General features: G+C 38.2%; 1 protein-coding gene across 1 annotated transcript; it reads left to right on the top strand.

Moving 5' to 3' along the window:
* The first annotated feature begins 44,612 nt into the window (after positions 1–44,612).
* On the top strand, positions 44,613–55,470 carry LOC110940249. Its single transcript, XM_022181800.2, has 10 exons — positions 44,613–44,949; positions 45,073–46,603; positions 47,187–48,485; positions 50,195–50,508; positions 50,604–52,045; positions 53,155–53,542; positions 54,117–54,279; positions 54,364–54,467; positions 54,856–54,947; positions 55,047–55,470. Exons 1-10 carry the CDS (start codon positions 44,699–44,701, stop codon positions 55,121–55,123), a joined length of 5,661 nt encoding a protein of 1,886 aa, XP_022037492.1. The 5' UTR covers positions 44,613–44,698; the 3' UTR covers positions 55,124–55,470.
* Positions 55,471–72,089: the final 16,619 nt, after the last annotated feature.

Genomic DNA, 72,089 nt, shown 5'->3' with positions numbered 1-72,089 from the left:
ATCAATTTGACATAAAAGTTCAGCTCAATCTTATTGATACTTCAGTTGTTCATATTTAGTTGAAAAACAGAGTAAGAGGGAATCATGTACAAAGTTGATTATTCTGAAAACTTTTGTAAAATCAACCAAGATGACATCACAATCACACGACCCTCACAACACTGGAACACTATTCAAGCCACCTATGTGACAACTGCCACTTTTCGGTAACTTTCTTACACTTAAAGTACTCATTTTAGCTACATTTTTATGCATTTTGAACACTTGAACTGCGTATTTCGTGACATACACTTAGAATACTCATGGAATACTTACTTAGGATGCATATGATTCATTTTTATTAAGTACATTTGACACAGTTTAAACAATGCATCGAAACTACTAGAAAAGCACCTAGTAAACTAGTATTCTGACGAAAACGCAGGATCCACAGAAACCATCTAAATGACATCTTTAGGACTCAGACGAAAGTCCAACATCTAATATATATTAAACCCTAACTAGGAATGCAAGGGTTTGATTTAAAACCTTTCCGAAGTCCGACAACACTAAAAATTGCTCGAAAAGCACTAAAAGCGACGATTTCAACACTTTTCCGCAGAAATTCTGCAGAAATCAGCTTTCTAATATTTTTACAACATGTAAAAATGCTATCTAACATAGAATTCATGTGAGGATACTTTCGGGTATCATCCGAACCAATAACTACATCAATTCACACAAGTTACACAACTTAGCGTTCAAATAACGTCTAACCGAAACAATTCAAAACGAATATCCGAACAACATCAAATCTTTTTTTTAGTGACCATCTAGTGTTAATTGGATCATTATGGTCTAGTAATGGTCATTTAACACCCTTTAAACACTTAAACACTTATATTATAAGTTTCCTAAACAACTTCCTAAAGTTCTAACACTTTTTACTAAGGAAATCAAGTAACAAAAACAAGGGTACCCCCCCCCCCCCATTCACGGTTATAACCACTTGTGTGGGACCCCATCTTTTTTCACCTTTGTTCCCCTAAATATCTAGATTTTTACTACTCACTTGCAACTTGCACAAGTGGGTGAAAATTGGTGAATTATTATAACACTTACACATTAAGCTTACTAGCACATTTCCATCACTTTTCATTTTTCATAACACACACTTAAAGACTCTCTCAACCTTCATCATTTTAGCCAAGAACACCCACCAAAAACCTTCATTTTTCTAGCCACTTTCTTGATGATCAAGATGCATTTTCATGGAACTTGAGAAGATCTAAGGCATACACAAGTTGAAGCAAGCTTTCTCATCCATCTAAGAGCTTTCAACCATCAAATCTTCATCTTCTTTGCTTTTCATTTTCACCTAGATCATCCCTAGCCAAGAGCTAGAAGTGAGCCTTCTAAATCCTTTTTTTGATACTTATTTATGTATTTATTGTTTAAAGAACATGTTATAACTAAAACAATCATACAAAATAAGATGAAGATACAAAGAAGCATAATAAAAATCATGATATATAAGATTGTTTATGTTGTGATTTAAAGCTTATTTCTTGCATATTTGATCTAGTATTGATGAATATCATACAAATAACTTGTTAGATGATGTTTAAAAACATGATCTAATAAGTGTACATGAAAGTGTTAAAAGGGTTTTTGTTAAACCTAAGGTTGAATGGATGATCATAATATTTGGTATTGTTAAAGTATATAAAGTTTTTAACTAAATATAGTGCTTTTACAATATTTATAAAAAGAAGCATACAAGATGGGTTTTGTATAAAAGTTTGATAAAACTAGAAGTCAAGTATGATTTTTGAACTAGTAAACATATGTAAAGATCATACCAAAACCCTACATGATTAAGAGTTCATCTTGTTAAGTTTATGTTATAAATCTCATATGTTTTTGTTAAGAATATTATGAGTAAATTGTTGGTGATTTTGAAAAGAAAAAAAATATGTTTTATTAAACATGGCAAAGTCCATATTTCTAATGAAATATGGCCAATTTTTCTTAAAAATCATGAGTTATGAAATCTATTATTTTTGACAAAATCTTTATTAGATTAAAAAGATTTTAAAGAATAGTTTTTATAAAAGCAAAGTTTAATATAAATATAAATTTTTAAGAAAATATATATTTAGTTAACTTAACAACTTAAGTGCTATGTGTTATTTGTTTGTATTAGTTATATGTATTATAACTAGGAACTTGAATACAAATAAACACAATGTACATCTCGACTAAAGTCTTACAAGACTACACGTAAACATGCCTTAAAAACAACTTACGGACATTCCGAGCTTTCAGACACAACTTATGGTCAAAACGGACGACGGGCAAATCTATGAACATATCGCCATTCCGAGGAGTTACAACGACGCTTAGGCGATCATTCGACGCGAATACATATAAATCACCAAAAACAATATCCGGATGTTTTGAAACTTATAAAAACTATTATGTTTTTATTAACTAAAACTTGGTGATTTTTATATAAATTACAAGATTTTACTAAATTAGCTTATATTCACAAAATGGACTTATTTTTACTAAATGGGCTTATATCTTTACAAATGGGCTTGTTTTATATAAATGGGCTTATATTATATAAATGGGCTTAACATAAATACATGGGCTAAGCCCAATATCAAAAATTTATGGGCTAAGCCCAATACCAAACATATGGGCCAAGACCCAATAACATTAAGCCCAATACTATTTAGGCCCAATACTCTTAAGGCCCAATACTATTTAGGCCCAATACTATTTAGGCCCAATAACATTTGGGCCCAATAACATAAATTCTTGGGCTAGACCCAATAACATTAAGACATGGGCTCGGCCCAATGACATATAAATTGGTAAAAATACAATTATACAATTTATTCATACAAGACATGAAATCAAGAGGACAAGACCCGATGATACAACTCACGAGATACAAGAATATATATTTGGCGAAATATATACACTAAACAGTTATCAATTAATACATCTAAGACACAGTTCAATGAATAACAAAGACATACAAGTCTTAACACATATTCAAGATAAAAGAATTGTACTCAAGTCAATACAAGACCGAAGTGTCTAACAAATATAGAACGTTTGTAGGTTGTGACGCTATTCAGGATGACCGTACGTCAGATCACAGTTACTTACCATTCATGGACGCAATTCTGTAAGTTCATGTCCCCTATTCATTTTAAATGCTTTACGACTTTACAACTATCGGGGAAAATACATGTTCAATTGTATGTTAAGCCATGGAATGAAACACCTTAGATCATGTGCGATTAGGGTCACACATCTAAGCACCATTAATCCAGTTTGGACCTAGGTACAGAGGGTTAGATCTAATGGGTTTTGGCGAGCCCCGCTCTTGGTCGTGGACCCATACAGAAGAGTGCGTTTGTGTCCCAGTCGATAGTAGTCGACACGAAATCGTCTAGGTTTGGATTGCTTCCTAATTCGTCACACATGTTAATGTCCTCGCGAAACATTAATGATCAACGATTTCATTGACGCTTTACATACTACATCATTTTACAGATACATTTTATACAACTCACATTTTATGGATACATTTTATACAACTCACATTTTACAGATACATTTTATACAACTCACATTTTACAGATACATCTCATACAACTAAACTGCATGAACTCGCCAACTTTTATTGATGTTTTCAAACTTAACATGTATTTCAGGAAATTAGTGGACCATGCAGACATTTCAGTCAAGGAAAGCAAGTATCAAGACTCCATGCTACCATTTGAAGGGTTTGCCCGTTATATACCACCTCTTTGCGGTGATATAGTGGTCAAAGCCTTGACATTTTGAAGACTTACATTTTGATGTATAAAACAATGACAACTTATTTTTATTTGATGGTTTGTAACCAATATATTTAACTTATGTTTCGTTCTTTTGAAACGATTATGACAATGGCATTGGAGCTTGTTTTTATTCATTTAGTATGTTCACTTATATTGTTATGCAATGAGAACCGATTAGATCACACCTCGCGCTTCCGCTACGAGCGGGTGTGACAACCTATGCTTGTCAGATCTGAGTACAATATCTGGCAACATAGGATGGGGCATGTTCTTGCTAAGTAAAACACCGGATGCTAGAAGTCAGTCATCTTTGGACCACACGTTCCAATGGTGCCTAGTACCGAAGATCCCAAAGGCTTTGTGCCTAAAAGCCTTGATAATTACTCAGAACAAGATTTTCAGAAAATTTAATTAGATGCAAAGGCTTTTAGCATAGTAGCCTCAGCTCTTCCAAATGACATTTATGCTGGACTGTTACATTGTAACAGTGCCAAAGAGCTGTGGGATGCTCTCAAAGAGCAATTCAGTGGTACAGAAGAGGTGATAGAAAATACCAGGGAGGTTTTGAATCAACAATATGAAACGTTTTGCCATGTGAAAGGAAAGTCACTAACATAACAGTTTGAACGTTTTAGTTGTCTCATTAGTGAACTTAAACTTGTTAATGTTGAATTTGCAAAATCAACTCTAAATAGTAGGTTTCTAAGGTCACTACCTGACAAATGGGACACAATTGCTTTTGTAACCAGAAGTTCTGTTGGGTTCAAAGAGTTAAGTCTGACCCAACTTCATGGTCGACTCCTCACTTATGAGAGAGAGTTGAACCAGAAAAAGAAGTTACAAGAATCAGGGAAGGTTGCTGATGATTACACCTTTGGTAGCACAACACTTCTGGGTCAAGAAGAATATGGTAGTAGTAAGGATTATAGTTATGATCACTACATGGACATAACTGCTGGTGGAGCTTTTAAAAACTCTGATTCTTACTCAGCTAACCATGCTTTTACAGTAAGTAGTGAAAACCAGAATTCTGACAACTTATCATTTGAACTCAATGATCTCCACCACTTTGATCCCACTGATCTGGAGGAAATGGACATATTGCATCAATTGGCACTGTTGAGTGTAAGAACCAACAAGTTTTATAATAGAACAGGAAGAAAATTTCCAGGGCTACATGGGAATTTAAAAATGGGGTTGGATAAATCAAAGTTAAAATGCTACAAGTGTAACATGCTAGGACATTTTGCTAGAGAATGTAGGAGCCTAAATAGTGGACCAATCATAACACATCCTAGCTCTAACCCTAGACCTCAAAACAATCAAAACACTGTGCGCTATTACCAAAATACCCATGCTGCTCATGTAAACACTGCTCATTATGCACACCCTGTAACACCTATTCTAGTGCAATATGTTCAAACCACTGTTCCTTAAATCCAGTATGTCCAAGCCCCAGTCTCTCAGGTCCAAGTGCAACAACTTGCACCACAACATGCTGCACAAACATCTGCTCCAGCAGAGGCCAGTCAGCAAAGTTTCTTTACCCAAGGCTTTGTTGATTGGAGTAGCATGCTTGATGAACTATCTGATGAAAATTTTGCTCTATTAGCTAAGAATGATGCTTCTGTTGATGAATTTTGTTTTGCAGCTTTAGAGTCAATACTAGAAGGGCTGGAAACTGAAGAAGGAGAATCCAGTGCTAAAACAGTGGATCAAATAGCTGAAGCAGTGGTTACTGTTGTTGTTGGTGAACAACTGTTAGAGAAAGAAACCAAACCATTGTTAGAACCTCTTGCTGACCCCTGGTGCAAAGATGAAGCTGAGAAGGACACCAGTGCTTGTGAAAATGTCTGTGACTGTGCCATGATGGCAGCAGCTAAGGTATCACATCAGGTCTTGAAAAGCCTATGTTCAGACAAATGCATCATAGCATTTGCTAATGTTAAAGAGGTGAATGAAAACCTTAGAGACAAAATCTTAAAAGATGAAATACAATTTGAAAAGTCTGTTAAAGAACTTAAAAACAAATTGTTTGAAAAAGATAATGAGATCTGCAGTCTTAAACATGAACACAGCATAACCAAGGACCAACTCCAGGCATTGAAAGAAAAGTATCAAGCCTGCAAAAAGGAGTTGGAATCCACCCAGATCACTTGTGAAAAGTGGGTGGAACCTGCAAAGGTTGTGAGCTGACGTTAGAGAAACAGATCAAAAGCAATGTAAAATTTGGCATAGGTTTTAAGAAAAATGACCAAGTTGAAAACACTGTTGTAAATGAGTCTGGGTCTGTTCAGATTATTCCGACAAACAAGGATGGTCAAGAAATCAAAATAACTGATAAAAATGGTAACAAAATCATTTTGGAAAGACCAGAGGGGTCCTCAACCTTTGAGGAGATTGAAAAATATCAATTCAAACCCACCTGGTCAGATGAGTGTGACATCCTTGAGAATTTCAAACCCATGGATTTTTTTCAAAGTTGAAGGTGTGAAAGCACCTAAGGCCAAAGTAATTCCTCTCAAAGACATCCCAACAGTGGTTCAAAACTCTGTTGCAAAGGAGGTTGAAAAGAGGAAAAAGAGAGAAAAAGTGAAAAATTTGTTTTGTGATTTCTGTGAAAAGAAAAACCATTCCACAAAGGATTGTTTTCATTTGAAAACATATGACATTAACAAACAAGCATAATTGAGCCTGCAGAGCACCGCACCATCTGTGGAAAAACCAATCATCTCACTCATGAGTGTGTGTACCTCAAAACTTCTGAGGCTAAGAGAAAAGAGTACACATCAAAAACACCCATGAGTTCATCAAAACAACCCATCATGAAACAACAACCATTTGTATCTGTCCAAACAGCTGTTACAAAACAGCTGAACAAAAACTCTGCTCCAAGAGATATTTAAGTGACAAATGCACCACCTGCTAACCATTTCCAAAGAGGAAAAGGCCAACCACCATACCAAAGGGTCCCACATGTTTATGAGGCTTACAAAAGGCCTTCTAAACCAAAAGTGAGCAGGCATCCCTTTGGATTTCAACATCTGACAGGAAATGGCCCACAACAGTGGTTAGAGAGAAATGCATCAAAAGTTGTTCAAACCCCTGAGCTAACCACTGTTCATGTTCCTGGACTTGATCTGACACTGTTGTGACCCCATCCAAAGCCTTATTGGCTTTGGAGCCCCTCCTGAACTAGTTTGTTTACTTGATGTGCAGGGAGCTTCTGCATGCTTAGATAGTCTTTGGTATGTAGATAGTGGAGGCTCCAGGCACATGACTGGATGTAGAGCCCTACCCAAAGAATTCAAAACTCATGGAGAGGTGATATATCTTTTGGTAACAATAGTAAGGGAAAGGTGTTGGGGTCTGGAACAGTTCAGTCTGGAAAAGTCAAGTTTGAAAACGTCAATCTTATTGACAATCTAAAATTCAACCTCTTTAGTGTCTCACAAATGAGTGACAAAGGCTATGGGTCATTCTTTACTAAGGAGAGTTGCAAGATTGTTGGACCAGAAATGGTCAAAAAGATTGAAGAAATAATAGCCAATGGAAAAACCCAACTTGTTGCTCAAATGAGTGGCAATGTTTATTGTAGTTGATTTGTCAAAAGAGAGTCGCATGACTTATGCCTGTTTGTTCTTAGCTGCCTCTAACAAAGAGACGAAATTATGGCACAGAAGATTGGGGCACACAAATCTCAAGACAATCACTGCTTTGTCAAAACAAGGCCTTGTAAGAGGTCTTCCACCAAAATTGTTCACTTGTTCTGAGCATTGTGTTTCCTGTTTAAAATATAAACAACATAAAAGCTCATACAAGTCAATTGAAGAGTCCAAAACAACCAAGTGTTTGCAAATGTTGCCAGTAAAAGTCTTTAGGAGTGACAATGGCACAGAGTTCATACTTCAAAATCTTTGGCTGCCCTTATTTTATCTTAAACCTAAAAGACTCAATTTCAAATTTGCAGCCAAAGTAGATTATGGTTATCAACTGGGATACTCAACCACTGCCAAGGCCTACGAAGTATTTAACACAAGGACTAGGTGTGTGGAAGAGACTTTGAATGTAAAGTTCAATGAACTTTCATCACTGAAAATTCCAGCAAACCCTGCTGAATTGTTTGATCTTGATAAATTTACTTTTGAAGATGTGTCTGTCAAGACTAACCCTGCAGGTACACCACAATCTCCACCACCAGACAATGGATATGAATTTGTAATCCCACAACAGAAATTCACATCCATCACCAGAGCAGCAGATGTTCAAAACAGCTGTCAAAGCTCAACCACTACTGCATCAACAGTTGTTGATCAACGTAGTCCTTTAACCTCTTCCACCTTATCTTCAACCACTGTTGATAAAAATCAGCCAACAGTGGATAAAAATCAACATTGTGACACACCAATTCCTCCGATTCCTCCACCTCCATTTCAAACAGTTGTTTGATCATCAAAGCACCAACAGTTGTTAGCTCGGATGATTCACATCTGCAGCCTTCACCCTTTAATGCCATTGTTCCATACAAGGGAGATCTGATCTTCCTGAAGTCTCATCCACCAGATCAAATCATTGGCAACATCAATGAAGGGGTTCTCACCAGAAGTTAATCCCAAAACATTTGTGTTTTTGCTGGCTTTCTATCACTCCATCAACCAGTCAAGTACCAAGAGGTACTAAAAGACAACGGTTAGGTAGAAGCTATGCAAGAAGAGCTCCAATAGTTTAAAAGACAACAAGTATGGGAACTTGTACCACTGCTAGAGGGTGTGAGTCCTATTGGCACAAAGTGGGTCTTCAAAAACAAAAATGATGAAAGGGGCATTGTTGTAAAAAATAAATCTAGGCTTGTGGTTCAAGGTTTCAGACAGGAAGAGGGCATTGACAATGATGAAACTTTTGCCCCTGTAGCAAGATTGGAAGCTATCAGACTATTCTTGGCTTTTGCTGTCAACCACAACATCAAGGTGTTTCAGATGGATATCAAATGTGCATTCCTCTATGGTAAGATTCAAGAAGAGGTATATGTTTGTCAACCTCCTGGTTTTGAGGATCTACTTAATCCAAATCATGTCTACAAGCTAAACAAAGCTTTGTGTGGCCTGAAACAAGCATCTAGAGCCTGGTATGAAACTTTTTCCACTTTTCTAATCTCTATTGGCTTCACAAGAGGCAAAATTGACAAAACACTGTTCTTAAAATGGAGAGGAAAAGATTTGATGCCTGTCCAGATTTATGTGGATGACATCATTTTTGGAAGCACATGTAACAAAATGTGTGAAGAGTTTAAAAAACTCATGACAACTGAGTTTGAGATGACTGCAATGGGTGAACTACAATGCTTTCTTGGTCTCTAAGTTAAGCAGGCAAAATGGCACCTTCATTCATCAAAGCAAATATGCTAAAGAACTTTTAAACAAATTTGAGATGAATGCTTGCAAGCCATGTAGTACACCCATGGCAACCACCAAGCTAGTCATGATTGATGAAAAGGATGATTTGGTTGATCAAACCTTATATAGAAGCATGATTGGGTCTTTATTGTACCTAACTGCGTCTAGGCCAGACATCATATTTGCAACATGTGTTTGTGCAAGATCCCAATCAGCCCCTAGAAAGTCTAACCTCACTGCTGTGAAAAAGGATATTCAGATAAATAAAAGAGTTAAATGCCATTTTAGTCCCTGTGGTTTGGGCCATTTTGCCAGTTTAGTCCAAAGGTTTCATTTTTAACATGTGGGTCCAAAAAGGTTTCACCGTTGCCATTTTAGTCCAATGGGTTAACTCCACCCATTTTTTCTGTTAACGAGAAGACGAACTCGGTCATTTTATATGGCTGAATTGCCCTTTTAGTTAACAGAATTACATACAAAATTACCGAATTGGCCTTCTTGTTGACAGAAAAAATGGATGAAGTTAACCCAGTGGACTAAAATGGAAACTGTGAAACCTTTTCGGACCCACAGGTTAAAAATGAAACCTTTGGACTAAACTGGCAAAATGACCCAAACCACAGGGACTAAAATGGCATTTAACTCTAAATAAAAAGTGCTCCCACACTTGGTATCTGGTACCTTGCTGGATGTAACACAACAAGGAAGTCAACATCAGGAGGGTGCCAATTTCTTGGTGATTGCTTAGTATCTTGGCAAAGCAAAAAGCAAGCAGATGTTTGATTTCTCTGTATCATGTTCCAACTAAGGATCGGCTGGCAGATGTGCTAACAAAAGCATTAGACACATCCACCTTTGAAAGCTTGATCTCTAGGATTGGCATGCTTAACATGGAATAGCAAGCAAAATCTTGTTTTTCTATTAATATAAAGCATTAAAATGTTTTCATAAAATCAAAAATCCATCCTTAAAAATAGTTAAAAATGAATTTTTTTCATTAATCCTTAAAGGTCTGTTATAACCATTGATTGGTTCAAACATCTGATTGTTGAAAATTATCCAATGCTGAATGACAACCTTTGTTTCCTCATTCCCGTTGTTAAGCACTGTTGACTAAACACCAGTGTTTCAATCACTGATGACTATCCACTGATAGTTAAAATCAGCCACTGCTCTCATTTTTCACTGTTGTCAACCACTGATAGTCCATCAGTGGTTGTCACGTGGACAGTTCTTAGCCATCTGATCTTTGTAACCATTTCCACGTCAGCATTCACTTTTTCACCCTTGTAAAAACCCTGATAAAACCCCCAAACAGAATTTTTTGCTGCCGTATCGAATTCAAAATTCCTTCAAAAGTGGTTTCCATCTCTCATTCATCTTCTTCCTCCATTCGCAATTTCTCAAATTCACAATGGCTCTCACTCTCAAAAACCCTCACAATAGTCTTTATACACTTGAGAAAACAAGTAAAAACAAAGATTTCCATTCCATCATTGACGCACTTTCATCCTCAAAGTATAAAACTTTGTTGGCCTGCAACACACCCATCTACCCAGATACCCTACGCGAATTCTGGAAAAATGCTAAACTTGAAGTTCAAGACAAAAAGCCTTGGGCCATTACATCTAAAGTAGGTGAAATTCTGGTTTCAATCACACCACAAACCATATCAGAGGTTTTTAAGATGAACGATCTCACAGGTAAAAATTCTTTCCCAAAGGATGAGTATCAAATTGATTTGATCGAAAGAGGGTATATAGGACAGTTAACAAAAGCTACAATGCAAAAGGGAGAATTTCCACCTCCCATGAAGTTCCTATCATACCCTGCTCACCTGTGTTTCAAGTAAAACAACAGCTTTCAATGAAATTCCTTTGAAAATTCAATACTTGGGGTATGCTATTATGGCTAAAGTTGATTTCAATTACTCCCAAGAAATTTTCAATGATTTAGTAAAAAATGTAAATAATATCAAAGAAAAGAAGAAGCCCTTCTTATTGTTTCCAAGGTTTTTGAGTTATTACCTATAGCAGAAGATACCAAAAGACAGCATAAGTACTTGTCCAAGGTCAATCTTTTCAAATAAACAGTCTTTCTGCTGAAACTTTTACAAGGTTGTCAGAGTCAAAACCTTACAAAACACAAACAGAGGAGTCTGAGCAAACTTTGGATGAGTCCACATCTGCTTCTCAGACTTCTGTTGTTGAGCTCACTGCTCATGGTGACCACAGCAGCACAACCACTGCTGTGCAACCCCCACCAAAAATTCCCAAAAAGACCAAAAAGACATCCAAAAAGCCCACCAAACCCTCCAAAAAGGACCTTCTGGAAGATGAGATCCCAGAAGTTAATCCAGTGACAACATAAATGTCACCAATAACCACTGTTGCTACTTCTCACAACAATTGGAAAGATCCCCACCAAGAGCCTTAACTCCTCCTGCTTCCTCACAAAAGGAACAGGTTGTAAGCACAGGGACACAACATAATGAAGCAAATTCCTCACTTGAGGATATGTTTAATAGCCCTTCTCCCTGGGCAAACTCTCTTTCAACTCCTATCCCCACATCTCAAATACAACCATCCATCAAACCTCTGTTTGATGCCATTGAGCTTCAGACACAAAACAGCCCCTCTCACCAATACCTTACTGAGAGTACAACCACAACAATGGTTGTGTCTGAAATTCCTCAATTGGTTATCCCACAAACAGCTGAGGAGGTTAAACCACAGGAATTTCATGAAATTCCTGTTGGTAATTCAAGTGGAGCATCTACTACAGATGTTGGATCCACTGATCTACATCTGGACAAAAGTTTCATAAGTAAGACTCCATTGAAGTCAACCACTGCTAATGCTATCAAGGTATCCACTGGTGTGTTCAAGCTAACCACTGGTGTGATTACTAAGGTAACTACTGCAGAGGGAAGTCCCCAGTACCAAGACAAAGGGGCATCAGTGGTTGAACCATTGGAGACTCCTCCTGGTTCCACTGCTGGTACAACTACCACTGGTAGGAAATCAGATGATCCCATTAACATAGGTGATTGTTTAAGATATCATGAATTGACGGAGAGGCTTACTACAACTGAAACCACTGTTCACAACTTGCAAGATATGGTCAAACAGTTGGTAGAAGTTTCCAAAAGTCAACCCACTCCACAACAGTACTCCCAAGAGCTTTGGAATGCAGTTCAGCCAATAATCACTGCTCAAAGGGAACTTGCGAAAAACCAAGCACAACCATCAGATGGCACTGATAAGAAATATGGTTGATGCAAGGTACAAGGATACTCAGGCAGATATCAAGGCTATCAGGGAAGCTTTGACAAAAATGACTGGCACTACCCCTGCACCAATCTTTAGAGAAGATGATGATCAAGATGATGCCAAAAAGGGGGAGAAACATGACATGAAAAAGTTTGGCAGACCTACTCCTAAACGTCCACCTCCTTCCAATTCCCTTCCCAAGCTATAATCATTCCTGTTTCCAAATCCCAAACAAAAATCCCTTTTTCCTACAAAGGTTTACACCAGAAAAAGAAAGTTTCAAGTGAATTATGATGATATCCCTGCACCTACTCCTCTATTATCTTCACCTTTCATTCAAACTAATCCTGAACCATTCATTCCTCCACCATCACCACCACCAAACCTACTTGTTGACCCAAAAGTACTTGAGGGTCATGATCCTTCAAGAATTGCTACATTAGCAGCAGATTATCGACTGGAATTGCATGCAGTAAAAGATGAAATGAAGCAGTTCTACACCGTGGATGATCCTGCAAAAAGAAAATTGCCTTCCCTTCATGGCTTTAGACCTCCAAATAACATGGATGAGTATTTAAAACTCAAGGCAAAGCAAGCTGAACTACAAGCCAAGTATGAAGGTAAAGGGCTTGGTGATAGTAACATCTCAAGTCGAATGCAATATAGGCTTAGTAAAGTCAAGAAATTGGAAGACTATGCAAGAGACTTAAGTAAAGAGATGTCAAACTTAACACCAAATGATGATTTACAAAAGAAGCTGAGGAAAGATCTCTTAGAGCTGATCATCAGTGGAAAATTTTATCCTGCCAAAGTTGAACAATTCAAAGACTGGCCACTCATTGCACTCAAAGCTGAAGTCAAGAGAATTGAAAGAATCTAGAATGATCCTCAGATGAAAAGGTCTGCACCAGATTGGAATAAGTATAAAAAGACCATTGCAGAACTTAGTTTGGAATACAAGAGGAAGAAAGCTGAGTTGGTTGCAGCTAAATATGGTTCAGCAAAGACCATTTCAAAATGGTCAAGGCAATATACTGACATGGTTTATGAGAAGCTGGAAAAACTAAGAGAGACAGATCCTACAGAACCAAAGAAACCAGCATACAAGAACAAAAAGCCTGATGAGCCAAAGTAGCAGACCCTATCTCTAAAAATATTGTTCACATCATCTGACATATCCGTCATTGCCTTAAATCAAAGAAAAAGGCAAAAGCAGATTGATGAAGAAGATGCACAGAGAGAAGCTGACATTATGAAAGTGGCCATCAAGCAGATGATTGAAGAGAATCCTGACTCACAAAAGTTACAAGAAATTGCCAAAAGGTTTATGAGCAGGCCTCCTTCTCCAAACTCTCATCAAATAAAGTCCATCCCAAGAAATCCATTGAACTCAAAAATACTAAAGTGGAAGTCTGATAAAAAGACCCATGTATTGACTCTGCTCAAGTCCAATTGAAAAGTTGAACACATTTCAAGGGAGGATGCATTAGGTATGAATGCAGCTGATCTCCTAGATCTTTTAGACCTTCATTTGCAGGGATGAGGATGATGGAGATTCCCTTAACTTTGAGCTGCAATTCAAGGGCCAAGTTAGGGAAAAGCTGATGAGAGAATAAAGATAAAAAATAATGAAGTGTTTTGGCATCATCTGTTCTAGGGGAGATTGTTGGCCCATGCATTCAAGCCCAGAAGAACAGATGATAAGGAAAGCCAAAACTGGTTCAGAACAGTTGATCATCATAAGCAGAGCTTGTTCTGGATTCTCCCCCTGACAGTGGTTATCTATCAGCTGATGTCTTCTAAAGTACTAATCCTTCTCAACATCTGTTCATCAAAGACCTGATCTGATATAAAGACTGAAGCCTAACAACTGATGTCTCTCAAGTACTGATGAAGACCAAAGCACTACCCATTCAAGGACTGATCACCCTTTGAAGAAAGCACTGATTCTCAACATCAGTGCTTAGGCTACAACAGTGGAAGCTGCATCAATGTTTTATGTAATTAGTGTCTATTGTAATCAGTGTTTAGAGGTTGTTAGGTTGTTAGATGTCACTTTCTAGGTGACGTCAGCCAAGATGCTCAGTGGTTTAGTTTGTACTATAAATAGAACAGTACCTGTACTGTTCTATTAGCTCTTCTGCAACAAGTCATCTTGTACGAACAAATCAGTGAGCTCAGGCTGGGGGGAGTCTAGTTGCATGCATGCATAGTTGAATATTGTAATAGATACAATCTTTTGACTTAGTGAAATCATGTTTGCTCAAAGCTATTCTTCTTAGATTGTGTGTTAAAGTTTATTTCTATTTTCGCTGCACATTAATCTCTGTTTTCATCTTCTATCTTTATTAAACAACACAATCTAAGAAACGCAGATCCTAACAGTAATCATGTAATGGGTATTCAAATATCATGTCGTCATGTACTGAGTATTCAAAATCACGTAATTACGTAATGGGTATTGGGTATTCAAAATCACGTAATCACATAATGGGTATTCAAAATCTTGTAAATTTTTTAAAGAAAACTATAGCAATAGGTTGCTCGAATTAACGAGAATGAAATGCTCGTTAATACGGTGTAATTTAAAAAATATATATCAGTATATGAAAAAGTTATAGTTGTTTGAAAACCAAGGGGGAAACTAGTTTACTAGAAAAGGACTAAATTACCCTTCTTGCCAATGAAACTTGTCATTGTTTCCTTCTCGCATATACCGGTTGAAGTGTTTTCTAGTCTTGTAGGAGATCTGGACCCTATATATATTTATATAATTATACATATAATATATATTTGTTTTAGGATTAAATACAAACAAATTTCACTATATCCTTCAACTAGAGTAATTATTATTACAAACAACTTTCAACATGCAAATAGTACAAATCTAGAGTAATTATCCTTGAACTAAAGTAATTATTATTAAAATAAAGTACAATTTCAGTCCCTATGGTTTACACCCAATTACATGTTCAGTCCTCATTTGAAAAGGACGAACACTCCGGTCCCTATGGTTGTCGATTGCTCGCAATTAAGTCCCTCCCACTGACAATCGTTAGTTGATCGTCAAATATCTTAACTATAGGGAGGGCAGAATGGTTATTTCCCTTAAATCTGAAACTTGACCAACCTTTTAACCACTAACTTACATGATAAGCCACAATCCAATCCTTCATCCCCAAAACCTCTCTCGCTTAACAACCCCACCGATGACACCTCCTTATGGCGACACACAACTCCGATCATCATCAAGATGAGACAATACGCTATTATTCTAATCACATATGACATACCATGTTATTGGTATGACATTGTCTTAATTTTGTATTTGAAAATTCATTTCGTGATTAGATTCATGTATTGTTGTATAGTAGCTGAAATGTGGTTTGTTTTTCTTGGGTTTCTAGTGGGAATCAGGGTCCAGGTCACAAGGTAGAACATTAGGATCCAGTACCGGGTTCTGATGAGGACCGGTAGGGGGTTTTCGGGTTGAGCTCTGCTTTGCCAGTCGCCTATAAAGGTTTCAGGCCCCTTTCCTGTACATATATGATGTATAGCTAATAACTTAACTATAACTGTTGTTTTTGGTTTTTTTGGTGTGGTAATTTTGGGGGTTTTGTCGTAGATTATTAGTGTTAGTTACAACAGTTTAATTGGGTTACTTGGTTGGTCAAGTTTTGGGTTTTAGTCGTTGATGATCAGGGGTAACCCAAGTTGTTTATAAGTATGAATGTTATATGACTTATGATATTTATGAATGACGATGAACGACATATTTAAGAATGATGTTTGATCAGGGGTAATCCCCTAGAAAACATGTTTGTGCATTTAAGTCAATACATGTATTTGAGGATAATGTTTGAGCTTGAATTGTAGGTTTTGGTTTGGAAATCTGTCTATTTAGATAACATGTTTGTGTTGGATGAACTAGTATTTGACAGTTTCTAGTTTTAGTCATTTGAATGAACATGTATTAGTTTTAGTCATATGAATGAACATGTTTAGTTTTAGATAACCTATTTGTTCATTTAAGTGAATACATGTATTTGAATGAACTAGTATTTGACAATAGATACATGTATTGATTTTACTCATTTGAATACATGTTGAGTTTTGATGTTGAAACATGTTTGACTAAACAAAGGTCTTTTGATGTTCAAACATGAGGCAACAAAACAGAGGTCAAACAAAGGTTAAATATAGATCAAACAAAGGTTAAGTATGTTGATAAACAACGGTCAAAACAACTTTGGTGTTCTAGAAGTCACACCCACTTGACGTTCTATAAGTAAAACCCATGTGAAGTTCAAAAAGCCATACATGTTTCAAATATGGTTACTTGTGTTGTGAAGGTGAAACCCAATTCAAGTTCTAAAACTCAAATCATTTTAAACTTTTAAAGGTCAAACAGGTTGAAGGGCAGAAGGTCAAACCAACCCAACTCCAAATAGTCACATCCAGTTCAATATATAAACTGCATTCCAATTCCAATTACATGTGTTCTCTTCTTGTTGTTGTTGTTAACAACTTAAACTTGTAAATGTCAAACAGGTCAAAGGGCAAAAATTCAAACCCAACCCAACTCCAGAAAGTCAAAGCCAGTTCAAGTTCTAAGTTGATTTCCAATTTTGGTTACATGTATTGATATAACAACTCTCCCAAAACCATTAAAATACTCCTATACGTCCTAAAATACACCCCGTATACGAAACGGACCCAATATACCCTTATATTATTAAAAATCAAATAAAAACAAAATTATAAGGCTCTCGCGGGGCGCGACCCAGTCAAGCTGGGACTGTCGCGGGCCGCGACAAGGTGACACCAGGCGAGCCCTTAGACCGCCACGTGTCCGGATACCTGTGGAGGCTACCGAGTTGAGTCGACAAGGCTAAAGCCTAGTTTACTAGCCTCGCGGGCAGCGAAGGAAACAAAGAGGGGCGTCGCGGGCCGCGAGCCGCTCCCGATCAAACCTATAAAAGGAGGCCTCTGGCCTCAGTTTCCGTCGCTCAATTCATTTCTTTTCCTTTGTCCCTATAAAAACAAAGTAGTGCTCGATATAATACCCCTAAAAAAGCGAAACTCTGCCTCGTTGTAAGTATTATAACCCCCGGTTACGTATTAGTTACTTTGCCCGATTGATCTAGAGCTCCGTAACGCATGTCAAGGCTCTGCCTGACTCAGTCGTTGGAGTTTTGTCTCGGTGGTATAACTAATGTAAATTGGGTTATCTTACTAACACGTGTGCATTGTTTAATTTTGATAGATTATAACCAGGAAGTCACCAGAAAGCAGTAATATTATCTAGAATAGCAAAATGAGTCCATTCTTTTTTCTCACAGCTTGTGAGTCATTCCCCTTTTTGTAAACCTTTTTGTGAGTACATCCTATTTTTGTAAACTGTTTTTACAAAACCTCAATTATTTTAAAAGTATATTTAACAGTGATTGAGTCTATATATTCTACAATTACTGTCGGTATGTTGGGGTTTTGTATACATTACTTGTTACTACACTGTGAGTAGTAGCATGACCACAAGTCAGGATTGACAGTACCGTGGGTGGTAATTGGGTAGATATAAACATTGTAATCGCTTTCAATACTGTAAAGATATATAAGCTTGTTTTGATTAAACTGGGATGCACTCGCCAGTATTTCTTGCTGATAAAACTTTTTTAAAAATGCGTTTCAGGTAACAAAATGTGAAAGCCAAATAGAAGCGAGTTAGAGAGCACAGAAGGCTTGGAAAAGTGGCTTTAAAAGTTACCTAAATAAGAAAGGAGTTTTATTTCAATAAATTAGGGTTTATCCCTATAAACATATTGTAATGGAAACTTGGGTTTTTCCCATGTATTTATTATTTATAAAAGTGTGGTGTTTTAACTCTGATAAACTATTTCCTAACTACGGTCCTGATGTTAATTTCCGCTGCCAAATTAATAAACACCGATACCACTAATCTGGATCTCGCGGCCGCCTGCTCCCGGGGTAGGGGTCGGGGGTTGCGACAGTTGATACCTTGATATTGCTAATTAATTAATGGCTAAAGGTGGTTTATTACTAGATTAGGAAAGACTTTTGAATACGGAGGGAAATTATGAAATATACCAGCAGGGACTGAAATTGTAAGTAAATTATGGGGGGTATTTTAGTCTTTTCACTGAATTACAAACGATCAGTTAGTGGGAGGGACTTGATTGCGAGCAATCGACAACCACATGGACCAAAGTATTCGTTCTTTTCAAATGAGGACTGAACATGTGATTAGGTGTAAACCCCAAGGACTCAAATTGTAATTTACTCTTATTATTATAATAAATAACTTCCAACGGGCGAATAATGGCTTAGATCCTATTGGTTGGCTCTCAACTCCAACACACACATGTTATGGGTGAAATTCTGAGCCCATATCCTGAGAATTATCTTGAATTATATCTTGTTTATATGATACCTCTTCACATCCGGGATGCTGATTCAGGATATTGGTAACATTCTGAATAGTATCCTCAGGATTACTAACGGATTATGTGCAGGCACGTGGGTTAGAAGCTAGCAACGTTCATGAAGACCTTTTCTACTGAAGACTCGGTCCAAGTCGTTCACAAGAAGCCGTTGTAGCCGCATTACTCGGCCTACAACGTTCACTTTGGAATATTCGGAGCATCCCATGTTTATAGGAGTTTTGGTTTACATTTCGTTACTATAAATAGATGGGTATACCAGATCGAATAGGACATCACAGCTACACTCACTACACTTACACACTTGTTCTCTCGCAACTTGTACTCTCACACAAATCATTGTAACACTTAGCGATCTGGTCAATATCCTGCACTGTATCCTGAAGTTTGAAGCAATAAGAAGAACTAGGCAGCTGCGATTGTCAGCTCCCGAGGTTTTATGCCGGCGATCTAGATTGATCAAGGGCTTTCCTCGTACATCTCGTGTCAACCCCTTTACTTTTTGCTTGCCTTTCGATCGATACACAGTTGAGGAGGCCGATCACGAACGCTATAGGTGTGGAAGCGATACTGGTCAGGGAAGGCTAGTGTTCATTATTAAAGAAAAAAAGATGTGGACTGGAATCCGAGAAAGGGCTTTTTTTTATCGTAGATACAGCTCAATATCCTGAGCCGTATCCTGAACACTGTTTTTTCAAACAACTAAACAAGCATATTTTCAATACACTTTTTAGCACACTACCTCACTTAACTAATTTGATCACTAAATTGCTTCGGTAATTTTTGACCAAAACAACACATAACATACTCCATCGACAAACACTACCCGCTCCACCAAACTGATACCATTAACCGAAATCCTTGCATCAGTGCCGCAGAAGCTGAACTAACCTACTCGAATACCAATTAGTCAATCACCATTGGGAACATTAGTAGATTGTAGACAAGGTTGTTTTCGATACTTGTATCAGGTATCACCTAATATCATACATCTTGGGGTGAGATAAGGCTTAGGGACCATTAGGTCCTGGTTCGATTCCCACAAAGGGGTTTTTCTAGATTTACTGGGTTTTCATCCTGAATTGGTGTATATTCATTATTGCCTAGTGTAGATGGATATGATCGGGTGATTCCGCTGATGGACACGATGATACTCCAGTGGTCGTCAGCCATCCAAATTTGCCGTTAAAAAAAATAAAAACACCCCACCCATAAATCATAATATTATTTTTATCAATAGTAAATTGCCAAAATCGTCCCTTAGGTTTAGGCCTGTTTGCTAGTTTCATCCAAAATGATTTTTTTTTTTTGCCAAACAACCCTTCACATTTGGCATTTTTCTGCCAGTTTCATCCAAACCACTAATTAGTTTACTTTTTATGTTAAGTCGAAGGATATTTGGATGAAACTGGCAAATATAAAACCTCAGAGACGATTTTGGCAATTTACTAAAACTCTTTTTAATTTCTTTTATTTAATTAATTTTGTCACATATATATAAAACAGAATATACATGCTGTTTTTTATAAAAAAAATTAATAGTTTTGTCACATAATTTTTATAAATTTTCATCCAAACCACTAACTCAGTTTATTTTTTCTATTAAGGTGAAGGATGTTTTAAATTTTATAAATTTTCCAGTTTTTTATATAGATTAGTTTTATAAAGAGAAAACGATATATAAAATAAATATCAATGGTGTGCAGCATATAACAATCGTATTTAATCAAGTGTAGAGATAGAAAAAAAATTGTAAAACGTTACATATTTTTAAATGTGTTGAGCACATAAGAAATATGTTGGCAGAATAAAATATTTATCTAATTAAGATTATGAGGGTAACTAACTAATATTTATTCCGAGTGGTTTGAGGAAAGAAACTTTTGGTTCATGGCATTATACTTACTATTCGGTGGGTAATTTTAAGGTTTGGTAACGATACGTTGTTTGATGTGGGGGGGGGGGATGCCTTCTGTTTTTTGTTAGGAGCGAATTTAAAATAGTAAAAGATGAATTACAAACTTGGTAAATATGATTACTAGCATTTTAGTTTAATAAAATTTAGAGGTTGAAGTAGATTTTATTTTTATAAAACTGATGTACATAAAAAATTGATAATTTATTTTTGTCTTTCTTTATAAAATTTAAAAGATCATTCACCTTAATAGAAAAATAACTGAGTTAGTGGTTGGATGAAAATTTATAAAAATTATGTGACAAAACTATTATTTTTTTTATAAGAACTGCATGTATATTTTGTTTTATATATATGTGACAAAATTAATTAAATAAAAGAAATTAAAAAGAATTTAAGTAAATTTTCAAAATCGTTCTTAAGGTTTTATATTTGTCAGTTTCATACAAATATCTTTCAATTTAACAGAAGTAAACTAACTAAATAGTTTGAAAGAAAAACTTGAGTAAATTGCCATTTTAGTCCCCGAGTTTTGTCCAAATTTGCTATTTTAGTCCAAATAGTTTTTTTTTGCCTCTGGGTCCCTGACTTTTCCCTTTTGTTGCCATTTTGATCACATACACTAACTCCATCCAAAAACTCCATTTTTAACCAGGGGTATTTTGGGGATTTTCATTTTAAATGTTTTCAATTGTCATTTTGATCCAATTCCAAAAAATAAAAAAAATTCCAAAAAATCAAAAAAATCCCAAAAAATTCTAAAAAAATTCTAAACTGACACCGTTTCAACGCGAACCGTTTTGACCCGAAAAAATCTAAAAAATTCCACAAAATTTCGAGCTGTGACATCAGCATTATCTAGGGAGCTTCAGATGCTAAAGGATATGATATCCAGTGTACCTGGGGTGGTTCAGCCAATTCCTGAAGTATCCCAGGATAGTCACAGGATATCTCGGTTTGTGCATCCTATTTGTGATGCTGAAATCCCAAAAAGATTCCAGACTTCAAACATGAAGCTTTATGATGGGACTACGGATCCTGAAGAGCATATTGCCTAGTATAGGGAAAGAATGGAGATTAACCCTATCCCTCCGGAGCTCAAAGAAGCATGCTTGTGCAAGGGATTTGGTTCTACTCTGGCAGGATCAGCCTTAAAATGGCTGTTAAACGTTCTTCCTCACTCAATTACTTCGTTTGCTCATTTGGTTAACTTATTTAATAATCAATTTTCTTGCAGCCGGAGCTTTGAAAAACTAACAAGTGACCTTTACAGGATAACACAGGGGCCTCAAGAGTCCCTAAGGGATTATGTGAACAAGTTCAGTCGGGAATCCTTAGACATCCCGCATCTTGATGTTGCAACAGCTGTGCAAGCTTTCAAGATGGGGCTGCAAAAGGATTCTCAATTTTACCAAGACCTTGTAATGAACCCATGCAGGAACTTGGACGAAGCTCGAAACAGGGCCCTGAGATATATTCGATTGGAGGATGACAGAAAGATGCAAGAGAGGATGAATGCATCCTCAACATATGAATCAACTAACAGGAAGTCAGAATCCTCGCACAAACCATACCGCTCTAAGCCGTATGGTAGAAATGATAACAAAAGAGTGAACGCTGTTGAAGACGAGGATCCTGAAGAATATCCTGAGTTATCTGAATATTGCTTTTCTGTTAACATTCCTGAATTGATGTATGCTATGCAGGGTTTGGGAGATAAAGCCAGGTGGCCTCGGAAGAATCAACAAAAAGCTGATTGGAAGGATAAATCCAAATGGTGTGCCTTCCACGAGGATTTCGGACATGTTACTGAGGATTGCATTGCCCTGAGGAAAGAAATAAGCTATCTTCTGAGCAAGGGGTATCTGAAAGATCTCTTAGGAAGAAAGAAGATTAAAGGTCAGGATACTGAGAAGGATCCTGAACGAGCAGCCTCACCTCCCGCAGATGCCAAGATAATCAACTTCATTTCGGGAGGATCCGACATCTGTGGGACTTCGTATTCGGCGGCGAAAAGACATGCAAAAGAAGCTAAGGCTGAGAGGGGAGACAAACCTGTCAGGATGACTACCCTCACAACTGACAAAATGATCACATTTGATGCTGATGACAGGGATACTGTCCAAGATCCTCATCATGATGCTCTAGTAATAACGTTATATGTGGCTAACCATTTTGTACGCAGGATATTGGTTGATAATGGCAGCTCTGTCAATATAATCCAGCTAGAGACTCTGAAGAGAATGAATGTGTCTCCGATGGATATCACTTTAAAGTCCACCGTGCTTGTTGGGTTCAGTGGAGAGGTTAGGAACACAGTGGGTGAGATAAAGTTACCAGTATATGTTGAAGGAGTCAACTCGATACAACGTTTCTGTGTGATGGATTCTCTATCCTGCTATAACATCATACTGGGAAGACCATGGATTCATGATATGAAGGCTGTGCCATCAACATATCACCAATGCATCAAGATCCCTACCCCTTGGGGAGTTGTCAAAGTCGATAGTGATCAGCAGGAGGCGAAAGAATGTTACTCGTCCTCAATGAAATCCTCGACCAAACCAAGTGCAGCATAGCAATTAAAGATGTGGGCCCAGGATATCGTGGAAAATTCGGAGCAGGATGTGAAGAAAGTTATCCTGGATCAGGATAATCCTGATATCTCGGTGCTCGTAGGAACCAATATCCCTCAGGATATTGAAAATCAATTAACTAACTTTTTGAAATGTAGGATGTCAACATTCGCATGGAAGCATGAGGATATGACAGGTATATCCAAAGACATTATTACTCACAAGCTTGGAATTGACAGGTCATTCAAGCCTATACAACAAAAGAGAAGGAAGTTCGCCCCTGAACGAAATGCAATTATCCAAGAGGAAGTTGAAAGATTATTGAAATCCAAGATTATCAGAGAAGTCAAATTCCCTAGATGGTTAGCAAATGTGATAGTGGTTCAAAAGAAGAATGGGAAGTGGAGAGTTTGTGTAGACTACACAGACCTGAACAAAGCTTGTCCAAAAGACCCGTTCCCTCTTCCACATATCGACTCAATGGTGGATGTTACTGCCGGGCATGAAATGTTGACTTTCATGGATGCATCCTCAGGATTTCAGTAGATTCAAATGGAACCTTCTGACCAGGAGGATACTGCCTTCATGACACCAACAAGTATTTATTGTTATACTGCTATGCCTTTTGGTCTGAAAAATGGAGGTGCAACATACCAGAGATTGGTAAATATGATGTTTAAAGACAAGCTGGGGGACACCATGGAGGTATACATTGATGATATGGTGGTAAAATCAAAGAAAGCCCAGGATCACCTCCAGGATATTAAGGGAGCATTTGATATCTTGGACCAGTATAATATGAAGCTAAATCCTGCTAAATGCCATTTCAGAGTAGGGGCAGGAAAATTCCTAGGATATATGGTGACCAAAAGAGGAATAGAGGCAAGCCCGGAGCAGATTAAAGCCATCTTGGACATTAAATCACCTTCAAATATGAAAGACGTCCAGCGGTTAACAGGAAGAGTGGCAGCACTAAACCGATTTATTTCAAGATCCTCAGAAAAATGCAAAGAGTTCTATGATATCCTGAAAAAGAATAAGAAATTTGAATGGGGTGAGAAGCATGAAGGCAGCCCTGCAGGATTTGAAGCAGTATCTTTCAACCGCGCCTCTATTGATGAAGCCTGAGGATAGTGAACCATTATCCCTGTATCTTGCAGTGTCAGGGAATGCAGTAAGTGCAGTCCTCGTAAAGGATCACGAAGGTCAGCAGTATCTTGTGTATTATGTTAGCAAAATTTTATTAAATGCTGAAACTAGATATTCTCACCTAGAAAAGTTAATATTGGCTCTAGTTATGGCATCAACAAAGCTTAGACATTACTTTGAGACACATAGGATTCATGTTAAAACTAATTATCCTATTAAAAATGTGCTTAGGAAACCAAAAATGTCCGGTAGGATGGCTAAGTGGTCGGTAAAATTGAGTGCTTATGATCTAATATATGAACCTAGAAATGCCATAAAGTCTCAGGCTTTAGCTGACTTTGTGGCTGATTTCAGTAGTGACATTCAGGATGAGGTAGACCTAGAAGTCCAGCAATTAGGAGAATCCTCAGGATCCTGGATATTGTATACTGATGGTGCATCTAATGTAAGAGGAGTAGGTTTGGGAATACTACTAAAATCGCCACAGGGGGACATATTACCCCAGGCTATTAGGTGTGAATTCCCTGCTACCAATAACGAAGCAGAATATGAGGCTTTGATTGCAGGATTAGAATTGGCCAAGAAGATGAGTATTAAGAATTTGCAAGTATATGTTGATTCCTTGTTAATTACTAATCATTTTAACGGATCCTATGCAGTCAAGGGTGAAAAGTTAATCGAATACCTTGGTATTCTCAAAAAATTAGCAGGATATTTCGATGTTTTTACACTTGAACAGGTACCAAGGGAGGATAATGCTGAAGCAGATGCCTTGGCAAACCTGGGATCATCGATCAGGATACTAGATGGGACCCAAATACCAATATTACATATCTTGTATCCTGCAACGAATCCTCAGGATAATGAAGTAGCAGGTATTCAGGATCCTGGAGTGGAGTATCCTGAGAAGAATCCTACATCCTGGATGACTCCAATCATGAGATATCTCAAAGAAGGACATATTCCCGAAGATGAAAATCCTAAGGCATTTAGGATGAAGGTATTATAAATAATGTTTTATACAAGAAATCTCTTGCAGGACCGTATTTGAGGTGCTTGGAGGATCCTGAAGCCAAAGAAGTACTTCAGGATATACATGAAGGGGATTGTGGTAACCATACTGGGGGCAGGTCATTGTTCTCCAAAGTATTAAGGACAGGATATTATTGGCCAAGGATGAGGAAAGATGCTGCAGAATATGCTCGAAGATGTGATGCATGTCAAAGGCATAGTAACATGCTACATCAACCAGCTGAACCACTATATCCTATAGCATCCCCTTGGCCGTTCATGAAATGGGGGATGGATATAGTAGGGAAATTACCGAAAGCTCCGGGAGGAAAAGTCTTTATGCTAGCAATGACGGATTATTTCTCTAAGTGGGTTGAAGCTGAAGCATTTGTCCAAGTTAGAGACCAAGAAGTAGTATCCTTCATAAAGAGGAATATCCTGACCAGGTTTGGGGTACCAGCTGAGATAATCTGTGATAATGGTTCTCAATTTATAAGCAAAAGGACTACTGACTTTTGCAAGAGTTGGGGAATCAAAATGATCACGTCTACTCCGATGCATCCTCAAGCGAATGGACAAGCAGAATCCTCAAACAAGATAATTGTCAATAACTTAAAGAAGAGACTTGGAGCCAAAAAAGGAAGATGGGCAGAAGAATTACCCTTTGTTTTGTGGGCTGATAGGACGACGGTAAAGAATGCGACAGGCCAGACCCCATTTTCCTTGGTATTTGGAGCAGAAGCAATGATTCCAACAGAAATGGCGATACCTACTGCAAGATCTATCCTACAGGATCCTGAACGGAATCCTGAGGCTTTATGTCAAGATTTGGATACTATAGATGAAAAAAGGGATACAACAAGGTTAAGGATGGCAGCATATCAACAAAGAATATCCAGGGCATATAACAAGAATATAAGGACTAGGAGATTTCGAGTTGGTGATTGGGTGCTAAGAAAGGCTTTTCAAAATACCACTAATCCTGCCGATGGCAAGCTAGCTCCAAAATGGGAAGGACCGTATGAAGTTGAATCCGAAGCAGGAAAAGGAGCATATAGACTCATGAATATGGAAGGGGATATGCTACCGAGATCCTGGAATGCAATACACTTAAAGCTCTATTTCAAGTAAGAGTAGAATTTAATTTCTATCATAATGGTATGAACTCTATCTCTTTTAAATATATTTATGTATTATCTTGAACCCAATACTGACTTAAGCATCGGAGGGGTGTTAGCCAGGCTAACACCCACCTTAGTTTATGGTTGTTTTGCAGCATATGCTCCAGGATATAGCTCCAGGATATGCATATGGGACAAATCGGAAGACTAGAGGATTGGCCCCCTCTCTCACGTTTAAGGGATCTCGATCCCTTCAAAGGTTTAAAGGTATTCACCTTTCTTTCGAATTGGGTTTAAACACCTCGCCTGGAGCAAGTTATCTAGGTATAGTTCAAGGTAGCGAGACCAGTTCATGTAAAAGTGGCTGACAATTTCGTTACTGACAATTTCCTTACTGTTGGCTATATCCTGGATCCTGAAGGTATATGAGGATTGATCACCCTCTCTCACGAAAGGGTATTTTCATACTCTCTAAGGTTTAAAGGTTTTTACCTTTCTAAGACTTGGAGTTTATACACTCTCGCCTGTAGCGCACGAAACTCAGGGTTTATCCCCAGGATATTAAGGGTTTACCCCAATATGTTGAGGATTCATTTCAGGATAACAAGGTTTTTGCCTCGAGGTGTTTGGAATTTGTTCAAGCCAGACCATGAATACTTTTGCATTTCTGTGTCATACACAGGGGACATACATTATACTATTTAAAGGTTGGATCCAAGTTTATAACTGTGCACTGGGGACATTCCTAAGATGGAAGATTGGAGTTGACTCTCCAAGAGTCTTTGGTATGATCTTTCCTTTTTTCAAAAGACTTAAATTTTCTAAGTTGTGTGATGATATCCTGACCAGGATATCTCTTAGGATACTTGTCAGGATATTCTCAGATGATGTTCCCATAATATTTCCAAGAGTTTTCGAGCAAAACAGTTTTCATAAGTAAAATTCATGTAATGAAAGGAATAAAGCCAAAAAAGGGTTATATATTAACATAGCAAAAGATTATTGTTAGGGCAAGATTTTTATGACCTATGATCCTTACGTGATATCCTAACAAGTGATCCTTGTTTCTTTGGCAGATAGTGATCCTCAGAAGAGCTTCAGGATCAGGATCATGGATCATCCTAAGGATCCTCATAATAACGATTGTTCTCTTTGAATTTAATGTTGTTTTGTAGGAATTACGAGTTGGACCTGGTCTTAGCAACGTTATCAAGGAATCTGTCACGCTAATTTCGCACATGCATAACCAAAAATAGACGTTGTGGAGAATACGGAAACTTAGCACAAATTACGGGCATTTAGTTAGGCTAAATTTACTTCTATTCCTAAAGGGGTAACGAGCTAGTAGTTAGGTGATTTGCCTAAAATACGACCACACACACTTATATAAAGGGCACTCTTCAGCATTTGGAGGGGACAACACATTTCTCACACGCTTTAGCATACGATACTATAGTGATCCTTGTACCTAGCTCGTTACCATCCGAAGTTGTAAACATTGTTGGTTATATTGAAGTTTGGTGATCGGTAGTTTCCATCACCCGAGGTTTTTTATGCCGGAGATCATTCATTGATCAAGGGCTTTTTCCTCGTATAAATCCTTGTGTCACTTGTGCAATTTTCATTTAAGTGATCCTTATCTTTGTTCATCATACCAAGCATCATTCCCCGTTTACAAAGAGTTTGGTTGAATTATCCTTGTGTGATTTTTGACCAAAACAGTTTGGCGCCCACCGTGGGGCAATTGGTGCTTCATTCATAAGAAAGTTTTTCTGTTGGTGATCATTCCGGAGTGTTGCATGGCTTCATCGTTGAAGAATACCTCCACAGCGATGTCTGCAGTCAATTCATCTAATGGCATTCCACCTTTGCCTCCACCACCAGCTGGATCTCAGAAAAATGCTGAGAAGAGACCAACTCCTATCTTCTCTAAACCTTCATCTTCTTCTCTAACTTCTTCTGCTCCCAGTACTAGTGATATATTTACTTTGATTTTGCAGATGAGGGATCGTATGCAGCAGCAGGATGAAACTAATGACAGGATCCTCAAAGAAATAGGAGATCTCAAAAGGCAAAAGAAAACGGCAGAGGATCATTCCCCACTGATGCCCAAATCTTTGAATTTTGATACTCCGATGATTACTTCTCTGCCATCAGAGGTCCCAGACATTCAATATATGGGTGGATCAAGAGGAGTGCATTTCAGCCCAGCAACAGTGACTCAGGCATCAGGATCATATTTCTAACCGGCAGGATCCTATACTCAGCATATGGGATCCTTCATGAACTCAGGATCCTCCTTCGTTCCAGGATCATCCCAGGTTCAAGGATCCCCCTTTGTTCCAGGATCATCCCATGTTCAGGGATCCCTTCAGATACCAGGATCCTTGAAGAATTTGCAAACAGGAAGTCCAGATGTCCATCAAGGAGATTTTATTCCAATGTAGACCATTGCTTCCACTGGTCCCTCCATCATCCCAGAATCCCAGCAATATGGATTCACATCCAATGTTCCTAACTTGAACCCGATGGGAGGTAACACTTTTAATAATTCTCTTACCACTAACCATGGATTCATGCAGGATACAGGTATCAACCATGCTATGGCCAGAGAACTGCAGAAACTGAAGGATATGATATCAAGTGTTCCAGGGGTAGTCAAACCTATCCCAGAGATTGCAGATGGAAGCCATAAGGTATCTCGTTTTGCACCACCAATTTGTGATGCTGAAATACCCAAAAGATTCCATATCCCTACTATGAAGCTGTATGATGGTACAACGGATCCTGAGGAACACATAGCACAATACAGGGAGAGGATGGAGATCAATCCAATTCCAGAAAGGTTAAAGGAAGCATGCCTGTGCAAGGGATTTGGATCCACTCTTACTGGATCTGCTCTTAAATGGCTGCTAAGTCTTCCCCCTTACTCTATTACTTCGTTTGCTAATTTAGTTAACTTATTCAATAATCAATTTTCTTGTAGCAGAAAATTTGAACGATTGACTAGTGATTTATATAGGATAACTCAGGGTCATAATGAATCATTAAGGGATTATATAACCAAATTTAGTAAAGAATCCTTGGACATTCCCAACTTGGATGTGGCCACAGCTGTTGAGGCCTTCAAGATGGGATTGCTTAAGGATTCATTGTTCTATGATGATCTTGTTATGACACCATGCAGGAACCTAGACGAAGTAAGGACTCGGGCACTCAGGTTCATCCGGCTAGAGGATGACAAGAGGATCTAGGAGAGACAAGTAGGATCCTCAAAACAAGAGAAGCAAGGATCCTCTTTCAAAAGCAACAAATTCAAATCCTATAACAGAGCTGACAACCAGAATGTGCATGCTGTTGACCAAGAAGAGGATGATGAGGATTATCCTCCGATTTCTGAATACTGTTTTTCCGTTGATAACCATGAACTAATCCTTGCAATGCAGAATCTAGGAGAAAAAGCCAGATGGCCCAGAAAAAATGACAAACCAGCCGCAGCTAAAGATAAATCAAAGTGGTGTGCATACCATGAGGATTTTGGGCATTTGACAGAGGAATGCATCGCATTAAGAAAGGAAATTGGATATCTGCTGAGCAAGGGGCATTTGAAAGAATTGTTGGGAAGAAAAAAGCAAAGGACTCAGGATCCTGAAAGGATCCCTGAAAAAGCTCCAGCCCCTCCGGCAGATGCACAAGTGATCAACTTTATTTCTGGAGGATCAGACATCTGTGGTACATCCTTCTCAGCAGCTAAAAGGCATGCAAAGGAAGCTAAAATGGATAACGGAGAAAGACCTATTCGAACATCAAGTGTCTTGGAAGGAAAAATCATAACCTTCGATGAGGATGATAGAATTAACATCCAAGATCCTCATCATGATAGTTTAGTTATTACTCTCTTTATTTCTAACCATTTTGTCCGCAGGATCCTTATTGACGGAGGAAGCTCAGTAAACATTATCCAGCTTGATGTTCTGAAGAAAATGGGTATTCCTGAATCAGACATCACACCAAGATCCTCCGTGCTTGTGGGATTTAGTGGCGAAACTAAGAAAACCCTGGGGGACATCAAACTCCCAATTTACGTGGAAGGATTACATAATTATCAAAAATTTTGTGTTATTGACTGTTTGTCTTGTTGTAATGTTATCCTTGGCAGGCCCTGGATACACGATATGAAGGCAGTCCCATCCACCTACCATCAATGTGTGAAGCTCCCTAGCCCTTGGGGAATAATCAAGATCGATAGTGATCAGCAGGAGGCTAAGGATTGTTACACCTCATCAATGAAACCAGCCTCGAAATCGAGGGAGCAATAGCAATTAAAGTATCCTCCAAGGGATGTCTTGGAGGCAAGAGAGCAGGATGTGGACGAAATCCTCCTGGATCCTGATGATCCTGAATCCAAAATCTATATCAGATCAGGGATCATTGGACAAATGAAAGAAGACATTGTATCCTTCCTCAAAAGAAGAAAATCTACCTTTGCATGGAAACATGAGGATATGACAGGTATATCTAAGGATATTATCACTCATAAACTTGGCATTGACAGGTCAGTTAAACCAATCCATCAAAAAAGGAGGAAGTTTGCACCAGAAAGAAACGCCATTATCCAGGAAGAGGTAGAAAGATTACTACGAGCAGGTATGATTAGAGAAGTGAAGTATCCAAAATGGCTGGCCAATGTGGTTGTTGTTCAAAAGAAAAATGGAAAGTGGAGGGTATGTGTCGATTTCACTGATTTGAATAAGGCATGTCCCAAGGATCCTTTCCCATTACCCCACATTGACTCCATGGTGGATGCAACGGCGGGTCATGAACTGTTAACCTTTATGGATGCATCATCTGGATTCCAACAAATTCAGATGGAACCATCTGACCAAGAGGATACGGCTTTTATGACCCCAACCGGTTTATATTGTTATATTGCTATGCCATTTGGATTAAGAAATGCAGGTGCAACATATCAGAGGCTGGTGAATATGATGTTCAAAGATCAAATTGGACAAACTATGGAAGTGTACATAGACGATATGGTGGTGAAATCCAAAAAAGCTGAGGATCACCTAAGGGACTTGGAGGAAGCATTCGATATCCTTGATAATTATAACATGAAGCTTAATCCTTCAAAATGTCACTTTGGTGTTAAAGCAGGTAAATTCTTAGGATATATGGTAACCCAGAGGGGCATTGAAGCAAGCCCGGAACAGATCAAAGCATTGGTGAATATCAAATCCCCTGCCAACGCTAAGGATGTGCAAAGGCTAACAGGCAGGATAGCAGCTCTAAGCAGATTTATATCCAAATCCTCAGAAAAGTGTAAAGAATTCTATGATATCCTAAGAAAGAACAAGAAATTCGAATGGACTGAAAAGCATGAGAATGCTTTACAAGCCCTAAAAGAATACATGTCCTCAGCTCCAGCATTGATGAAACCAGAAAAAGGAGATGTGTTATCCTTATACCTTGCGGTATCTTCAAAAGCAGTAAGTGCAGTCCTTGTTAAGGATCATGAAGGTACACAATATCCTGTCTATTATGTAAGTAAGAGTTTACTTGATGCTGAATCCAGGTATTCACACCTTGAAAAACTTATTCTTGCACTAATTATGGCATCTACTAAACTAAGACATTATTTTGAAACCCATGTTATTGTTGTTAGAACTAATTTTCCAATTAAGAATATCCTCAGGAAACCAGAGATGTCCGGAAGGATGGCTAAGTGGGCAGTAAAGCTTAGTGCCCATGATATAAGATATGAGCCTAGAACAGCCATCAAATCCCAAGCATTAGCAGACTTTGTGGCTGATTTCAGTAGTGATTTACAAAAGGAAGCTGAATTGGAAGTCCAGCAGCTGGATGAAACCAAGGATCCTTGGATACTACAATATTGACGGATCCTCAAATGTTAAAGGCACGGGGCTTGGTATACTACTAAAATCGCCACAGGGGGACATAATACCCCACTCCATAGCTTGTGAGTTCCAAGCCACTAATAATGAGGCTGAATATGAAGCCTTAATCGCTGGTTTGCAAATTGCTAAGCATATGGGGATCAGGTATCTTGAGGTATACGTGGATTCATTGTTAATCACTAATCACTTTAATAGATCCTATGCTGTTAAAGGTGAAAAACTAACTAAATATTTAGAGATAGTCAAAGAATTGGCACTCTCCTTTGTTTCCTTCAGTTTGACACAGGTACCAAGGGAAGAAAATACAGAAGCTGATGCGTTGGCCAATCTAGGATCATCTTTGAAGATCCCAGAGGATATAAGTATCCCCATCATCCATATCCTGGCTCCTGCTATTGAAAATCAGGTGGCCATGGAAATAGAAGAGGATTCTGCAATGATCCCTAGTGAGGATACTCAATCTTGTTCAGGATCATGGATCTCACCAATCATGAGATACTTACAACACGGAGAGATTCCTATGGGAGAAAATCCTAGGGCTTTCAGAATTAAGGTATCTCAATTCACAATCTTAAATAACATGCTGTATAAGCGATCTCTTGCAGGACCATATTTAAGATGTATCGAGGATCCTGAAGTTCAAGAAGTGTTAAAAGATTTCCATGAAGGAGATTGTGGAAACCACACTGGGGGAAGGGCATTGTTCTCAAGGATCTTAAGGACAGGATACTACTGGCCAACTATGAAAAGGGATGCTGTGGAGTGCTAAGAAGTGTGATCCTTGTCAAAGACACAGCAATATCCTTCATCAGCCAGCTGAATTTCTACATCCTATACCATCCTCTTGGCCATTTATGAGATGGGGGATGGATATAGTTGGCAAACTCCCTAAGGCACCTGGTGGAAAAGTATTCATGCTTGCTATGACTGACTACTTCTCCAAGTGGATAGAGGCTGAAGCTTTTGCCCAAGTCAGAGAGAAGGAAGTTATATCCTTTATTAAGAGAAATATTATAACTAGATTTGGCATTCCTTCCGAAATTGTATGTGATAATGGTTCCCAATTTATTGGGAGCAGGACTACTAACTTTTGTGACAGTTGGGGGATTAAGATGATAACATCAACACCAGTCCACCCACAGGCCAATGGTCAAGCAGAATCATCCAACAAGATCATCATCAACAATCTGAAGAAGAAACTTGGATCCAAGAAGGGGAAATGGGCAGAGGAATTGCCTTATGTGCTTTGGGCTGATAGGACAACTCCCAAGAATGCTACTGGTCAAACACCCTTCTCTTTGGTATTTGGGGCAGAATCAGTGATCCCAACAGAAATGGTGGTTCCAACTGCTAGAACAAGTACCCGTGATCCTGAGGAGAATGATGCAAACCTGGCTCAAGACTTGGATACTATTGAGGAAATCAGGGATCTGGCTAGGATAAGGATGGCTAGCTACCAACAAAGAATGGCTGGTACTTACAACAAAAATGTCAGGATAAGGAAATTCCAAGTTGGGGATATGGTATTGAGAAAAGCATTCCAAAATACCACCAATCCTGCTGATGGGAAATTGGCACCAAAATGGGAAGGCCCTTATTTGATCGAAGCCGAAGCAGGAAAGGGGGCATATAGATTGCTTACCATGGAAGGTAATCTGTTACCAAGAGCCTGGAATGCTGTCCACTTGAAGAAATATTTCATGTGAGCAGGATCCTTCTGGCATATATGATCCTTACATTGGAAGTATCCTTCAAGGATCCCTGAAGCATCAATGATCCTTACTCTGGTAATGTCCTAAGCTCGAACTCTTATTTACATATTTTTCTTATTTAAGGATGAGGATCATGTATCTTTCATCCTTCTCTCACGAGATTTTGAGTTCTGATAGTCCAAGTATCCTTAGCATATTGTCGACAATCTTCAGAAGCAACTCAGATCCTTGGGTTCAACCCCAGTTATTTGGGCTTGTCCCCAGTTAACCTTGGGCTTGTCCCCAGTTTCGCCTGTAGCGCACGATGATCCTGGTATAGTTCACGTCTTTGGGACCAGTACTCGCTTTAGGGGCTGATAATTCCATCGTACTGGCTATACCTAGGATCCTACGTATAATGGTAGACGTACCATACATCCGTTCCTAAGGTTTCTAACGTTTTCACGTTAGCTAAGGTTTTGGCATTTTCATGTCACTAAGTTTGGATAGTCGCCAGTGAGGGCCATACTCCAGTTTACACACGATCCTTGGGCTTGTCCCCAGTTATCCTTGGGCTTGTCCCCAGTTATCCTTTGGGCTTGTCCCTAGTTACTAACTTATCTTTTATATTGGCTTAGTCCCAAGTTATATTCTATTTTTCAGGTTTTCGAAGTTAAACAATTAAGGATCCCCAATCCTTATTATCCATTAAAGTTTTCCTTATGGTTATCCTGATCAAAGATTAGGATCCTAACTTGGATCCTCAGGTATGATCCTTAACTATTTTTTAATTTCATTCATTATTCATTTGAATAACCCTTAGACCTTGACAACTGAACCTATGATCCTTAAAATGAACTACTTTTTGGAAGTTTTCAACTATAGGATACTTGATCCTGGATCGTATCCTAAATTTCTTAAACATAATTTGCTTAACTTTTCTTACTCAGACAAATATATATCAAAACAATTGGAAATTAAAAGGATAAACAAGGATAACAACACAAGATAAGCCAAAAAGATTAGAGTTATTTTATTAACAAAAGTTTAAACCCTTCAAAGTTGTCAAAATTGCCAACCCACGTTTCTACCAGCAAAACGTGGCCCGTCCACATGGGTTGGCAAAGGGTGTCCATCGTTCATGCGGTCATAGCAAGTGCGGGAAATTAAAGGCGGCAGGATCACAATGGCTTCATCCCCCAAACAGAGGATCCCTCCACCATATGTAATCCTACCTATTGTTCACAGGATCCTAGATCCTCAACCCTAAACCTATTGTTCAAATACAGACCATAATTGTTTTAAAACATCACAACCACAAAAAAAACAACCACCAAACAAAAAAAATTTGGGCTCCGGCTAAGTCTCGAAATTTCCATCATTGCCCAATCCTGTAGCTCAATCCTTCGCTGCACCATCACCACCGGCTCCGCTTGCCTCACCACCATGATCCTTGCCAGCACCTCCACCCTCAAGCATCGGGATCTCCTCATCCTCTTCATCATCATCCAGCTCTGCCAGCCTCGCCTTCCAGCCCTCTACGTCCCATGTGTTCCTGTCGAAAGCAGGATCCTGAGCCTCCATAGCCATTTGTAGCTGGATCTTGTACATTGCTATTGCAGCAGAGACCTTGGCATCTTGGGTGATCTCATGCTTCTCATAGTCAAAGTTGATCAGCATCCTGGCAGCATCATCCTTGGTGGCTCGGAGCTCCTTCTCAAGATCAGCTATCTTGAGATCCTTCAACACAGTAACTTGTTGGAGGTCAGCAATATGGCGATCCTGATCCTCGACGTGGCCAACATACGTCTCTATCTCAGCAAATTTCTGCAAGGAAGACAAGGCATAACATCAGAAACAAGTGATCCTCAAAACTGTCAGGATACACAAACAGGGGCAGTGATCCTTACCTCGTTAAAGTAGTCCAGAAACTGTTGGCGGAGCAGGGGCAGACCTTGAAGATCCTCGGCTTCAGAGGCCTTTCTTTTCTTGCTTCCTTTTCCCCTAATAGGTGCTTTAGGGGCCGAAGCACTTGGGCTAGCAGGAGTCTTCTTCCTTGAGGATTTGACATTAGTAAGATCAGCAATACCGAACTTCGAAGCAGACTTAGAGGATTTTCCAGCACCTACACAACCAAAACAAGATAAGTATTTTAACTTAATTCGAATTCCCACATAGAATTACTTCTTAATAAGGATACTTACTTGACATTGTGGCAGAGGCAGAGGATACTTCCTGAGAATCCTGGGTGGTAACCTGGAAAGTTCTTATTTCAGGATCAAGCTTCTTAAAGGCCAGGAGTCTCTCTTTTGCAGCAGGAGTTAACCTAAGATGAGAAACGGATATAGCTGCACAATAAGGAAACAGAAAAAAGTCAGTGATCCTTATGCTAAGGAATAAGTTCTATGGTGATCCTTCCAGGATCCTCTATCCTACCATGAGTAGCCCACTTCTTGGGCAAATCCTTCCCATCAGGGATGGTATCTCTCCTCACAAAAAAGAACCGCCGCTTCCAGTTCATATCATTTTTGGTAACTTTGAGAACAGGGTGCTCTTCTCCAGCCTTTCGTTTGAACAAGTATCGGTGGGATCCAAAAGTTGTGAGATCATACATCTCAGCCAGCTACGCCATACCCAGATTAATTCCTTCTTGTTCGATGATCCTTTCAAGGGTGTATAAAACCCTCCAGATCATCGGCATAGCCTGGATATAGCAGATGCCGGTAAGAGAGAAAAAGGACTCGGTGAACTGAGGGAAAGGATACGAGTATCCTATCATGAAAGGAGTGACCGGGAAAGCTACCCAAGTCTCAGAGATGTAATCGCTCAGAGCGGTAGGGCTAAAAGATTTAAAGAGGGTATTCGTCGGAAAACAATGACGGATTTTGTCAATTTGAGGATCAGTAAAACAACACCTCTCGGTGGGAGAATCCTTGATGATCCCTTGACCCTTCAAGGGGCTGTCCTTAGGATCCTTGCTGGGAGAGTTCCGGAGCAACATTTTTTACAGAACGATGGAAAAAGAAAGAAAAACAGAGTAAGCAAGAGAGAAGGAGAAGGGGAATACCTGTTCAATCCTCTGATCGCGGTTATAAAGGGAAGAGTCCTTGAATTTAAATGCAAACGATCCTATCCCTATTTCTATTTATAATGATGATTTGTGCAGGGCTGTCACCTCCATGACGTCAGATCGCAACGGATAGTTCATTCTTAACGGCTATATATCCGTTGAGTTAGTTATAGATAAGATCCGGCAAAATATAACTCGTTAATATCACATAATTACTCCTTATATTTTGGGGGCAATTGTTAGGGCAAGATTTTTATGACCTATGATCCTTACGTGATATCCTAACAAGTGATCCTTGTTTCTTTGGCAGATAGTGATCCTCAGAAAAGCTTCAGGATCATGGATCATCCTAAGGATCCTCATACTAACGATTGTTCTCTTTGAATTTAATGTTGTTTTGCAGGAATTACGAGTTGGACCTGGTCTTAGCAACGTTATCAAGGAATCTGTCACGCTAATTTCGCACATGCATAACCAAAAATAGACGTTGTGGAGAATACGGAAACTTAGCACAAATTACGGGCATTTAGTTAGGCTGAATTTACTTCTATTCCTAAAGGGGTAACGAGCTAGTAGTTAGGTGATTTGCCTAAAATACGACCACACACACTTATATAAAGGGCACTCTTCAGCATTTGGAGGGGACAACACATTTCTCACACGCTTTAGCATACGATACTATAGTGATCCTTGTACCTAGCTCGTTACCATCCGAAGTTGTAAACATTGTTTGTTATATTGAAGTTTGGTGATCGGTAGTTTCCATCACCCGAGGTTTTTTATGCCGTAGATCATTCATTGATCAAGGGCTTTTTCCTCGTATAAATCCTTGTGTCACTTGTGCAATTTTCATTTAAGTGATCCTTATCTTTGTTCATCATACCAAGCATCATTCCCCGTTTACAAAGAGTTTGGTTGCATTATCCTTGTGTGATTTTTGACCAAAACAATTATGCTTTTGGCTTCGTCTCAAACCGAGACCCATCCACCAAAAGCATGATTAGTTTTCCAACATATTTACTTAACAAATGAAGGCTTCGTCTTGGAACCTAAGATACCTCCACCTTCAATTGTTAAAAGTGTTCAAAATAAACCATACTAACTGATGACCAAGGGCTTCGTCCTGAAACTCAGGATCCCTCCACCTTTGGCCATCATATTGTCTACATGCAGGAAATTAGAATTGTTTAACAGACAAGAAAAGTAAATTGTTCAAGGGACCACAACCATCAAATCTAAAAAAGTGGGCTCCGGCCTAAGCATCAATATCCATCATCGCCCACTCAAATGCCCTCACACAGCGGCATCCTCTCCAACCTTCTCCGGCTTCTCAGCACCAGCATCCTGCCCAGCATCCTCACCAGCATCCGCTCCAGCATCCTTCTTATCTCCAGCCTGATCCACCACCTCTGCTGACTTAGAGGACTCACCAGCTTCTGCAGGGAGTGGCACAACTTTTCCTCCAAGCTCTTTCAGCTTGGCCACCCAAGAGTCAACCGGCCAAGCTGGGCACACGAGGCCTGTCTCCTTCGCCTCGTAGGCCATCTTGATGCGAGCTTGTAGTAAGGAGACGATGGCAGAGGCCTTGATCCCTTCCCGGAAAGACACCATGGCCTGCTCGTGATCCATTTCTGCGGTGGCAAGTTTGAGCTCAGCCTCTTGGGTGACCTTCTTCATCAAGCTCTCGTAATGCCGGGACTTTGCTTCAGCAATGGCACCTTGGTCAGCAACAGTCTTTCGAGCTGTTTGATTCTGGGTTCGTGGAGTGCAACAGTACCACAGGCATCATTATACAGGTGGAGCAGATGCTGAAGGCCCTGCACATTAAATTCAGGTATGGGTCAGAATATATTAATCAGGATATATATGCAGGATATGTAGCAGGATATTACCTTGTTGAGGAAGGATGTCATTGGCTCTAAGGAGTCAGAAAAGCTGAGTTCATCATAGGAGAACCCCTCGGAGCCCGGGACACTAATTTCAGAGCCCTTCCTCTTTTTTGTTGTGGAAGCACGGGTCCTTGGGTTAGCCTTAAGGGCCGGCAGTGGCTTGGAGCTGGTGGCAGCAGGTGTCTCTTTCTTGACCATAACTAGAGTAGGATAGCTATCAAGTTCGTCAAGGTCAAGGAGGATTGGAACTTTGCTAGAGTCTGCACACAGGGAGTAAAAATTCTTTCCTAAATATTTCAAATAAAAGCATGTGTGCAGGATATTGAACAGGATCCTTACCAGACATGTTTACACTGGAAAGAGGGATTGGAGACGGTGGAGATGGGTTAAAACTTATTTCAGCTTCAGGAAGGAGTCTAATGGCGTCGATTCTCTTCTGTGATTCAGCAAAGGGAGGTGCAAGCTTCCTAAAATCGGCTGTGTATAGAAAAATAACAAAGTCAGTTCAAGATATGCGGCAGGATATAAGACAGGATTGTCCTAAAACCCTAAGTCCTACCCTTTTTCAACCATTTCACCGGATAATCTCATAATCCGCCCCACCAGGGATTGAATCTCTTTTTACAAAAAAGAACTTGGATTTCCATTCCTCTTCATTCCTGGTGGCTCGGAGAATCAGTGGGTCGCTGGAAGTGGAATAGAACAAAAACCGACAAGAGCCATGACATCTAAGCCGGTATGCTAAAGGAAGGTCATGAACAGAAAGATCAGGGATATGGTTATTCTTGATTTGATCAAGAACAGACAGGACCCGCCAAAGCATTGGCATTGTTTGACTAAAAGAAATCTTGGTGAGATTAAAAAACTCGGTGACAAACTCAGGGAAAGGAAACTGTAGCCCTAAGGTAAAAGGGAAGGCATTGAAGCACAACCACTCGTCGGAAAACATATCCGATCGGATTTCCCGATCAAATGGCCGGGACACCGTCCCTTTTGGGAAGATGCCGGAGGTTTTTAGGGCTGATAAGTGTGCACTATCAAAGGTGCATATTTCTTTCTCCGGATCTTGGAGAATATTTTGGTGGATAAATGTGGGGGCGGAATCGCCGGAGCTGGATCTTGTCTGCCTTGTTATATTGTTGCCGGAATATTGAGGAAGATGAATAAGGAAGATGGAGTTGAGAGAGAAAATATTTACCTTTTTTCTCTTCAGTGATGGTTAAAATAAGATAAGAGTGAGAAGATATAGGAAGCAATGAGTAAATATAGACTGAACGGTTACAAGCGGTCACATCATGGGTCTTATCACTTAATTGCCTCGTTCTCCGGAAAAAATGTAACCGTTAGTGACCAGGATACTTAACGGTAACATTTTTTGGGGACAATTGTTATGGGTGAAATTCTGAGCCCATATCCTGAGAATTATCTTGAATTATATCTTGTTTATATGATACCTCTTCACATCCGGGATGCTGATTCAGGATATTGGTAACATTCTGAATAGTATCCTCAGGATTACTAACGGATTATGTGCAGGCACGTGGGTTAGAAGCTAGCAACGTTCATGAAGACCTTTTCTACTGAAGACTCGGTCCAAGTCGTTCACAAGAAGCCGTTGTAGCCGCATTACTCGGCCTACAACGTTCACTTTGGAATATTCGGAGCATCCCATGTTTATAGGAGTTTTGGTTTACATTTCGTTACTATAAATAGATGGGTATACCAGATCGAATAGGACATCACAGCTACACTCACTACACTTACACACTTGTTCTCTCGCAACTTGTACTCTCACACAAATCATTGTAACACTTAGCGATCTGGTCAATATCCTGCACTGTATCCTGAAGTTTGAAGCAATAAGAAGAACTAGGCAGCTGCGATTGTCAGCTCCCGAGGTTTTATGCCGGCGATCTAGATTGATCAAGGGCTTTCCTCGTACATCTCGTGTCAACCCCTTTACTTTTTGCTTGCCTTTCGATCGATACACAGTTGAGGAGGCCGATCACGAACGCTATAGGTGTGGAAGCGATACTGGTCAGGGAAGGCTAGTGTTCATTATTAAAGAAAAAAAGATGTGGACTGGAATCCGAGAAAGGGCTTTTTTTATCGTAGATACAGCTCAATATCCTGAGCCGTATCCTGAACACTGTTTTTTCAAACAACTAAACAAGCATATTTTCAATACACTTTTTAGCACACTACCTCACTTAACTAATTTGATCACTAAATTGCTTCGGTAATTTTTGACCAAAACAACACATAACATACTCCATCGACAAACACTACCCGCTCCACCAAACTGATACCATTAACCGAAATCCTTGCATCAGTGCCGCAGAAGCTGAACTAACCTACTCGAATACCAATTAGTCAATCACCATTGGGAACATTAGTAGATTGTAGACAAGGTTGTTTTCGATACTTGTATCAGGTATCACCTAATATCATACATCTTGGGGTGAGATAAGGCTTAGGGACCATTAGGTCCTGGTTCGATTCCCACAAAGGGGTTTTTCTAGATTTACTGGGTTTTCATCCTGAATTGGTGTATATTCATTATTGCCTAGTGTAGATGGATATGATCGGGTGATTCCGCTGATGGACACGATGATACTCCAGTGGTCGTCAGCCATCCAAATTTGCCGTTAAAAAAAATAAAAACACCCCACCCATAAATCATAATATTATTTTTATCAATAGTAAATTGCCAAAATCGTCCCTTAGGTTTAGGCCTGTTTGCTAGTTTCATCCAAAATGATTTTTTTTTTGCCAAACAACCCTTCACATTTGGCATTTTTCTGCCAGTTTCATCCAAACCACTAATTAGTTTACTTTTTATGTTAAGTCGAAGGATATTTGGATGAAACTGGCAAATATAAAACCTCAGAGACGATTTTGGCAATTTACTAAAACTCTTTTTAATTTCTTTTATTTAATTAATTTTGTCACATATATATAAAACAGAATATACATGCTGTTTTTTATAAAAAAAATTAATAGTTTTGTCACATAATTTTTATAAATTTTCATCCAAACCACTAACTCAGTTTATTTTTTCTATTAAGGTGAAGGATGTTTTAAATTTTATAAATTTTCCAGTTTTTTATATAGATTAGTTTTATAAAGAGAAAACGATATATAAAATAAATATCAATGGTGTGCAGCATATAACAATCGTATTTAATCAAGTGTAGAGATAGAAAAAAAATTGTAAAACGTTACATATTTTTAAATGTGTTGAGCACATAAGAAATATGTTGGCAGAATAAAATATTTATCTAATTAAGATTATGAGGGTAACTAACTAATATTTATTCCGAGTGGTTTGAGGAAAGAAACTTTTGGTTCATGGCATTATACTTACTATTCGGTGGGTAATTTTAAAGTTTGGTAACGATACGTTGTTTGATGTGGGGGGGGGGGATGCCTTCTGTTTTTTGTTAGGAGCGAATTTAAAATAGTAAAAGATGAATTACAAACTTGGTAAATATGATTACTAGCATTTTAGTTTAATAAAATTTAGAGGTTGAAGTAGATTTTATTTTTATAAAACTGATGTACATAAAAAATTGATAATTTATTTTTGTCTTTCTTTATAAAATTTAAAAGATCATTCACCTTAATAGAAAAATAACTGAGTTAGTGGTTGGATGAAAATTTATAAAAATTATGTGACAAAACTATTATTTTTTTTATAAGAACTGCATGTATATTTTGTTTTATATATATGTGACAAAATTAATTAAATAAAAGAAATTAAAAAGAATTTAAGTAAATTTTCAAAATCGTTCTTAAGGTTTTATATTTGTCAGTTTCATACAAATATCTTTCAATTTAACAGAAGTAAACTAACTAAATAGTTTGAAAGAAAAACTTGAGTAAATTGCCATTTTAGTCCCCGAGTTTTGTCCAAATTTGCTATTTTAGTCCAAATAGTTTTTTTTTGCCTCTGGGTCCCTGACTTTTCCCTTTTGTTGCCATTTTGATCACATACACTAACTCCATCCAAAAACTCCATTTTTAACCAGGGGTATTTTGGGGATTTTCATTTTAAATGTTTTCAATTGTCATTTTGATCCAATTCCAAAAAATCAAAAAAATCCCAAAAAATTCTAAAAAAATTCTAAACTGACACCGTTTCAACGCGAACCGTTTTGACCCGAAAAAATCTAAAAAATTCCACAAAATTTCGAGCTGAACCGTTTCGAGCTGAACCGTTTCGACGCGAACCGTTTCGACCCGTACCGTTTCGAGCTGAACCGTTTCGACGCGAACCGTTTCGAGCCGAACCGTTTCGAGCCGAACCGTTTCGAGCCGAACCGTTTCGAGCCGAACCGTTTCGAGCCGAACCGTTTCGACGCGAACCGTTTCGACGCGAACCGTTTCGACCCGTACCGTTTCGAGCTGAACCGTTTCGACGCGAACCGTTTCGACCCGTACCGTTTCGAGCCGAACCGTTTCGAGCCGAACCGTTTCGACGCGAACCGTTTCGACCCGTACCGTTTCGAGCCGAACCGTTTCGAGCTGAACCGTTTCGACGCGAACCGTTTCGAGCTGAACCGTTTCGACGCGAACCGTTTCGTGCCGAACCGTTTCGACGCGAACCGTTTCGACCCGTACCGTTTCGACGCGAACCGTTTCGACCCGTACCGTTTCGAGCTGAACCGTTTCGACGCGAACCTCAAAACGGTACGGGTCGAAACGGTTCAGCTAGAAACGGTTCGGTTCGAAACGGTTCGCGTCGAAACGGTTCAGCTCGAAACGGTACGGGTCGAAACGGTTCGCGTCGAAACGGTTCGGGTCGAAACGGTACGGGTCGAAACGGTTCGGGTCGAAACGGTACGGGTCGAAACGGTTCACGTCGAAACTGTTCAGCTCGAAACGGTTCGGGTTCGAAACGGTTCGCGCCGAAACGGATTTTTTATATTTTTTTTTAGATTTTTTGTGATTTTTTTGAATTTTTATTATTTTTTAGAATTTTTTGGAATTTTTTTTGATTTTTTGGAATTGGATCAAAATGGCAATTGAAAACATTTAAAATGAAAATCCCCAAAATACCCCTGGTTAAAGATGGAGTTTTTGGATGGAGTTAGCGTATGTGATCAAAATGGCAACAAAAGGGAAAAGTCAGGGACTCAGAGGCAAAAAAAACTATTTGAACTAAAATGACAAATTTGAATAAAACTCAGAGACTAAAATGGCAATTTACTCCAAAAAAAAAAAAAAAAAAAAAAAAAAAAAAAGAAAAAAACTTTTATCAATCTTATTGCTCATAGCCCAGGTCCCGGTTTTTTTTTTTCGTTTCCCTAATCGTATACTTCCGCCTCTTTTATTATTTTTCCGCCTTAACTCAAAACAATCCCTAATTCTGAAGAGCTTCTTCAACAATGGCGGATTACCAGTCGCCGCGAGCAGAAACCAGCAGCACAACTTCAATGAAGAGGAAGAAGAAGCGAAAGCTTCCTGACTCGGAGATAAAGCATGAGGAAAAGGCTTCCAAATCATCTCGTAACATTCACTTTAATGATTCTGCAAACAAACCACTCCACACAATGGAACTTCTAGAAGATTCATCTCCTCCTTGGATTAATTTGCAGCTACTTTTGTCACTTCAGAATAAGAACATAGATGCTCAAAAGTAACCCTCTTTATTTCATCATTTTCACACTTTTTTTTTGCTCAAGTTATTAATGATTGTTTATAAACCCTAAATGGAATTGTTCAATGTTTCTAAACCCTAGATTTTATGTTTTATTTGCAGGAAAGTGGAACTGGCATATGATTATGTGAAGTTGAGGCTTAATCAAGTAGAAGATGAGTCAACTCAGTCTTCTGAGGTTGTTAGCTTTGAAAGGGTAATTATTTTTCTCAACAATTGGGTCCAGTCAACATTAATATCTTCAGAGAAAAAGATTAAGGTGGATCAGTTAGGTGTAAGTGGGTCTTGTTTGGATTATAGATGCTGGAAAGTTTTCAAGTTTTGTCTAGAAGAAGACACAAAACTACGCCTTTCGATGAGTTTTTATCGGGATATTTTAAAAGTTATTAATTGTATTGTCAAGAACACGGAAGTAAAGGATTTTAACGATGAAGAGTTAGCGTTGTATGATACGGTTCTTGATTGCGTTTCGTCGGTTTTCGTATCACACGGGGGTGTTTTGAATGAGAATTTGGATTTATGGGTTTCGCTTGTTGGTACGGTTGTTGAGCTGGTTTTGAAAGTTATTACCGAAAAGCGTGAAGATACCAGGTCGAGCGTAATCATCTTGAATTTGACATGTTTAGTTCTTGAGCCGTTCGCCAAGTTCTTGAGGCTTCATCCTAGTAAGAAAAGCGGTTTTCATGATTTTGTCGATAGACTTTTAGAACCTTTGTTGTACTTGCTGCATGTGACACACGAATCTGTTATTAACACTAATCATGTTTGGGTTCGTAAATTGTTGAAGCTAAACGAAGAAGTTTTGTGTCAAGGGTTATTTCACTCGTCACATATTGACGGTTTTCTGAGCTTACAGAGCTTAACAAAGTATAAACTTTCTGACGATGGAAAGCAGAAAGATTCAAAAACGGTAATTAAAAGTTATCACCGACACTTGTTCGATAAATTAGGAAGAATACTTGCGGAGAAGAAAGCTTTTGCATTGTTCGGTGTAGGAGAGCTTTTTCGCTTGTACGTTCGTTGTATCAAAAGGCAAGAGAGTGTAGATGTCACCGAAGGTCGTTCAGAGCAAAGTCAACGTGTATCGGCTTTAAGTTCGGAGATTCGGAAGTCGCTATTCGATTTCTTTGTTCAAGTTACGGAACCCTTTTTAGGCGATATTGATACGTACCTTAAAGACGGAATGGAGTTAGGCTCTGTGTTAGAAGACGTTAACTGCACGCTAAAGTCCGTTAATTCGGTTCTTATCAGTTTAATCGAAGAGGAAGTATACGTAAGGGTGGATGACACATCTGAAGGGGCCTGTGGTAATTTCTTGAAACTGATTTGTGATAAAATAACGCTGCTCGCTTCTAAATTAGGTCAAATAGTGCCGTTGACTTTTGATGTTAATAACGGGAAACGTAAGGAGGTGGTGGAGATGGCAGCCAAAGAACTTGTTTTATGCGTAAACAATTTACTGAAAATTGATTATGACGTTCTTGGGAGTGATCTGGAAAGTTTATGGCTTTTGATTTTTACGTATGGGACCCTTGGACACGCTTTGACCGATATGCAGGATACATCGTCGGTTATTTCGGAAATCATTCGTCTCGGATGCCATGTGGTTAACCTTTACAGTGACCTTCGTCAGGTTAGTAAAATATTCTTTGATTTGAGACTAATACTTTATTTGAGACATGGAATCACTGTCAACATATATAACCTTATGTGAATCTTGTCTTGATAAAAAAATGTGTAATTTTATGTCGTTATGTGAACTTTTATTTGCATGTTCAAATCGGCGAAATATTCATCTTTCTATTATAGGTATTCTAGTTAGAGGTGGCTAGTTTGATCAGTTTGTGGGTAAATGGGTCGGTTCCGGTTCTACTATTTCTCAAAGGTCAAAATGTTAAATAATAAACAATTAAACTAGCTAAATTGTAAACGGTTTGAACGGGTCGAAAGTCTTTAAAGAGTATAGAAAGTGCATAAACGTCAATCCTTAAAAAGAAATAGATTATCATCTCTTTAGTATACTTTTTGTTTATATTTAACGCAAATTGTTTAAAGCTCAATAAAAGAAAATAAAGGGTTTACGGGTTGGTCCGACCTGACATAACCCATTTTGATCCATACTAAAAGGTCATCTGTTTTGATACTGTCTTGTTACCCAACACATTCATTTTTTTACCTCCAATTCGAATCAATGCTAACAAGTTCATATTCGATAGGTGGGTACTTCTGTTTTTGCACTCTGTAAAGCAATCAGGCGTTCGGTATCATCCGCAAGAGACATCGAAGTTGATCATCCAGAATCTTTTAGATCATCTTTATATCATGAATCATGGACAAATTCCGTGAGACTGATATTATGCTCGCCAGAGTTACGGCTTTCTATTCATAATGCTATAAAATCTATACCCGAAGGGCAAGTAAGTTTGTGTATTCAAGAATTAACTACCGATCTCTCTTCATCCCTTGAATGGATGAAGGGTAATCTAGGAAATTCATGTCAAGGTTTTAAAGCAGAGGTTCTTGGTAGTGGTTTATCGGAAGTCTATGCGTTAATTTTGGATTCGTTAATGGTCACTTCTGGTAATAGTAGTCTTGTTGGAGTTTCTTTAAACGATTTAATGACGGTTATTCGACCTATTCTGAGTGTTTTGATTTCACAACAAGAGGACGGAGTTCACAAGTTTCTGTCGGAGGTTTCTGAATGCAAAGCTGAAACGGCTTCCTCTCATTGGATTTTTGTTTTCTTTTTTCGTCTTTATTTGTCTTCCCGAAGCTTATACCGCCAGGCTGTCAGTCTCGCACCACCTACTACGTCTAAAAAGATGTCGGAAGTGATGCGAGATACCTTCACAGCGTATTCCGGAAACGAATGGTTAGAAAAAACCGAAAAGGATGACGGCTATTTTTCTTGGATTTCCGAATCTCCGGTTTCGCTTCTTTTTGTTATAGAAGCAATTTCCGATGTTTATGATAAAGAAAATGTGGCGGATATGGATATTTCTCCTTTAACGTATGTGATGAATGCTATGGTTATTCAAAGGCTTGTTGACTTAAACCGGCTGGTCAACTCGTACGAGTTTGTGATCATGAGAAGTGAAAACGAAGATGGTATTAACGATAAACAAAATAAACGGTTGCAAAAACGCCTTTCGAAGTTAACAGAAGAGGCAACGGGACTTGTAAACGTTATGACGGGACACTTTTCTTTATTGAAAAAGTGCGAACTTGATTATCCAAACGATATTGTGGTTGCTTCCATAGATAAGAAGTCATTGCCTTGTGCATTTTGGTGCATTGTCTGCCAAAATATCGATATTTGGAGTATGCATGCGGCTAAGAAGAAATTGAAGATGTTTCTCTCGATTCTTCTTCAAAGTTCGCTTCCATATGCAAGCAATAGTTTCAAGAAATTTGGAGAGTGTAACAATGCTGTTAAAGCTTTGAACTTGAAGACGGTCACGGGTCGGGAGATATCGTTCGAGCTTCTCAGCAATACAATGTTATATGAGGAAAAAGTAAGATGGTATTGTAAACCCTCAGCTTTTTAACACACACACACACATATATAGGATTAGGTTCAAGAGTGAACACTAGTGTATTTGCGAACTGAGAACTAATCCTGCTATACACGTGTGTAAATCAATGGCCAGGATTTGATGATGAAATACACTAGTGTATTTTACGATTTGATGATGAAATCACAGCCATACACGTGTGTATATCAGTGGGCAGGATTTGTTCACTCAGTTCGCAAATACACTAGTTTTCACTCTAGAACCCCACCCTATATATATAAAATACAAATGGGTCATAACATACTAAACGTGAGAAGTGATGGAATTTTTTGTTTTGGGAATTTTTTTTATCCATCAACTTAAGCATGATGTTTAGTTGAAAAATGTAAAAAATATATTTCGGGTATTTACTCTAGTAGAGTAATTATGTGCAATTACGCTAGAGTGATTACATAATTACTCTACCGCTATAAATACACAATTTTTTTTAGATTTTGGGACCAAAATACGTGCTTGACAAGATGAGAAAAAAAATTTCAAAAAAAAAAAAAATCCCCCTTTACTTCTCACGTTTAGTATGTTAAGCTCATTTGTACGATAACCTCACCCTATATATATAGTGAAAGTGTAAAATACAATATTCCTTAATGTACGATACATAGGATATGAAATTACGCATGTTATAAAACTCAAAACCCTAATCACGCATGTTGAAAAATCATAACCATGCGTGATTATGGTTTTTCAACATGCGTGATTTATGGTTTTTCAACATTCGTGATTAGGGTTTTTAGTCTTATAACATGCGTAATTTCATATTGTACCATCGTATGTTAAGGAATATTGTACGTTAACCTTCCCCTATATATATATATATATATATATATATATATATATATATATATATATATATATATATATATATATATAAAATATGTTGCTACATTAATAATAGAGGTAGCAATACGGGTAGGCAGGTTAGGTAAGGGGTCAAATGTTTCATGGTTAAAACGAGTTGTTTTAGTCCATCTCTTTAACTTTTAAAAAAGTTAATGTGTTATCTGTACATAAAATTATAATCCGAAACACTGGATAAAACTATTTGGAAGGTTTGTATCATGATAAATAGACAGCGGGGACTTTTATCCCGTTTGACCCGTTTCGCTTTTAGCTTGCGTTCAGTTTGACCATGATCTGTTAGTGACAAAACAAAACACAAATCTACTCATCCACAATTAAATGGATCATGTATGTCATTAGGGGTAATAGCGACCACTATAGCGTGCGTCGTAGCGTTGCAGGGTTTTGGCGCTATTCCATGGTTAGCGACTAAATAGCGTGAAAATAGTGAATTTTTTTTTTATTTGAATTTCGTTCATTTTTTTAGAAAATAGCAATCTTCACTATTTTAGGGTATTTTTAGCACTTTTATTCCTGAAATAGCGTATTTTAACAATTTATACATGATAATAGCACTTTTTTTTAATTTCTACCCCTTTATCGCTAAACATGAAATAGCGGGCGTTATTTCGTTGCTATCGCTACGTAGCATATTTATAGGTAGCGTGACACTATCGTCCGCTATTCTCTATTGACAACTAAGAAATGGATTAAAGTCTCCAAACTCTGGTTACTTTTTTATTTCCTCATCAGTCTCAGTATTTGAATAATAACCGAATCTCATATTTTCACATGGTTTTTGTAATTAGTTTGTTTGGAAGCATATGGCATCAAGTTTTTGTAAGTTCCTGAAGGAGTTGGTGTCACCATTATTTTGTAACGGAGTCGATATTGAATTGCAAGCACATCCTAACTGGCCCGACGTGTTGAGTTCTCTCAAAAACCGGTCAGTTGTTTCAAGTAATATCAAGAAAGTTGGCAGTGAGCAAGAAGTTGATCCATCGGTTGAGAAGATATATACAGTCTGCGAAGCTTCATTCGATTTTCTCTCTTGGATGCCAAAACAATGTATAAGTTCCAAATCATTCTCTCTATATGCAACGTGTATATTAAACCTTGAAAGGTAACTCCTCTTTCTTACAATATGTGAAAAGACACTTCTACCCTTCTAACTTGTATTCAAGTCACATATCTAACATGCTCTTTTTTTTGTTCAAGGTTTATAGTTGGCGCTTTATTAGGTGATAATGATGATCGTTCATCGCATGACCATTATAAGCTCTTACGGCTCTTTCTTTGCTGCCGAAGAACACTAAAAAACTTAATGGTTACGTATTGTGAAAATAATATCGAATCCAGTCAAAACTCACTTGGGGCCATACACTTTGACGGCAAGTTTCCTGCTTTATGGCTTTTAGAGTCGTTACACTCGGTGCAACATGTGTTTTCAAAAGACGAAAACACCCATGTGAACGATCTGATGTTTTCGCTCATGGATTACACATCATATGTGTTTTTGACACTCACCAAGGGTAGTTTTGTCCATGCAAGTCATCATCTTATATCCTCTAGGAAACCGTTCCAGCAGAAAACCGAACCCACATTTGATCAAGAAGATAGTGTTGACGCAAGCAACTTTGTGATACATGTAGCCGAGGCGTTAAAAGATCACGCACAAACCATGCTTACTGATAAAAGCGAAAAAACTTCTAGAAGCCGTCTTCTGAAGCTTTCTTCTATTATCGCTTGCTTTCAGGGATTTTTGTGGGGCCTCTCATCTTCTCTATGCCACATGGACGCACGTAATATTAATTTAAAAGCCATATTTTTAAGAAGAGAGTTTAAGCCCATTGACAAACTGAAACTCTGCATCGATACATTCACAACTTTTGTACAGAAGTTTTTGTGTGAGTTGGTTCTGCAAGACGATAAGCTACTTGAAGCTTCTAGAAGGTTCCATATAGAAGACGTGAATATGGGCTCGGTGCATATAAGCAACGTCCTTGTTAACAAACTTTTAGCCGGAGAAAACCTTGAAGAAGCGTATTTCTTCCGACAGCTATTTATCGCATATTCCACCGTTCTCAAGTTGAATTTACAAACGAAAACTTCATTGTCAACAAATTTGGTTAATATATTTATAGGAATGGCAGAATTTTTGTTATTGGAGTACTCAAACAAGCCAGAAACACCGCCAGAGTTTACGTTCGTGTTCTTAGATGGGATTGGGAAGTTTCTAGAAGAACTGGCGAATCATCTTAGTTCAACGAATCCTACTTTGTCCACAAACGTTTACGAAAAGTTGGTTAATTTGCACTTGAAGGCTCTCGGGAAATGTATTTCGTTACAACAAAAACGAGCTACTTTGGAATCTCATGAGACTGAAAGTACAAAGACGGTGAATGATCCTGAATTTGCGTATTCTAGCTTAGATGATTTCAAAAGCAGGTTAAGGTTGTCGTTTAAGGTTTATGTCAGCAAACCATCGGAGTTGTACGTATCTTCCGCAGTGCAGTCTATTAAAAAAGCCCTGATTGGGCTGCAGGAAGGCTGCATGGCGAACTATCAAATACGTACCGGAAGTTCGGGTGGTGGGAACGTTACTTCAGTTGTTGCAGCTGGAATTGATTGTTTAGATGTCGTTCTTGAAGCCATTACTGGTAAAATGTTATTAGTTGGTTAAAATATGTGGCAAAATGGGCGGGTCAATTTTTTTTGGTATGGGTTAGGTAACTTTTAAAAAATTATTATATATGTAATTTGTTGACTACATCGCTACAGTAACTATGACTTTTGTTTTTTTTAACCTCACCCCTCTCAACTTTTAACATTGACAGTACACCCCTCAACTTTTTAATAATTTTGTAAAATGTCATTTTTGACCCCCTTGAGTTTTACATGCTTTTTTTTATGTGCGTGTCGGTATGAATTCAGGTTGGTTTACGTTTCGACGTAATTTTTGTATTTTTTCAAAAATGAGTCATGTCAAATATAATACGTATTTCATTAAACGGTATAAATTCGAGTTGCTTTACGTTTCATGAGTCATGTCAAATGTGATACGTTTTAGTGCTTATTTATATTGACGTTTTCAGCTTGTCTACGTTTTGGCGTTTATGTACGTGTCGGTATATATGCAAGTTGTTTATGTTTCGACGTAATGACATTTTGACCCCCTAGAGTTCTATGTGTTTTTATGTACGTTTCGGTATAAATTCAAGTTGGTTTACGTTTTGATGTAATTTATATCGAAAATGAGTCATGTCCAATATAATATGTTTTGTGCTTATTTTTTATGGACGTTTTCAATTGGTAATTTGGTATACGTTTGATCGATAAGCAATTACAAAAATTTCAGTATGCTCAGATTACGTTAAAAAACCGACCCCGCAACGCAGGGAAATCAATTCTAGTTAACTTAAAAAAATAAGATTTAGTGTGTCAATTTATTATTAGCAAAAAATATATTCTATATTTTTTTTTTTTTTGGGAAAAATGATTTAGGAGGTTATATGCTTTAAAAATACACCTTGGACGCCTTTCGACCCTTTTAACGTATTTGACCTGTTTCCTTCAGCCTTTAAGAGAATAAAACAAAACTTAAATTGACCCTTTATATAAATGGGCAGATTTTCCCAGAACCTGGATGGCTTGTCGTGTTTAAACGGGTTTCATTTTCTGTTTATCTTGACCTGTGTATATTAATGAGAATTAAATGATAATATATTCTAGTTCTAATGTTAACTGATGATTACTGTTCTTTTAATAGGGCGAAAGGGCCTGAGCACGGTCAAAACAGATATCTTGGGTTCCGTGTGTTGCCTCTTCAACATAATATATCATTTACAAAGCCCACAAATCTTCTACAAACACCCCGTTTCTACTACGCATAACCGTGTGGATCCTGATCCAGGATCTGTTGTGCTTATGTGTATTGAAGTACTTACAAAAGTGTCGGGAAAACATGCGCTTTATCAAATGGATGCATGCCATGTGGCACAAGCGCTTAGTATTCCATCTACACTTTTCCAAAATATTTTCCAGCTCACAACCTCTAAAGATACGAGTGACGACAAGCTTCTAGATCGACAGTATTCGATTGAATTATATGCGGCGTGTTGCAGGATGCTGTACACTTTTCTCAGGCATCACAAAAGGTTATAAAATATCATCTTGTCAAATACAACTACAAAGCTTATATTATTTGAATACATATATCTAACCTTTTGATTAAAATGGTTTAGGAGGTTCTATGCGTTATACACGTTGAACGACTTCTAACCATTTTCTTTTAATAATGGAAAAATTACAAGTTTTGTTCTTTATCTTTATACCACTTTTCAGGCGGTGTCCTTTTTAACGAATGTTGACAGGCAATGTCCTTTACTAGGTATTTTGTTGCAAGTTTAGTCCTTTACACCCAACAATTAACAGGGTTTTTTAACTGGGTTGGGTGTAAAGGACTAAACTTGCAACAAAATACCTAGTAAAGGACACTGCCTGTCAACATTCGTTAAAAAGGACACCGCCTGAAAAGTGGTATAAAGATAAAGGACAAAATTTGTAATTTTTCCTTTATAATAATTTAATCTAAAATTGTAATGCGTACCGGTTGACTCATTAGGGACAAAACATTGCCCGAATAGACCCGTATATAAAGTAAATGGGCTAGAATTGCTTATGAGCACGTGTAGCCAATTGAATCGTATTAATTAAGGTTGCAACTTGCAGGGAAAGTGTTCAGCACATTGCACTACTTCAAGCTTCTGTTTCTGTTCTTCTTCATTGTTTGGAAATGGTAAACAAAGCGGAAACCGTACAAGAAAGCTATTTGGTATGGGGACTACAAGAGGGCGTAAAATGTGGTGCGTTCCTCAGAAGAATTTACGAAGAGGTTTGTTAAATACGTAATTTGTAAATATTTAATGACTCCTTGTAAATCAAGATATTCTTTTCAAGATTATAATTTCTATTGCAGATACGACAACAGAAAGATGTTATTGGGCAGGATCGTCGCCTGTTTTTATCAAGTTACATAGTGGTGTATTCAGGATATGGTCCTCTGAAAGCTGGCATCCGGAGGTTAGTTTTGTAATTTTAGCCCCGAACTATCTAATTTTTACAGCATTACCGACAGGTCAATTAAGGTTACGTTCCCAACTCTGATCAAAAGCCTAAAATTTAACAAAAAAATTAGCCTACAAAACCTCTCAAAAAATTTTATTCAGAAGTTAATTATTATTCAACTAATATTCATGTAATAATATTTGTCACACCAATTATTTACAATTTTATAAAAAAACTGGGCAAATTTGTTTTGGGTCAATCCAACATGACCGTAGAAAAATAATCCATGCCTTGATCCGTATTAATGGTTTTAACATGTTTGTGCTCGATTTTTGGGTTTCGCTTATGTGCACTCTTAATTGTATAATCGTATTGACAATACCTTGATGAAAACTTATTACAGGGAGATAGATGAAGCTTTGAGACCAGGTGTTTATGCTCTAATAGATGCTTGCTCACCCGATGATCTACAATACCTTCATACTGTTTTAGGAGGTAATAATTAATAATCATCTACAATATTCGTGGATAATTAAGGGAGAATTATAAGTTCGTAAATAATAACCGTACATCTGTCATCTGTTTGTATTTCAGAGGGTCCTTGCAGAAACACTTTAGCAAATCTTCAACATGATTACAAAATAAATTTCCAGTATGAAGGAAAGGTGTAACCAAATGGTATCTTTTTACACCCGTGCTACGTTTATTAATCTCAAAATTCAACCCGGTTTGTGGCTTATTGTATTTTGGCAAGACGACGTTTTCTCCCCCCACCAGTAGAACTCGTTAACCCGTGAAGACATGGGATGCTGAGTGTTCTGATGCAAATCTACAAGTTTTTCCTGGTTTCTACAGAACATTTTGTATCAGAATTTTGAATTTTGTAGGGATATTTATGCACATCTAAATTCATTTTTGATTAGGTTTGTTTCGCTTAGGTCAATGACCCGTGTTTAGTGTTTTGCCAATAGATTATTTTGGTTTTTAAATACTAGAAGATTGTTACTTTTGACCCAAATTAGAAAATGTTCCATAAGACCTAAATTATATGTATCTTCATAATCTTTAGCAAAACTTACTATATAAATGTACTAGTACACATTTTTCCTAAACCTTTACAAGAAAGTGATTTTTTAGAGGTTTGTTTCATTTTGTTTTGGTTTGGTTTGATGTATGCTTTTCAACATGTTTTCAGTAAAGGTACTATTTTCTAACACATCACCAATTTATGACATGACTATTTTTTTTTTTTTATCTTTTTTCATTATTGTTAGTATTTTTATAAAAAAAAACCAGAGGGTTTTTTTATAAAGATTTTTAACACTATATGCAATTGTACGAATACAAAAATGCATCTTACTCGCTCCTTAACATTTGATCAATCGGTTTCTTCGGTGACATTCTTCTCTTAGGCGTAGAGATCACTGTTACAGCTAAGTTATAAGATATGTTCTTGTCTCGTATCACTAGTATTGACAGTCACCAAGTGACTCTAGTTACCAATGTTCTAAAGTTTACTTTTACGAGTTTATTATAATTTTTTTGCATGGTAAGAGGATGATATTAATTATGGCGAGTGTTGATTTTATAGAGAAAACGATAAAACAAAAATATGTTGGATATCTGGCGATCGATTCACAACACGTCCACGTTCGACTTAGAGGTATAAATTCAACAAATTTTGTACTATTAAACGTATCCATTGTGTTTTGTTTATACACATTCCCAAAACTTATTTCCACATAAAACTTCTATTATAAGTATCTTAAGTGTTGAATATCTTAGAAGATGCTACAAACTCAACTTTGTCTGACCAATGCTTTACAAAATTGCCATTTTTTAAACAAAATGTGGGTTAGATTGCTCATTTTTATGAAAGATAAATAAAAGATAACTAGTTTTATTTTTCAAATCATCTTTATCTAGACTTGATTAATATTGATCTCCTTTTCTATTTGTTTGATAATAAAATTTTATTAACGTGTAAGATAGTTGTCTCATTTTGTAATTTTGATTAGGATTTAAATCTGAATATTTAGAATTATAGATCAAAATAACGGGGCTTAGAAATAGAAATATCGAGGTAGATGACGTGTCATGCCCTTTGTGCGGTTCAAGCGATGAGACAAGTAACCATCTTCTCACATCGTGTTTGGTGGCGAGTAGGGTTTGGCATCACATTTCGAGATGGTGTAGAGTTGCTCCTTTTGTGATTTATACTTTCAGAGAGATGCTGGAGCTCCACAAACATGTTGGGCTGAAAGCCTGAAAGGATTGGCTAAAGAAGTTTTTTTACGGGATTGTTATAATCGGTTGCTAGAGTATTTGGCGTGCTAGGAATGGGGTCAAATTCTCTAACAAACAAGTTCGGGTGGAAGATATTATCAGTGAAATTAAGCCGGTAGGATTTCTTTGGATTAGTAGTAGATTAAAAGCGAGGTCTGTGTCTTGGACCAATGGGTGTAGGGCTGTAAACGAACCGAACGAACATGAACAAGGCCTTGTTCGTGTTCGTTCGTTAAGGAAATAAATGTGTTCACGAACGGTTCATGAACACTTACCGAACGAGATTTTATGTTCGTGTTCGTTCATTAAGGAAATGAGCGTGTTTGCGAACGGTTCACGAACACAAACAAATACAAATAAATTTGGCGAACGCGACAAAGGATAAAGATATATGTCCCAGAGAGTAGCACTCGAACTTGAATCCCTTATTGTGGGATAGAGGTCGATCGTATTCGCCGATGTAAATAATGAGAAATGATAGGGATCTGATGCATAAATAAGGTGAAAGTGGGTTTCCTAGTTTAATTGTTAGGGTAATAAAATAAATAAAAGTTTAATAATATAAAAAAATACAAATAAAATATAAAAAAGTACAAATAAAATATAAAAAAGTACAAAGATCTTCAAATTAAACACAAACATACAAACATAAACGAACGCAAATCAACGAATGTTCATGAACATGTTCACGAACACCTTACCGAACGTTCACGAACACAATCGAACGAACAAGACCTCTGTTCATGTTCGTTCATTTAACTAATCGAACGAAATTTCTTGTTCATGTTCGTTCGTTTATTAAACGAACGAACATAAACGAACTTCCCGCCGAACGGTTCACGATCTGTTCGCTGAACGTTCGGTTCGTTTACAGCCCTAAATGGGTGTAATTTTGTCTTTATGTATGGGTTGGTGGTTTCTATGAAGTTTTCTTTAAAAAAAATAGTTCAAAATAACGTGTTTCTTTATATTGTGAGATAAAAAATACAGTGGCGGAACTAGAAGAAAAATTCAGAGGGATTCCAATTTTTTTTTACCTAGGCTCGTCCATGATAATTAAACGGCCCCTAAGGGGCCTTGTGCGGCTTAAAAATGGGCCCTTAGATTTTTCTTTTACCTAACGTCATCCATGAGAATTCGAGAGCTCTTAGGGGCCCTGTGGCGGTGCATGGTGAAACTATTAGTAATAAGATTTAGAAATTATAATATGATATTTTTGAGATAAAATATAATTGAAATTACGTATTAATTAGGTATAGATATGTGTGTGATGAAACTATTTTTAAAAATCAAAATTGTTAATTAACCTTTCTTAATCCGTACTTTATTATTCCGTGTCACTCTCTAATAAAGTGAGATAATAAAAACAATTTAATTGTAGGTTCCAAATATAATTTTATTTTTACATTCTAAAGTGTATGTTCGTTATCATTATTTTTTATTAATGGGTGTACCACACACGAGAGAATGTTAATAATTTTTTTTATAAAACTGTAAATGTAAATTAAATTTTTTTTAGATAAAACATTCGTATTTTCTTCATGTTTATATAATATTTATTTACATTTAAAAAACAATAATTTATTAAATTATATATTTAAAAAAACTATTTAATGCTTCTTTCTGTATTAATTTAACTTTTAGTATTTTTGTTGCTTAAAAAAGAACCACTAAGTATAATTTGTGAAAAGGTAGGTGCATATCATTTACAAGGAAGCTTTTGTGCTAGTAAATATTAGATAAACAAAGTAAAAAAAAAAAAATAAATAAAAACAAATAAGTAATTTTTACGGTAAATTAACCAAAGTAAATGGTTTAAAATATAAATCAAAATTTGACTAAATGTAGACTTCTGATCTGCAGACTTTTGTTTTTTCATTCGCAATGCTCATATTAATATAATTTTATCCTTTTCATTTTTTAATAAAGCACTACATCTATTCCATTCTTTACAAGGAGCCTCTGCAACATTCTATCGACCAAGATTTTTTTGTTTCCATCAACCGGAAGTTTTAGTTTGATTTTATCTTCATCTACACTCAGGACTATCTTAACATTTACTTAGAACTATCTTAACATTTACTTAGGAGTATCCTTGATAAATAGAACAAATATTTCAAGAAATCATACAGGGGGCAGAGTGTTATTCTCAAGGAGACTGTGGAAATCACACTGGGGCAGAACATTATTCTCAAGGATCCTTAGAAAACGTTACTACTGGCCTACAATGAAGAAGGATGCAGTAAACTCTGAAAAGAGATGTGATGCTTGCCAAAGACATAACAACATTCTACATCAGCCACCAGAGCCTTTATATCCAATAATTTCCTCTTGGCCAATGGATATAGTAGGCAAACTCCCAAAGGCACCAGGTGAAAAAGTGTTCATGCTAGCTATGACCGACTACTTCTCTAACTGGATAGAAGCAGAAGCTTTTGTTCAAGTCAGGGAAAAAGAAGTCATATCATTTATTAAAGAAAAATTATTACTAGATTTAGAATTCCTTCTAAAATTATATGTGATAATGGATCCCAATTTATTGAGAATAGAACTACTAACTTTTGTGATAGTTGAGGGATTAAGATGATTACATCAACACCAGTCCACCCACAAGCTAATGTCCAAGCAGAATCAAGCAACAAGATCATCATCAACAACTTGAAGAAGAAATTAAGATCCAAGAAAGGAAAGTGGGCTGAAGAGCTACCATATGTCCTTTGGGCAGATAGGACAATCCCAAAGAATGCCACAGACCAGACTCCATTCTCCTTAGTCTTTGGAACTAAGGCAGTGATCCCTACAGAGATGGTGGTTCCTACAGCCAGAACAAGCATCCGTAATCCTTAAGCAAATGCTGAAAATCTGACTCAAGACTTGGATACTGTGGATGAGCTCAGAGACTTAGCAAGAATAAGGATGGCCAATTATCCGCAGAGGATGGCCGGAGCATATAATAAAAATGTTAAGATCAGAAGATTTCAAGTCGGTGATTTGGTTCTGAGGAAAGCATTTCAAAACACTATAAACTCGACCGATGGTAAATTGACACCTAAGTGGGAAGTCCCCTATTTGATAGAAGCAGAGGTTGGAAGGGGGCATACTGCCTGCTAACCATGGAAGGTGATCTCTTACCAAGGGCTTGGAATGCTATTCATCTCAAGAAATACTTTTTGTAATGAGGATCAAGGATCCTTAAAGGTTTCAATATTCAGACATAAGATCAAGGATCCTCAAAGGATATATGATCCTTACTTTGGTAACATCTCACTTTAATTCTCTTTCACTTTACATACTTTATTTGTTGTAAGAAAAGGATGTTAGACATTTAATATCCAATTTCACCATGTTTAAGCTTTTGCAGAAGTTTTTAAAATCGTTAACAGAGGATTAAGGGGTTGGCCACCTCTCTCCCACGTTTAAGGTATCTTATACCTTCTAAGGTTAAAGGTTTTCACCTTTCACACGAATTGGGTTTTGACACCTCGCCAGTAGCGCACGTTTATCCGAGTATTGTTCGAGGCAATGGGACTAGTACATGCTTAGTGGCTGAAAATTTCATTGCTGTTGGCCATATGTAGGATCTCAAGTATAATGGTAGACGTACCTGATGTGTGCGGGTGTGTATATATTTTTAGTATATTTTTAGTTCTTTTTACTCGCCAATTCAAGTTTTAAATTTATAAAACACGATATTCTACTATCACTCTACACACACGTTAGGGAAAGTGCACCCATCGCGAACGTAGTATAGTGATGGCAAGATACCGAGGTCGTCCAAGGACACAAGAGCTTTTAGTACCGGCTTATCGTCAACGTCTAATTGAACCAAACTTTGAGAAAAGATTTTTAAACTAATAAAAAGATAAACAGAAAATAAAATAAAAATAAAAACAGATAGAAAAGAAAGAATCACTTGGATCCGACTTATCTTTCATGTACCATTTTGATGATTTCCGCACTTGGGCATTTTAAGAGATTATCTTAGTTATAGTAGTAGGCCCCTCTTTTGAAGGCGACGTTACCCCTCAATCTAGTGTTTTGAGTAAGCAAGGATACAATCACACTAGGTCGGAATATTGAAAGATAATTAAGTAAGTTATTAATGCAAAATATGGTGGCCCCCTTCCAGGCAGCGGTCACCCTCAACCCGTTGGTCTGAGTCAGCAGGGATACAGTCCTCGCGGGGTTGGTTTAAAGTTTTAATAGTAGTTTGTAAATAAGGGGTTCAAGTGGTTTCTTACTCTCAGTCGGGCCAGTCATTCCCGGCCAATCCATGGATTGGTACTAAACTTGAACAAGGTTCTCGCAGGATCTATACACTGAACGAGACATAGAATTACCCAACCACCCTTCTAACCCCCTTCCAAGTAGTTAATGTTAGGGATAGAATTTTAGCAATTGTGGATCATGTATCCTAAGTTTGGCCTGGATCACGGATCCTCAGGAAATGGTGTAGGAAGACTAAGGATCACGGATCCTCACTGTTATTTTAACTAACTAACAATTGTTTCCTATATTGTTTGGCCTTGTTTTGCAGGTACATTTCGAAGAGGACTTATTCTAACCGGGAATCATGGGGAATATGCTCTCATTTCAAGCACGTGCATGGGCTAATGACCGTTAATGGTGAATGTGGATGCTTGGCTGAATTTTCGGATAGTTAGTTTGTGTAGATTAGCTAGATATTTTAGTAGGATATTGAGCTTGATATTTATTAGTTTTTGCACACATACACATTCGCATACTCTCTCTCGAATACAACTCTCAAACACATTAGAAATCTCATTGTAACAAGCTCAATATCATCCAAAGTTGTAAACTTTATTGTTCAATATAGTTGGTGATCGGTAGTTTCCATCACCCGAGGTTTTTTATGCCGGAGATCATTCATTGATCAAGGGCTTTTTCCTCCTATAAATCCTTGTGTTCATTGTCATTTACGTTTGATACTCGTTCATACAATCGTTCAACACATTAAGCACTCTACCTCACATTCAAAGTTTGGTTACATTATCCTTAATAAGATTTTTGACCAAAACAGTTTGGTGCCCACCGTGGGGCAATTGGTGCTTCAATTCTGAAATTTTGTTCATTTCATTCATTTCTATTCATTACTATCAATCACATGGCTTCTCAGGGAAAAGCTGCTTCAAGTGCCATGCCGGCGGTTAGCTCATCACAGAGCATTCCACCCTTGCCTCCTTTCCCCCTGCATTCTAGAAGAATGCTGAGAATTATCCGAAGAAGACAACCCCCGTTTTCACAAAACCAACTACTGTTTCTTCCTCTACACCTACTAATAGTGATCTCTATACTTTGATTTTGCAGATGAAAGGATACATGCAACAGCAGGAGGAAACTAATGGAAGAATCCTTCGTGAGATTGATGAAATGAAGAAGAAGAAATCAGCGGAGGATCACTCTCCATTGATGCCTAGGTCGTTGGATTTCACTACTCCACCATCAACAGTCCAACATTCCAAAGCATCAAGTGTTCAGTATCAAGGATCATCAAATTTGCAGTATGGATCACTAGCAGCGACGCAGCCTCAAGGATCCTACTTCCAGCCTCCAGGATCCTCTTCTCAGCATTAGGGATCCTTCTTTAGTTCAGGAGGATATATAGGGACGCTTCCGACTCAAGGATCCTACTTTCAGCATCAAGGATCCTCATCCCAGGTTCAAGGATCTTCATCTCAGGTTCAAGGATCCTTGGAGTATCCTCCAAGGCCCTCAGCACCGATGTATCCTGGGTCCAACATCTTTCAGCATCAAGGATCCTCATCCCAGGTTCAAGGATCTTCATCTCAGGTTCAAGGATCCATGGAGTATCCTCCAAGGCCCTCAACACCGATGTATCCTGGGTCCAGCATCTTTCAGGATCAAGGATCCTTGGGGAGTCAACCACCCAGAAGTTCTGAAGTTCACTTAGAAGACTTCATTCCCATGCAGACCATTGCTTCATCTGGTCCCACTCTTGCACCAGACGTGTCTTGTTTCGGACACACTTCTGGGATACCAATTCCAAACCAATCAGGAGGTAACAATTTCAATACATCTTTTGGTACTAATCATGGTTTTATACAGGAACTAGGGATCAACCAAGCCATGGCTAAGGAGTTACAAAAGCTCAAAGATCTGATATCCAGTGTCCCGAGAGTGGTTAAACCCATCCCCGAGATCCCGGATGGAAGTCATAGGGTGTCTCGCTTTGCACCTCCCATATGTAATGCCGAGATACCAAAACGGTTCCAAACCCTCGATATGAAGCTGTATGACGGTACCACTGATCCAGAGGAGCATGTGGCACAATATAGGGAGAGAATGGAGATCAACCCCATTCCAGAAAGGTTAAAAGAAGCTTGTTTATGAAAGGGTTTCGGATCCACACTCACTGGATCAGCTTTAAAGTGGCTGCTAAGTCTTCCTCCTTACTCAATTACTTCATTTTCTCATTTAGTTAACTTGTTCAATAATCAATTCTCATGTAGTAGAACATTTGAAAGGTTAACTAGTGACTTGTATAGGATCACCCAAGGTCATAATGAATCATTAAGAGATTACATAAATAAATTCAGTAGAGAATCCTTAGAGATCCCTAACTTGGATATTGCCATGGCTGTTGAAGCTTTTAAAATGGGATTATTGAAAGATTCTCAATTCTATGATGATCTTGTCATGACACCTTGCAGGAACCTATATGAAGTAAGGAACAAGGCCTTGAGGTTCATCCGTTTAGAGGATCACACAGTCTACTTATCATCCATGTTCTAACCCTTGCAATTGAGGATAACGTAGCCATGGAGATATTACAAGATTCTGCAATTGTACTTAGTGATGGCGTGCAGTCAAGTTCAGGATCCCGGATCCTTCCGATTCTGAGATATATTTAGGATGGCGAATTTCCTGTTGGGGAAAATCCTAGAGCCTTCAAAATCAAGGTATCTCAATTCACATTATTGAATGACATCTTATATAAAGGGTCTCTTGCAGGTCCCTATATAAGGTGCATCGAGGATCCAGAGATTCAGGAAGTCTTGAAGGATTTCCATGAAGGAGACTGGGGAATCACACTGGGGGCAGAGCACTATTTTCAAGGATCCTCAGAACAGGATACTATTGGCCCATAATGAAGAAGGATGCTGTGGAGTATGCAAAAAGATGTGATGCTTGCCAAAGACACAATAACATTCTACATCAACCAGCAGAGCCTTTGCATTCTTCTTGGCCATTCATAAGGTGGGGAGTGGACATAGTTGGCAAGCTTCCCAAGGCACCAGGAGGGAAAGTGTTCATGTTAAAGATGACTGATTATTTCTCTAAGTGGATAGAAGCAGAAGCCTTTGCCCAAGTCAGAGAAAAAGAAGTTATATCCTTTATCAAGAGAAATATCATTACTAGATTTGGTATTCCTTCCGAGATTGTTTGTGATAATGGATCCCAATTCATTGGGAGTCGAACTACTAACTTTTGTGACAGCTGGGGGATTAGGATGATAACTTCAACACTAGTCCACCTACAAGCTAATGGCCAGGCAGAATCATCTAACAAGATCATCATCAACAATTTGAAGAAAAAGCTTGGATCCAAGAAAGGAAAATGGGCAGAAGAGTTACCATATGCCTTATGGGCTGATTGAACAACTCCTAAGAATGCTACGGGTCAAACTCCATTCTCCCTAGTTTTTGGAGCTGAATCAGTGATCCCTACCGAAATGGTAGTCCCTACAGCCAGAACAAGCATCCGTGATCCTGAAGGAAATGCTGAAAGCCTAACTCAAGATCTGGATACCATAGAAGAACTCAGGGATTTGGCAAGGATAAGGTTGGCTAGCTATCAACAAAGAGTAGCTGCAGCATACAACAAAAATGTTAGGGTCAGGAGATTTCAACTTGGTGATTTGGTACTAAGGAAAACATTCCATGAATACCACAAATCCTGCTGATGGCAAGTTAGCACCAAAGTGGGAAGGCCCCTATTTAATTGATATTTATTAGGTTTTGCACACATACACACTCGCATACCCTCTCTCGAATACAACTCGCAAACACATTAGAAATCTCATTGTAACAAGCTCAATATCATCCAAAGTTGTAAACTTTATTGTTCAATATAATTGGTGATCGGTAGTTTCCATCACCCGAGGTTTTTTATGCCGGAGATCATTCATTGATCAAGGGCTTTTTCCTCGTATAAATCCTTGTGTTCATTGTCATTTACATTTGATACTCGTTCGTACAATCGTTCAACACATTAAGCACTCTACCTCACATTCAAAGTTTGGTTACATTGGCTGATTAAACGACATATGAAGAATGGTTGAATAAATTCGCCTTCAATATAAAAACTATTTACTAAAGTCATTAATACATACCCAATTAAAAAGTTGCCAAAGATTGGAAATCATAAAAGAAATACATAAAAGACATGTCTTCACCAAGTGATGTAAGAATTTAGCCAAGCAAGATCTTTTTTTGACAAAGATTCTTACTATCAATCTTGGATCCCGAGACTACACACACACTCTAAAAGATGGAAAATGGATGATGGTGGTGGATGATGCTTTGAAGCGGAACCAAGCACTTCTATTTATATATGAAATTAGAAGCTTCACCATGGCCCGTGCCCGCCTGGCACGGCCCCGTGGCCATCTCTCTCTCTCTTCCTCATTAACTGCTTGTCAAATTTTGTACTAACACGACCCCGTGTGTCAATAGCACGGCCCGTGGCAAAGTACTTGCTGTACTATCGCAGATTATGAAAATCTTTGAGTTGACCACGCCCCGTGTTAGCTTAACATGACCCCGTGTTGGCTGCTAGTTTTGTCTTTTGCAGTTGTCTTTTCTTCTGCACAGCATCCATCTTCGGACACGACCCGTGTTTGGTGGACACGACCCCGTGTCAAGTCTTCTGTTCTTGCTATTTTGTGGTTCGGATGTGAATCGAGGCTTGGCGAGTTGCGGCAATTCCTCCTTCTTTACATTTATGTTGGTTTTTGCTGTCTTTTTGCTCCTTTTGCAAATTTAAGCTCTTTTAACCCTAAAAATAAAAAAAGGAACGAAAACACAAGCTTTTTACAACATTAGTACTAAAAAAGGGTTGCTTTTACGCCGTATTTGATATAATTTATATGTTGTATTTTAATCACATCAGTACCATACATCCGTTATCGTAAGATTTCTAATGTTTTCACATTAGCTATGGTTTTGGCATTTTCATGTCAGTTACGTTGGGCTTGTCCCCAGTTAGGGCCAGACCCCAAGATTTTTTGGGCTTGTCCCCAGTTTATTTGGGCTAGTCCCCAGTTATAATGGGCTTGTCCCCAGATTATTTAGCTTAGTACCAAGTTCATTTAGACAGGTTCTTGGAGTTTTAAAGGTTTACAAGTTCTACCAATAAGGATCCCGAATCCTTAAAAAATTAACTAATTTCATTGGTCTGTTTATACAATAGTGACTTTCAAGGATATGTAGGATTTCAAGTATAATGGTAGACGTACCATACATCCGTTATCCTAAGGTTTCTAACGCTTTCATGTTAGCTATGGTTTTGGCATTTTCACGTCACTTACGTAGGGCTTGTCCCCAGTTAGGGCCAGTCCCCAAGATTTTTTAGGCCTGTCCCCAGTTTATTTGGGCTAGTCCCCAGTTATAATGGGCTTGTCCCTAGATTATTTGGCTTAGTACCCAGTTCATTTTGACAGGTTCTTGGAGTTTTAAAGGTTTACAAGTTCTATCAATAAGGATCACGAATCCTTAAATTTAACTAATTTCATTGGTCTGTTTATACAATAGTGACTTTCAAGGATATAGAATCCTAACTTGGATTCTCTTGTATGACTTACCTTTAGTCTTATTTATTTTATTGACTACACCGTATACTTTCCAACTAAGGATATGTGATTTATATTCATATACACAATCTGAGTTTTCTATAAAACCTGTTACTGATAGATTTTTAACAACTTAAGATTTTCGAAGTCTTCATAAAGAAAAACTGATGATCTTTACAAAAAAAAAAGAAAAAAATGAATATGAAAACTGTTTTGGTCAAAAATCATACAAGGATAATACAACCAAATCCGATTTTGTGAGGTGTGATGCTTGAATAAATGGACAAATGTATGAACAATGTATGAATGAAATGAATGTTGGACACAAGGATTTATACGAGAAAAAAGCCCTTGATCAATGTATGATCTCCGGCACAAAAAACCTCGTGTGATGGAAACTACCGATCACCAACTATATTAAACAAACAATGTATACAATTCGGGATGACAACAAGCTTGTTACAAGGATTACTAGTGTGCAAAGAGTGTGTAATCGCCAATAAGTTGCAGAGAGTTCTTGAGCAGTGTGTGTTTGCTAATTGTTCTATCTAATCAAGCTTGTTATCCCCTTATAAAAATAGAAATAAACTAGCTAAATAACAATCCGCAAAAGATGCTAGCTTCCCACGATCTCCATAACGGTCACGAAGGCTATGCACGTGTGGAATTATAAGGTATATTCCCCTGGAATCTCGGCAAGACCAAGTCCCATTCGAATACTCATGCAAAACAAGTTCAAATATAAAGGAAACAAATGTTAATGTTAGGATAATAATGAGGATCCAAGATCCTTAATCCCACAATGTATTATGAGGATCCTTAATTCAAACCGAACTGAGGATCCATGATCTTAGCTGCACTTGAGGATCTGTGATCCATACATTATGAAAATCCATCCCTAACTATTGCCCCCAAAATATGAGGAATTAATTGTAACTAGATGACTCATATTTTCTGCTTTATCTCGAACAAACTGGTTAGCGAAAAACTAGCCGTTGTGAATATGACGTCAGCGACAAGACTTCCTGCAAAATCATCATTATATATACAGGTTAGAGATAAGGATCAAATTGCATTTAAATTCGAGCGTTACTCTCCTTTAAATCATCATCCGGAGACTCCAACAGGTATCTCTCTAATCCTTCTCTCTAAGATTTCTTCTTCTTTCGATCCTCTATTCCCCAAACATCCATGGCGAAAATGACTCTCCGATCCTCACCTGCTAAGGATCCTAAGAAGGATAGCCCTTTGAAAAGCCAAGGTGTCACCAAAAACCCTTCGTTGGAATTTTGCCGTTTCACCGATCCTGAAATTGATCGGATTCGCCATTGTTTCCCAGCAGGAACCGTCTTCAGAGCATTTGACTCTTCGATGAAGAGCGACTGTGTTTCTGATGCTTGGACCTCCTTTCCGGCAACCCCTTTTCTGATAGGGTTTTCATGTCCTTTTCCTGCTTTTACTCAATCCTTCTTCACACTCACGGGCATGTGCTACATACAAGCCATGCCAATGATGTGGAGAGTTCTTTATACCCTTGAGAACATCATCGAGCAGGAGGGTGTTGAAATAGGGATGTCTGAGTTGAGTCAGTTATACAACCTTGTTAGCCATGGTTCACATTGATTTCTGTTCAAGCACAAACCTGGTCAGCCTCATCCAATCCTCAAAACCACCAAAAACGATACCCACTGGAAGAGCCATTTTTTGTAAGGAGGGACTCAATCCCAGATGGGAAAGACCTTCCCAAACAATGGATCACCCATGGTAGGATATGGGATCCTTAGACAAGGATCATAGTAGGACTCTTTTACTTTAAGGATAACTGATCCTTCTTTCTATCTTTGTTGTGCAGCCATCTCACTTTCTCACATTCAAGAAACACCTGCAACAAAAGAAAGGGTTTCTGCTTTTTGGAACCTTGATCCCGCTGTAAGGACATTTCAAGTCAAAGCAAAGGATTCACAAGACTTATCCTCTGGTTCCTTCACAATGTCAAGTAAGTAGTCAAATCTATGTATGAATAAATATTTAAATGAAAGTAAAATAAGAATACTTATCTATCTTTTGCATTTGTAGGCGCTGGAAAATCCTCAAAATCAGCTTCCAGGTTCAGTGTCAGTGATCTTGATGCGTTTGCTTCCTCAAAGTCCATCAAGAAGCAACTAGCTGCCAGTCCCAGCGTCCCGAACCCCAAAGGCATGAGCACACGGGGCAAGGGTGCCAAGAAAAGAAAGACCTCTGAATCCCTTGAAGGCCTCCCTCTCATCCAACACCAGTTTGAGGAGTATGTCTCTGAGGTAAGGATCCCGAATCCTTAAGTCTGATCTTCCCTTTCTAAGGATAACGGATCCTGACTATGTCCTTCTTTTTTGCAGAAATTTGCTGAGATCCACATGCTTCTTGATCATCATTTCGAAGAGTCTGAGCAAAAGCACCTGGATTCCAGAAGATGTTCCTGGCCAAAGACAAGAAAATCTCTTCCCTCGAGAATGAAATCAACCAGGTAAAGAAGGAGTTGGTCCTGACCTAGATCACAGCTCAGCAGGAGAAGGAAGAGGTGATGGAAGGGGCAAAGCTTTCTGCCACAATCGCCATGCTCAAAATCAAATTGCAAATGGCCAAGGAAGCTGAGGATCCTAACTTCGACAGGTCTGCCTGGGACCAAGAGGCTTGGAAGCAAAAGCTGGCAAAGCTGGATGATGAAGAGGAAGCTGAGGAGGTCCTGGCAATTGAGGCTGGTAGTAGCGGGGTGAAGAATCCCGCGGAAGAAGCAGCTGGTGGTGATGATGCAGCGAAGGTCTAGGCTGCAACAATGGGCGATGATGGATTTATCTAGACGCGGCCGGAGCCCATTTTTTATGGTTTCAATGGTTTTTGTTTGATGATGTTTTAAACAATGATTGGTCTGTACTTGAACAACAGTATTAGGGTTTAGGATCACTGATCCTTCGAACAATAGGGGGTAACAAAGGTGGATGGGTCCTTCTGTTTGTGGAGGATGAAGCCTTTGGTGCCCCTCGCCTTTTATTTCCTGCACTTATCGAACTTTTAGTATGGACACCCTTTACCTACCCCAGCGGACGGGCCACGTATTGCTGGTAGATGCTTGGGGTTGATAATTTTGACAACCTTTGAAGGGTTTAACCTTTGATAAATAAATAAAACTTTAATCTTTTGGCTTATCTTGTGTTGTTCATTTTGTGTCTATTTACCTTTCAATTATTATTGCACATTTCTTTCGAACTTACAAATTAATAATGAAAGAATTAGTTTGTGTTAAAAAGTTTAGGATATGATCAAGGATCAAATATCCTATAATCAAAAACTTCAAAAAGTGAGATAACTTTTAGGATCAAATATCCTGTTGTCAAAGTATAAGGGTAACATAGATAAATCAAGAATAAAATTAAGGTAAATAAGGATCATACCAGAGAATCCAAGTTAGGATCCTAAATCCTTGATACTTACAACTGTGATAACCATAAGACAAACCCTCATATAAGGTTAGGATCCTGGATCCTTAACTGTTTTAGCTTTGGAAACCTGAAATGGAACATAACTTGGGACTAAGCCAATGTAAAAGGAAAAGTTAGTAACTGGGGACAAGTCCAACAATCTGGGGACAAGCCCAATAATCTGGGGACAAGCCCAATAAAACTGGGGACAAGCCCAAAAAACTGGGGACAAGCCCAAAAACTGGGGACAAGCCCAAAGGATCTTGTGTAAACTGGAGTATGGCCCTCACTGGCGACTATCCAAACTTAGTGACATGAAAATGCCAAAACGTTAGCTAACGTGAAAACGTTAGAAACCTTAGGAACGGATGTATGGTACGTCTACCATTATACTTAGGATCCTGAATACAACCAGTACAATGAAATTGTCAGCCCCTAAAGCGGGTACTGGTCCCATTGCCTTTAACTGCACCAGGATAATCGTGCGCTACTGACGAAGGTAGTAGATACCTTAAACTGGGGACAAGCCCAAAAAACTAGGGATAAACCCATAAAACTGGGGACAAGCCCATAAAACTTAGGAGACTTCTGTGGATACTTGATCCTTTGTCAGGGATGCATCAATCTTCTGCAAAACTCAGAACTTAGTGAAAAAGGGTAAAGGACCCTAGATCCTTCTCCTTGTAATAAAATAAATTAAAGGATTAAATAAATTAGAATCAAATCATTACCAGAATGAGGATCATATACCCTCTAAGGACCCTTAATGTATACCAAATATGAAGATGCCCAAGGATCCTGGATCCTTCTTACATGAAGTATTTATTTAAATGGACAGCATTCCAAGCTCTCGGTAATAGATCACCTTCCAATGTTAATAATCGATATGCCCCCTTTCCTGCCTCAGCTTCAATAAGATAGGGGCCTTCCCACTTTGGTGCTAACTTGCCATCAGCAGGATTTGTGGTATTTTGGAATGCTTTCCTCAACATCATATCACCAACTTGAAACTTTCTGATCCTGACATTCTTGTTATAAGCTCCAGCTATCCTTTGTTGATAACTGGCCAATCTTATCCTTGCCAAACCCCTGAGTTCTTTTATGGTATCTGTTTTGGTCAAAAATCAAGCAATGATAATGCAACCAAACTTTCTGTTGTGAGGTATGATGCTTGAATCAATGAACAATATTAAGGATCACTCTGAAATGTAATGAACAAGTGACACAGAGATTTATACGAGGAAAAAGCCCTTGATCAATGAATGATCTCCGGCATAAAAAACCTCGGGTGATGGAAACTACCGATCACCAACTCAGATTAAACAAGAAATGTATTACAACTTCGGATGATAGCGAGCTAATTACAAGGATCACTATAGTGTAATGTGCACAAAAGTATGTAATCGCCAAGTGAATTGTCAAGAGCTGGTGAGAGCAGTTACGAGTGTGTGTGTTAAGCTAAAAAATAGCCAAGTGTTTCTATTTAGCTCGCTATCCCCTTTAAAAATGGAAAATATCTAAGCTAACAAACATTCCGCATTTTGTGCAAGTCCTCCACGACCTCCATAACGTCCATTTCAGCCATGCACGTGGGGAATAAATATGGAATATGCTCTAGGAATATCGCCAAGACCAAGTCCAAGCTCGTACTCCTGCAAAACAACATCATATTCAAAGCAGACAATCGTCAGTATAAGGATCCTTACGATGATCCATGATCCTGATCCTGCAATACTTCTTAGGATCACTAACTCAAACAGAAGTGAGGATCACTAAACCCAACAGTATTTGAGGATCACTGATCATTGGAAAATCCTCCCCTAACAATTGCCCCCAAAATATAAGGAGTAATAATGTAAAATAACGAGTTATATTTTCTCGTTCTTATCCGTAACCAACCAACGGATATATAGCCATTGAATCCTGACTAGCCGTTGCTAACATGACGTCATTGAGGGGACTATCCTGCAAAATCATCATTATAAATTGAAGTTAGAGATAAGGGTTGGAGAGCATTTAAATTCGTGCATTTCCTCTTTAAATCCTCATTCGAAGACTTGATCA

Source organism: Helianthus annuus, chromosome 17 (genome assembly GCF_002127325.2).
Source record: "Helianthus annuus cultivar XRQ/B chromosome 17, HanXRQr2.0-SUNRISE, whole genome shotgun sequence".
Taxonomy (NCBI): domain Eukaryota; kingdom Viridiplantae; phylum Streptophyta; class Magnoliopsida; order Asterales; family Asteraceae; genus Helianthus; species Helianthus annuus.
Note: the sequence above shows the minus strand (reverse complement) of the source record. Positions and strands in the feature narration are given on the sequence as shown.

Excerpts from the sequence above, each read along its gene's own strand:
- LOC110940249 (XM_022181800.2), top strand. The coding sequence starts at position 44,699 with ATGGCGGATTACCAGTCGCCGCGAGCAGAAACCAGCAGCACAACTTCA. Across the intron at positions 48,486-50,194 it reads CAATGTTATATGAGGAAAAA|TTTGTTTGGAAGCATATGGC; the intron begins GTAAGATGGTAT and ends TTTTGTAATTAG. Across the intron at positions 53,543-54,116 it reads TTTCTCAGGCATCACAAAAG|GGAAAGTGTTCAGCACATTG; the intron begins GTTATAAAATAT and ends TGCAACTTGCAG.